Source organism: Schistocerca nitens, chromosome 7 (genome assembly GCF_023898315.1).
Source record: "Schistocerca nitens isolate TAMUIC-IGC-003100 chromosome 7, iqSchNite1.1, whole genome shotgun sequence".
NCBI classification, from domain to species: domain Eukaryota; kingdom Metazoa; phylum Arthropoda; class Insecta; order Orthoptera; family Acrididae; genus Schistocerca; species Schistocerca nitens.
In genome coordinates, this window is record NC_064620.1 from 123,179,506 (window position 1) to 123,251,594 (window position 72,089).

Consider the following 72,089-nt stretch of genomic DNA (forward strand, 5'->3'; position numbering starts at 1 on the left):
GAACTCGGATTTCTCGCTTGTCACGAGCGGTCCCCTTACTACACACATCAAAAAAAGTTTTGCATTACCTCGGTTCCGAGAGTTCTAGATCCTGTACAGAAAATTGGAATAGAAATCGACATAAACATCAATTCCGCCATTTTTATTAGTCATGAAAACCACACATTGCATTGTACCACCATACAGCGAGACCTTCAGAGGTCGTGGTCGAGGCTGCTGTACACACCGGTACCTCTAATACCCTGTAGCACGTCCTCTTGCATTGATACATGCCTGTATTCGTCGTGGCATACTATCGAAAAGTACATCAAGGCACTGTTGGTCCAGATTGTCCCACTACTCAACGGAGATTCGGCGTAGATCCTTCAGAGTGGATGGTAGATCACGTCGTCCATAAACAGCCCTTGTCAATCTATAACAGGCATGTTCGATAATGTTCATCTCTGGGTAACATGGTGGCCACTCTAGTCGAGCGATGTCGTTATCCTAAAGGAAGTCATTCAAAAGATGTGCACGATGGGGGCAGTAATTGTCGTCCATGTAGACGAATGCCTCGCCAATATGCTGCCGATATGGCTGCACTATCCATCGTAGGATGGCATTCGCGTATCGTACAGCTGTTACTGCGCATACAATGACCACCAGCGGCGTACGAAGGCTCCAAATAATGCCACCCCAAAACAGCAGGAAACCTCTACCTTGCTGCACTCGCTGGAGAGTGTGTCCAAGGCATTCAGCCTGACCGGGTTGCCTCCAAACACCGACGATTGTCTGGTCGAAGGCATGTGTGACACTCATCGGTGATGAGAACGTGATGACAATCCTGAGCGGTCCATTCGGTATGTTGTTGGGTCCATGTGTACCGCGCTGCACGATCTCCTGGTTGCAAAGGCGGACCTCGCCATTGACGTCGGGAGTGGAGTTGCGCATCATTCAGCCTACTGCGCACGGTTTGAGTCGTAACATGAGGTCCTGTGGCTGCACGGAAAGCATTATTGAATGTGGTGGTATTTCTGTCAGAATTCCTTCGAGCCATAATCCGTAGGTAGGGGTCATCCACTGCAGTAGTAGCCCTTGGGCGGCCTGAGCGATTCATTTCATCGACAGTTCCTGTCTCTCTGTATGTCCTCCATGTCCGAACAATATAGTTTTGGTTCACTCCGAGACGCCTGGACACATCCCTTGCTGAGAGCTCTTCCTGGCACGAATTAACAATGCAGACCCGACGAAACCGCGGTATTGGCCGTCTAGGCATGGTTGAACTACAGGCAACACTAGCCGTGTACCTTGTTCCTGGTGGAATGACTGGAACTGATCGGCTGTCGGACCCCCTCTGTCTAATAGGCGCTACTTGTGTGTGGTTGTTTACAACATTGTACTGTTTAGTGACATCTCTGAACAGTCAAAGGGACTGTGCCTGTGGTACAATTCCACAGTCAACGTCAATCTTCAGGTTTTCTGGGAACCGGGGTGATGTAAAACTTTTTTTGATGTGTGTATTTGGCTACCCGTGCGTGACTCACGATCACAGCCAAACTTCCATATGTCGTGAACAATGTGTCTGCAACATGTACTCCTACATCCATTATGTATATTCTCGCATATGTGGGACATTTTATTTGAAAATCGCTTTCCGGGTATCGGCGTTTAAATACGATACTGAAGTGCCTGTGGTATTCTACATTACGATGCCAAGTTCGCTGTGTCTGCAACGTGTACTAGTACATGAATGCATGTCCGAAGGACCATTGCATCGTAATTCGGAATAACACAGGCACTGCAAGATCGTATTTATACGCCGATACCCGGAAAGCGACTTTCGCGTAAAATGTCTTTTCAGTACGGAAATATAAATAATAGATGTATGAGTTCAGGCTGTGGACACACAGTTTATGACATATGGAAGTTAGGCAAATGATAAGGCGACAGATCGTGATAATCGGGCAATCTGCATTCGAATCCCGGTCCCGCACAAATTTTCGTTGTCGTCATTCTATTATACAGCTGATGTTTATCTATATTCCAAACTGGGACAAAAATTTAATACGTTGTTAAAGTTTTAAACATTGCTGCGTGGTCAGATACCGTTTACAAACTAAAACAATTATAGCGCTCGGTCGCCAAAATTAAGTCTTTCGCCCTGGTTTCGGCACTTCTATGAATGCCTTCATCAGAAATTATACATTTAAATTGGCCAATAACACAAGATCAAAATTATGGGAAAGAATATTTATATTTATTTTATACGTGACGTGTAATTACTGTTTCTTTTTTGTACTGTTAATCAGTTTTCAGTCTTAAAACTGTACTTCTAAGCTTTTACGTAAACAAAAAGTTACCATGTCTGCTGCTGTCAAGTAAACCATTGACTGTTACTTCATGCACTAAATAATGTTCATCTTAGCATCATCTGTCTATATTTTAAATGTTAAGGAGCCTACTTATATTTACGGCTACTAGATGGCAGTCGTGGTGTAATGTTCACCTGCCCGCAGTTGCTAACGCGGGTGCCTCAGTCTGTTGCTAACTGTGGCTTGACATTTAGAGCATCCCATAGCGGCTCGCCTTCCATGTATCCTTTTTTAAAAATTCTGTGCCTACAGCTTTATCGCTTGATAATTATTTTATACGTGACATGTAAGCAGTGTTTCTTTCTTGCACTGTTAGTCAGTACTTACACTTTATATAAAAAAATTCCCATAACTTTGTACTTGTGTTATAGACCAATTTCAATGTTTAATATCTGATGAAGGCACTCATAGAAGTGCCGAAACCAGGTCAAAGACTTAATTTTTCCACCGAGGGCTGTAATTTCTTTAACTTCAGTACGTTGTATCTCATAACGGCCAGATTGCCTCTTCCTTTGGGCATGCATGCATGTCTAAAGCAACTTCTCATCGTAATTCAGATAACACAGGCACTGCAATATCGGTTTTCAAGGTAATTGTGCTTATACTATGAAGTGGTTCAGCATGTCCTCATCAAATATCATGACATAAAACTCACGATAAGCCGCCCGAAGTTCCCTCACTGCCAAGAGAAATAATATTGCGGTCGACTGATATTGTGAAGCTTCTCAGATAAACACATTTTGTACATAAGTACTTACTTTCGATACCCCACTCACTAAGTTTCCGGCTGATTGTTTAGTTTATGGTCATGGTTGGTTAGAAATCAGTTCCATGTAAGTGTTTTCATGGGCGTAGACAGGTATCGGCAGTGTCACATCAATCAAGACGTTAAATGGTTCTACTTCAGAGTACTTCAGTCAGGCAATAGTTTCTCTGCGGATAATAGCCGCCTTCCTGTGTGTCCACGATGGATTTTTTCCTGTGTGATTGTATAAACTCGTTGTCACATGAGATCCCTGTATAACTTTAAGACGAACTGAGTGGTTGGTTTTCTAAATCTCTATCTCTTTGTACCCCAATGATTAGGGACACCTTCAATAGTTGCGCACATCACGAAACCAAAAAGATTTTGTTTCTGAACTTTGGCTATAGCATTGACTTCAAACGTAGAGTAACAACGCTTGAGGGTACCAACATCTCACAGGCCCACTTCGATTTACTGATAGAAAACTATGCAACTAATTGCGACTTTTTAGCCCGCAGAGAGCTCGCTATTTTCATTCGCATTTGCTTAGTAATAAAAATGATACAAATGGGTCTGAGCACTATGGGACTTAACATCTCAGGTCATCAGTCCCCTAGAACTTAGAACTACTTAAACCTAACCAACCAAAGGACATCACCCACATGCATGCCCGAGGCAGGATCCGAACCTGCGACCGTAGCGGTCGCGCGGTTCCAGACTGTAGCGCCTAGAACCGCTCTGCCACTCCTGTCGGCTGAACAATATAAGATATATCTGAAGATACCACTGTAAGTTCACTACAGATACTTATGCATCACCACTGCCTAAGTTCTGTTACATTAGTATTACACACTAGGAAAAAAAGCTCAAAAACAAATAAATACGATTTTAGACCAACGATTTTTTTTATTTGGAAAAAAGATGCTGAAGTAAAAAGAGAAAGAAATTATTATTATCACAATCACGAACATTATTAGCACATCCTACAGTAAACGAGGCAGAAAGCGACAGCGACAGAATACAAAAACAAATAAATAATCTTCGACACATAGAAACCAAACACATAGAACAACGATGAACGAAGCCCCTTTCAAAAATTAAAAAAAAGTAATAGACACCCATCTACAACAACAGAGGAGGTCGCAGAAAATAAGGGCTAAATGTATACTGCAGAACAAGTGCAAGGGATACCGGGAGCACCGCAGACATACGACGCATAATACAAGGGCTGTACAGTAAGCAATGCCACATTTCTTTCACAATGCGATATGGTTTAGTTCGTGATTTAAATGTACCAAATTTTCCCTCAGTTCTTTGGCTAGAAAACTCTACTTTTAAGCGTAATCTTCGTTCTGTGGCTATACACTACCTTAACATAAGAGCCTATGTACCGTCATGGTACCACACTCGGCTGATCTGCGTCACAGACAAGTTCTGGCTGAATCATTAACTGTCCCATAACTGCTGTAGTGCTTCCCGCCGACTACATCTCCGAGTGGTCCAAAGTGACGTAAGTCAGAACGTGCGAGATCCACGCTGTAGGTCAGATAAGGAACAACAACGCCCCGAAGTTATCTGCTCTCGGGATCGCAGACTCGTGTGTGACCTTGCGTTATCGCTTTCAAATTTTTGAGGCCACGAACAGGCTGTAATCGTTTCCTCAGTTTCCTAAGCACCTCACAATGAACTTCGGAGTTGGAGGAGCACGTTGAGTACAACACTTTCAGTGTCCCGGAAGTTTGTAGACATGGCTGTACAGATGAGGGTACGTTTTTCTCGAAGGAGAGTATAACACCCTTTCCCTGTTTTAATTTCATAACAAGTTAGTGTTACCATTTTACGCTGTTTATGGCGCGAACGTGTCACTAATGGGTCTGAAGCAGCTGGACTACTCACCTGAAGAAGGCAGCCAGATGGACCGCCGCAATATTGTGTCCAGAGGACGATATGTTCCGGCTGGAGAACCGACACGAATACAACTGGACTGTTAGTTTGTTCATGTATAGCTCCACAGCCTCGACGTAATTTCAGAATGATGAAACGTCTGTATATATCTACCGTATGTTGCCAGATTCTGTATACAGGATGACCTTTATTGGATCATGCAATACATTAACTTCATTAGGCTCCAATTTTGGTTTGTGGCCATTTTGAAATGCAGTGAGATGTGCTTCATAGTGCTACATGGGAATAGAGACCTGTTCCCGTTCACAAACGTTGGAAATATTCATACATAATCCTACTCATGACCTACTGCATACAATATACAGAATCTGAAAGCCAGCGGTGGATACTTAAAACGGTTCTATCTGTCACCAACTGGACTATTAGTTTCGTCTCCAAAACACAACATTATTTGATGCATGAGAGCATAGATTCGGAAGCAGAATTTGAACAGGGATTTTTTTAGCAATTGTAGTTTTCAACAGTCGGGAAAAAAAAAAAACGTTGGTCCGTCCAAGTCGGACATACAGTTTTGAAATTAGTATTAATAATGTTAAGCTTTAGAAATTAATTATAAATTGGAACCTTCTGGCACTCATCTGACGTGAGAACAATTTCACAAAATCAAACACCATGAACAGCTTCTATATAGCTCCCTATTGGTACATCACTAGCACATAAGCAAACGTCTTCCTCACAACGTTTGCAGATTGCGGTCTCTTTGGATATGTATCTCTCTTATGATATTTATTCAATAAATGAACAAATCTGTTTCTAAAATGTGGGATCCTCTCAATACAATAACACTTGACAACACTTGTTTAGAGCACTCTTAAACCAGAAATACATTACACAATATCAATCTTTTTGTCAATTCCCAGAATGAGATTTTCACTCTGCGGCGAGGCGTGCGCTGATATAAAATTTCGTGGAATTAAAACTGTGTGGCGGACCGTGACTCAAAGTCGTGACCTTTGCCTTTCGCGGGTAAGTGCTCTATCGACTGAGCTAACCAAGCACGACTGAGGACCCTTCGTGACAGCTCCACCAGTCCCTCATTTGCTGCCTTCAAAACTTCACAGAAATTATCCTGCCGATAGAGTACCAAGAAGCCTAAAATAATTTTAAACGGCACATCCCGCCTTCAAGGTGAATGTGGAGATGTTCTAATGTGGAGGACCTTCGTAGCGGATGCTAAGGGGTACCTGACCATCTCTCACGATGACAGAAGCCACTGTGCAATGGTTTGCGTTACATTTTCTCGCCCATTGGACTTGAAAAAGGGCAATGCTTTCGGCAAGGCGATAAATCACTTTTCACTGCAAAGCACCAGCCGATGGAGCGTCCGTTTGATCAAAACCAGTCTGTCTGCGGTTAACAATCAAAAAATGCTTCGGTCATGGATTGTAAAAAAGTGGCAAGTAATTCCCTGTCGGTTGCATGTGTGATCTTCGGCGGTATTCGGTACACACATATTTAACGGTAGATCCGTTTGTCTGACACAGCTTTGGCTATCCTTCCCCTCGTTTTACTCAGCATGGGAGAACCTGTTTGCCGCTAGAGACTGCCTAGACGCTGCCAACTGCGTTTCTTACCATTCTTCTCTGATAAACTTCAGTACTGCCCTCCGTATCACTGAACCGAAAGAGATGCCGGAGCTGTTACACCACCGGACTCGTGTGCAGGACCACAGTTTACAAATCCGATGCTGATACAGTTTTTCCGTAGTTTCCTTAAATCAGCGAAACCAGATGTCGTGACGATTTCTTTCAGAAGAAAGCAGCTAATTGCCTTCCACATTCTACCAAAATCCGAATTTGTGTTCCGTCTCCAATGACCTTGTCGTAGACAGAATATTAGACCCTGATCACCTTTCCTTCCACGTCATTAATATACTGCAATATGATCGTCACGCAGTTGACAAGTTTAACGACGTTTTTCACCAGTCGATAGATTTCGAACATTCAGATACTGCATCTCTTAGAGCACTTCACATCACATGTGGTGGCCGTATCGTTTTTTTTTTTATATTAACTTTTTCAAGAGTCTGCTTTGTAGCGTTTTTTGAAATCGTCTTCTTTGTCGCGCTGATGGCTACCATTAACTGTTGCGAATATGCACCCTTGTGAGGTTGGAAACAGCTTCGCCATAAACGGCAAATGCACTGTTCTTTGTGTGTATCCTTTGTGCATGCTGACAGCAGCGTACATAAAGAAGGCATTTATGCTGTGAGCACAGCTCTACGATGAAGAGAGCAATGAGGTGTTCTCCAACGTCTGGCCTCTCTGTTTTACTGTTTCATTTGACAGAGACTGAATGAAGTGCAGTTACATTTTTTGTACAAACCACGCAAATGCAGGTCTACCTACTCTGCTATTTGAATAACATTGCCTTGTGAGACTTTTTCTATCCTGCTCAAACAAACGAGGTTCATCGTCATTCGCGCAGACTGTGACGTAGAGACCCGGAGAATAAATGGGTAGGTCCACGTTGACGGTCAACACGCAGTTCACGTACTGTGTGGCTGAAAAGAATGCAGCGCTGGAAGTGAATATAAATGCAGCGACCCTAAGACACTACTAGTAACATGTCTGTAGCCTACTGTATCGAATTTATTATGAAAGTAGTAGATATATATAAGACACAGGCACTCGTGGCGGAATTACATGGTTTCTTTCATAACACGAGTTGGATTGCCTGTGCAAAAACAGGTATACGACCACTGACTGTTCTGTTGTGTTATTGCATTGTCAGTACTTTGTCCAACCTCTGTTCTTTCTAATTACCTCAGGAATTCTCTTCGGCATTGATACTCTTAGGGTTTGCAGTTCTTGCAGCGAAATTGTCTTCCGCTCGTCTGGTATCGCATTTTTCTGCTTACATACGGTCTCAAATTGCCTTCCATAGCGATAAAACACTCCTTGCAAGTATTCCCCAAACGTTTTTCATGAGGCTCATACCCGGGCTACGTGCAGGCCGGGGCAAGACGTCGGTATCTTTATCTCGAAACAACTTTTTGTCTGTAGCAGATATCTGCACAGAGGCACCATCTTGTTGAAACATTAGACTTTCGTTTCCTAGGTCCTCACAGATTCTAGTCAGGTCTGTCTCTAGAATCTCAATGTACACGTTAGAGTTCATTAAAGTGTCCAGCCAAGCAACGTTTGAATTATCTTTAGCGCAAAAGGCTGCCCAAATCAGAACACTCCCATCACCAAAAGTCTGCTTATTGTTACCTGCTTCTCTGATCGCAGATCATGCTAGTAATATTGAAATGCATGTGGCCGATCTAAATTAAACTTCTTCCCATCACTTAAGATCGCTTTGTCCAATTCTGAAGTCCAAGAGATGTTTTTCAACAAACTCCAATCCAGCCTGTTTCAGTTTGGTGTTCTGTAGTCGTTTCTTGAATGCAAGATGTTTGTCATTTAACAAATTTTTTCGCATACGTCTGGCAGTTACTCACAACTGTATATCAGCAACAAGTTGAGAAGAATAAGGGTTTTTAGCCCTTGATTTGCGCAAAAGGAACAGTTTTGATGCCTCAAATAATTTTCTACTTACACCCAAACCTTCAGATGTCATACACTCAGATCTGTACCGAACGTTGTGTGGCGGTAGAGTGTCAACCAAAACTCATATTTAGTCCGTACTATGTGGTATCGTTCAGCATAACGGGCGTGAACGTTAATCAAAAATAACACCAGAAGTACTAGAGGACAGGAAAGGCGCATCTGTGTAGCACAGGGAGAGGGGGGGCTGGGTACCGTGGATAGATTCGTAGAGTCTCATTGAGACTCCAATAACGACAATTTTCTTAATTGTTTACGCTCGAAATTGTTATGTGGGAGAACATTTTACTAACATCTAGAAAGACGTCTGGAGTTTGTAGAAATATTGTTCTGACAGTCTGCTTTTGCTCCGTTACTGAAAGTAGCAAACCAATGGAGTACACCTGTATAGATAGGTCTCGTGTCCTGTCGGACAAGTGCGACGGAAGTGCGAGAGAAAGTGTGCAGCATTCCTACTGGCCACAGTCGATCAATGTAATACGTCGAACGTTAGATATCGACGAGCACTCATCAGATGGAGCGGAATCGTTCGTTTGTGACAAAGTGAGTGGACTAGAGTCGACGTTATGTACTTCTTATTAATCTTACTATTTTGTTTATTATTACTACTACTAGTTTTTTTATTATTATCATTAGTACCACTATTACTTCCACATTTGTGACGCAATTCTTTCTTTATTTTTCTGTTCTGATTGTACGCCATGCTGCGTATTACAACGGAGCAAGATGGAAGTGATCTATGTGAGTTATTGGTTAGAATACGGAATAGCAAGCTCAAATAACGGTTAATAATGGCACGCAAAGTATTTTACATTTAATTATTGTACATATACATACATATTGGAACATACTAGTATTGCTCCGTTTGATGTAAACCGACGTTACCTGGCCAAGCAGTTCTACTAGACACGCCAGGTGGTGCGAGTAGACCGCATGGCTATGTAGAGGTACGTTGTTTACATGTCTCTTCACTTGTAGTTACGTTTGCACAAAGCTATAACACGCCACGAAAGTAATTGAAAATGGCCCCAAAGTGCCAGGTTCCTTATGAATCACGGGTAATGGTAATCACTTTGCACCAAGAAGGCAATAGTGTCCGACAAATAGCAAAGAAACTGATGATTTCCATCGGCGTTGTCAAAGCCATATACCGGCATCGAGAAACAGGCTCCTATGGAGATCGTCCTCACTCAGGAGCACCCATGAAAACATCAGAACGCCAGGGAAAGTATTTGGTAGTGACCAGTAAACGTAACAGATTAAAAACTGTCCGTGAATTAACTGCTGAACTAAACCCATCGACGGACACATCGCTGCAGAGTGAAAATCTCATTCTGGAAACATCTCCCAGGCTGTGGCTAAGCTATGTCTCCGCTATATCCTTTCTTTCAGGAGTGCTAGTTCTGCAAGGTTCGCAGGAGAGCTTCTGTAAAGTTTGGAAGGTAGGAGACGAGATACTGGCAGAAGTAAAGCTGTGAGTACCGGGCGTGAGTCGTGCTTCGGTAGCTCAGATGGTAGAGCACTTGCCCGCGAAAGGCAAAGGTCCCGAGTTCGAGTCTCGGTCGGGCACACAGTTTTAATCTGCCAGGAAGTTCATATCAGCGCACACTGCGCTGCAGAGTGAAAATCTCATTCAAGAAGAAAAGACTTCAGTGGGCTAAGACACACCAACATAGGGCAGCGGGGGATTGGGAAAGAGTCTTACTTACTGATGAAGCCAAGTTCAATGTATTTGGAAGTAAACGCCGTCAATTTGTACGCCATTTACCCCATGAACGCTTGAATCCTCAGTGCGTAATTGCAGATGTAAAGCATGGTGGGGGTTCTGTGATGGTATGGGGATCCTTTGGAGGCAATAAAGAGGGGGATTTGGTGAAAATAGATGAAAAAATGAACCAAAAGGATTATAATGACATTATGCCATTATCCAGCGATATGCTAAGACATTTGGTTTTCGTCTGATTGGGTAATGGTTTGTCTTGCAGGAAGACAACGACCTGAAACATACGTCTCGCTTGTGTGAGAACTATGTGAAGTCTCTAGAGGTTCGTAAAGTATTGAAAAACATGGAATGGCCGCCCCAATCTCCTGATTATAACCCAATCGAGCTGCTATGCGATGAATTGGACAGGAGGATCCGAAAACTGGAAATCATGAGTGGGTCACAATTGTGGGAGGTCCTGCAGCAAGAATGGAATTAATTCCAACTGAAATATTGGCAAAACGGACGCAGCGCATGCCGAGAGTGTGCAAGGCAGTGATGAAAGCAAAGGCTGGCAATTTTGAGGAATCGAAAATTTAATTGTTACATCTTACTGAGTATTATTTGTCCTTAGTAAACATTTGGAAAACAACAAAATGAATTTTATACTGTATTTCCTTTTCATTGACTATAATTACTAGGAGTTTCCAAACTTACGGAGGGTAGTGTATATTCTGTGAAACTGCAAATGTGTTCTATAAAAGTACTACTTTCCAAGAAACAAAGGGAAAGCAGACTGCCACGAGGACATTGCTGTAAACTCCAAACAGCCCTTTAACATGTCATAAACAAACAATAACCTGTTACCAATGGGATTCGAACCCGGGACTTTCGATACGACCTTCTACCGCTCTATCAGCTGATCCACAGCTGTCACTCGTAACGTTTACGACCATTCTGCTGGACGGCAGCACACAGCACGAAGTAAATCGGATTTCTGATTGGTACTCTATCGATACACAACGTTTGGTACCGATCTGAGTGTCCAAAATCTGGAGTTTTGCGGCCCATATTTTACGTTTTGTCCAAATCGTGCACCCAGTTCAACGAAATTATCAATCGTTGCATCTGAACAGTTAAACTTCTTTTCGACTTGACGATTAGAGAGAGCATTTCCTTGTACACGCCGATTTTTGCTGTTTCATTTCATGATAGCTGTTTTCCGCATGGCTTTGTCACAGTCGTGGTCTATGTACAAAACACGCAGTATCACTAATGAAGCCTGTTTTGCTATCCGCAGTGAAGGCACATACGCACACACTAACACCGCACAGAGCAGACGGCTTTTGTGCAGTGTTCCACCCTCTACCATCGAAATCGTTGATGTCTTACTATATACTGAACTACTGACATCAAATGCGATACCATTTAACCAAATTTGTCAGTATACTGGATCTCATACTATTGCCTATACACTGTGCACAACTATTCTAGCTGACAATTTTCCTACAAATATCCATATTTTTACACTGATTTCCACCACTGTGACAAAATGCTATGCACGACATGCTAAAGAGGGCATATTATTTTTTTAAAAAAATTTAAGGATATTTAGTGGTATAAGGCCCCAGCCATAGCCACGAATGTGGTAGCTCAACTGCCACAACTTAGTGTTTTGTAGAATTACTCAGTTGTAAAACATTACCCGACAGTAATTCTTCCTGTAAGTGTTTTGAACTTGATGACACGCAATGCGACATAAAAGTGGACTACCTTAGGACCCTTTTAAAAAATTTTACTAACATTTAATTTACACATTCTTTGATTCTGAGAAAAATAAAATTTGTATTTGCAACGAGATTGAAAGACGGCAAGTCCTGAGGACTTAGTCATGATGTTTAACGGTATGGGATGAGAGTGGTTGCGTACTGTGTGCCTCGGTGTCTGCTTGAACTGGGTAATTAGAGGTTGCTGGTCTTTTCTTCTGCTGACTAAGATTTTGTGATCTCTCTACGCTGACGTTACGTGGGAAGAAACATGCTGTTGGGAAGTCCGTAATGAACCTGTAACGGTAACTCCGGCCACCTCAAATGGCCATAGATAGTAACGTTAAAGATATGCGAGCAATGTTTGAGAAAGTTGTGACAGTGAGATAATGTAATGAAAACAGAACAATGAAACTAAGATTCTTTTCCGAAACACTCCAGCAGAGTAAAACTAACAGTAACCAAGTGGGTCAGGAACAGACGCAGATTGTAACATTACTCATTAGGCATTCTTGTGTCAAGCAATATAATAAAGCAGAAGGCAGTGCTAAGGCTAGCCTAACCTTGACACACGCACTGAACTCTTTCTTTACATCTGTTCACACTACAACACAGTGACCTAACCTTGCAGATAAATGTATCACTAACTTGGTAGTCAGACAAACAAATGGTCAATGAGGTAGCAAACGGTAACATATGCCTCTCAGCAACACGTACCTTAAATGAGCTAGATGCAATAGTTTATAGAACCAGTCACCAAAACATATGAAACTAATTGCAATACTAAACAGGGAAGAGCATGAATTAATGTGACTGATATCAGGGGTTCTATTAATGATTATACTCCGTACCATCATTGCTTATTACAGGGTCTCTATGCCCGTGCATTAACCAACTTGCAATGGAATAGCTAAAACAGTAAATATTTCTTTCTTAAACTCGGTTTGAAGCAATTAAACAGAATACAAATCCAACTACACTGGCTCTGAAGTAGTCTTTGCTTTGCTTCATTAACTAACTAGCCTAGCACATGAGAGCCCTTAAACTCTCTTGGTTTGAAGAGCCGTGCTCATTAACAAAACTAGACAAGTATGTATGAAAAACGGTAAGTATTATCATCAATAATTATTAAGTAAAGTACAACAAACTGTAACTCTTTAAATAACAAATATGCTTTGATAAGCAGTCTTTTAACCTAAACAAAATATAATTGGCTGTGCAAATGCCAGCGCAACATTAAAATCAAGTTCAAGCACTTTCTCATGAAATGAACACCAATAAAACTTTGTAATTCTGATCAAAGTACATAAATGCTACAATTGATTATCGTTTTCACTTGAAATTAACTTTACTATTTTCAGACATCTTTGCACCTAAGGCAAATCGTTTGGGAAAATAAATACAGATTGCTTTAAAATAGCACTTGTAGTGGAGTATTTCTCAAACAATAAAGCTGAACTTTATACACTGTAGCTCCATATATTAGAAAGCAGTCACAACTATTTTTACAGCTACCAAGTAAGTCTTTCCGTAATAAATTAGGACACTTGGAATTAAATTCACTAGGATAGGATTCCTGTCCAGGCATGTGATTTGAAATAACCACGGATGTAAGACAGAGTTTTTAGTAACACCACGATTATTATCAAAATCAACCAAATTTCAAAAATACCCCGTCAACTTACAGAGAACCAAATATAAACAATTTAGTGGAAGGCTGGTGGCACTGGCGGGCAATTTGCAGTGGCTGTTAACGTGGCGACGATGCAGTCATGGCGGTACTTGTTGGCCTCGCCCTGTTACAGATCTTCTTGGTGTTGGAATTACATTTTTAGAGGGCCAAAAACCATGCCATGATAATAGTATCACCAAATACAGCATCCAAGGCCCATAAATACTGCTCTTAAGCTCTTCTGGCCTAAAAACTCCAAGGATATGAGCCACAATGATACGCTACTGCTAGCGAGATGTTAACCACAGCACTGCTCAGCTCACACTCCTTACCCGTCACAAAGGACGAGTTGCCACTTGCGCGCCAACCACATCTCTTTTCTACTCCACCAGGCTACTTCTGTAGCTACAGGGTTTCCCCACGTCTATTACAGTCAACCCTACGGACCAAGTAATTTACAGTACGTTATATAACTATCGTCTCAGTAGTCACTTAAATCCACAAGCATAGTTTGAACAACATAGTTCAAAAAGTTCACAAAACTGAAATACGTATACTTAGTCAAAGAATTTCCATGACAGATACAACACTCTACATAAGCAACATTACAAACTGACATAGACATATTGATACATATACAAAATAGGTCGAAAATAGGTGTTACAAACCGAATGCTGTGAAGGCGCATGCGGCCAACTGCAGTAGGAATGGTAGAGATCACTTGGGGCTGGTGGTCGCTTTCACGTCACGGGAGTTTGCACAAGGGCTAGGATGACGTCACGGATAGTAGACAAGCGACCAGCAGTGTCGTTTTGCTAATGCTGTACGCGTATTGTTCTCAGTGCTAGCCATAGTGGTTTCTATAACTTTCAGGACCTGTCACACAATGTGCCAAGACTCTCAACTTAGTTCCCGGTTGGAAGAGTAACTTTTCGCAGTGTGCAGGTATCTGTGTGCTGGATGGCCGAAGACCTTTTTCTGAGAGAAGCAGACCTGCTAGCAACGTTCAGCGTGTCCCCGCTAAAAATAAGCGTCACGACTGGTAATCAGAAGGTGATGTCAGAGGCCTTCCAGGGATCGTCGGTAACTTTCGATGGCAAGTCATTCTATTACGGGAGTGAATTTTGCTCATCTCATGGAGGGAGACTGTGTGCCAATTTTGATTACGTGAATGTCGTGGAGGAATCCCACCACAAGCAACTGGTAAGGTGAGTTTTTAGAGGTGCTCTCCATGTGGAGTTTTTTTGAAGGGGGGGGGGGATTTCTAAAAATATTAGGGAGTTCATTGACGGACGACATGGTGTGCTTCTTGGAGGGTTGATTCCAGGATACTAAGGCGAAGAGTTTGTTCAGGGCCAGCACGATGTCGTCATCATAGAATTGATTCAGGGATACTGAGGTCAAGAGTCCATTTGGTGACGCTAAGGAAGAGAGTTCCACCCGCTTGTGGAGCTCGAGACGAAGTCCAACTTTCGATCCTGAGTACGAGTGTGCCGGTCACAGACTTGCACATTCTTCATAGCCCCAAGCAATTGGTTTACCCACGATAGTCAGCTGTCTGCTGCAGTCTGTACTTCCATAGTACTGCCAATAACATCTCTGACCATCTTTGTACCTCCGGCAAATAGGGGACTTTCATTGTGTTCCTAAATACGCATCAGGTGTGTGTTCTTTCGACTTGTGGCAGCAGTTGTTGAGTTAATGCATTTTGCGCAGCCCTTCAGTTTAGTCGTTCACAGTCAGTGTCACCTAAGACAGAGTCAGTCAGATAGCATTACCATTGATACAAAAAAGACAGAGATGTTGCAAAGAGAATACCATCTCTTCATTCGAGTACGTCAACTGACCGTTAGTATTGATATAATTGTGACTTATATGCGTTTGTTGGATATGGTTTTGTTTTTTTCGTGTTATTTATCTTGAACATCACATTTCACAAATTTTTCGATTGTAATAAATCAATCGCTTCAGTTAATAGTGTTTCCTGTTTCAATAGAGAATATACCTTGTTCATTCAGTAGTTTTTTGTAGGATATTTTAAGTTAGTTACTGTTTCATCACAGGTTGCCAACTTAGGGTTCCCTGCTAGAGCCCGATAGTATTGTACACAGATTTCAGCAGTGTCTCTTAAGAGTGGTTCTGTGTCAAAGGTCATTTTGGGGCTGAAATTAATCACACGTAAATTCCACACTACCCGACCACTAGACAACTTGTAAGGTATTCTGAGTAAGGAATACTAACTATCGCAAAGTTACGTCCATCTCAGGACAACATTGTTACATGAAGTCTAACACAGGGGAAATCAAGTGAAATTCATCTCGCACAGTGATGTGCTGACCTCGTATCTTTTGATGATACAAATTTAAATTGTATTAAAATTTTATGACTTTTGTTTTATCTGTACACAGAAAACAATTGTCTTAAGGTTTGCCAATTTGGTAAAATATATTTTTCCTAATGTTCTTAAAGTACGTATTATTAAAGGACAGTCCTTACTGAAACACAACAGGAGCGAAAACAACGTAGACTGCGCTAAGTAAGGAAATAAAACAAAACCGTTACACATTTTGTTTACACATTTGTTCAACTAAATTGTATGAAAAACAAAAAACAATTGCTCACAACACTTACATTTAACAGAAACTGCTCTAAACAAAGTAATTAGTTCGAACTGTTGCACACTTACTTACAAGTTCAGTGGTATGAGAAACAAAAAGTGACAACACATTTAATAAAGTATTTTGTGCAACTGTGTGTTTTAAGTGGTGGTTAAAAATTTTCCTTTCGTGGCCATCTTAACCTCTTCCCTAAATGTCAATGCCTATACACCTGCATCACAGTCACGCTGGGTTTCTTACAGGCCTCAAATATAAACATTTTGACCTCCCCTTACACATTTGGAAACAAAGTTATAATGCGAAATAAAACTCTGTGTTATTTACCAAGCCATACACAGGTGTCGCTAATTTCATTGATGAGGCTTGTTTCCTACAGTTTCAATTTGGCACACATGCTTCTGCAGGAATGTGTGCTGTCACAAAGTTACACCTATATTCTACTGAAGTAACTTTCTTCCCTTTGTAAAATTTAACACTGAAACAGAATGATCTGCATATTTAAAGTATTTGTATCAGATAGATCAGTTTGGATTCCGTAGAAACGTTGGAACACGTGGAGAAATACGACTTATCTCAAAAGATAGATTAAGGGAAGACAAACCTAGGTTTCTAGCATTTCTTCACCTAGAGACAGCTTTTGACAATGCTGACTCGAATACTCTCTTTCAAATTCTGAAGGTGGCAGGGGTACAATACAGGGAGCGAAAGGCTATTTAAAGTTTGTACAGAAACCAGATGGCAGTTACAAGAGTCGATGGGCACGAAAGGAAAACAGTGGTTGAGAAGGGAGTGAGACAGGATTGTAGCCTATCCTTGATGTTATTCAATGTGTATATTGAGCAAGCAGTAAAGGAAAAAAATGAAAAATTTTGAGTAGGAATTAAAATCTATGGAGAAGAAATAAAAACTTCGAGATTTGACGACGACATTGCAATTCTGTCAGAGACAACAAAGGACCTGGAAGAGCAATTCAATGGAATGGGCAGTATGTTGAAACGGGGATATGGATGAACATCAACAAAAGCAAAACCAGAGTAATGGAATGTAGTCGAATTATATCAGGTGATGCAGAGGAAATTAGAGAGTTAAACTAGTAAATGAGGTTTCGTATTTGGAGAGCAAAATAACTGATGATGGTCGAAGTAGAGAGGATATAAAATGTAGACTGGCAATGTCAAGAAACCGATTCTCAAGAAGAGAAATTTGTTAACATCGAGTATAGAGTTAAGTGTCAGGAAGTCTTTCCTGAAAGTATTTGTATTTAGTGTAGCCATGTATGGAAGTGAAACATGGACGATAAATAATTTAGACAAGAAGAGAATAGAAGCTTTCGAAATGCTGAAGGTTAGATGGGTAGATCATGTAAGTAATGAGGAGGTACTGAACAGAATGGGCGAGAAGTGGAACTTGTGGCACAACTTGACTAGAATAAGGGATCGGTTGTAGGACATGTTCTGAGGCATCAACTGAAGCAGAGAGGGTAAAAATCGTAGAGGGAGACCATGGCATGAATACACTATACAGATTCAGAAGGATGTAGGTTGCAGTGGTTACTCAGAGATAAAGATACTTGCACAGAACAGAGTAGCATGGTAAGCTAAATCAAACCAGTCTCTGGGCTGTAGACCACAACAACATCATTTACTTACCTTCAGTTCAAAGTTATCTGCAGTACCAGAAAATTTCCTAGAAGCCTACAAACATGTTTTTTCCAATGTATATGAAAATGTCTTTGCTCAGATGTAATACACGTACCTGTAACTTCCATGACTAATGGGAGTAATATGGAAGGAACACTGCAACAGAGCTGTATGTTGACCGTTGACCCGTATTACAGTATTTAAGAATAAAATGCTAGAGCTTGCTGTTGTCAGCAAGTAATACCTTAGACATATAGTTGTACACTTTCACGGTATAGGATGAAGTCCTGCGTCTTCTGCCTTCATGAACTCGTCTTTCGGGTAAAAGGATTCTAAACAAGACATTAGATCTAACCCACGCCCAATGCCATGGATAACAAAGTCACATGCGTCATTTATGTTAGCTGCGGTTTAGGTATTCTGTTTCTCCACAAATTAGGTACGTCCTTTTGTTGGAAGGAAAAAAAAGTGTAATTATAACCTGAACAAGACGCCTTATTGCAAGTGCATTCGGAATATCACACAATAAAGGCGCATTTTTTTTACCGAGGTTTCAAAGCGCTCTCAAGTTTGCGGAAGACCTGATAATTTGTACGAAATTTCAGTGCCTGTGTTATTCTGATTACGATACAAATCTCCTTTGGACATGCAGGCACTGCAATATTGTGTTTCTCTGCCGAAACCGGGCAAGCGACCTTCAAGCACAACGTCTGACTTCTGCGGGAACATACATAATGGATGTACGAGTCCAGGCCGTAAACGCATGGTTGACGACATATGGAGGTTTGGATGTAACCAAGAGTCGTGCACGGATAGCGAAATGGTAAGGCGACAGTTCGCGATAAGCGGGAAATCCGGGTTCGAGTACCGGTTCGGTACAGATTTTCACTGTCGTGATTCCCTTCCATAGTTGATGGTTGTCATTATTGGCAATTGCGAATACATTTGATGATAATATGTACGTTGCGTTAGAAATAATAAGTTTGTTCGCTCTCGATATGGAGTAAAATAGGAAGATACGCTGCAGCGTACTGGATTTAAAGGTAAGAGCCTGGTTCGGCTGGAAATTTTGAGATCTAGTACAGCGAAATCTATTTCGTTAGCAGTACGGAGCTACGTATCGGTATCTCATCTATCTAGCGTACTCTGCGAACCACAGTAAAGCTCATACGCCAGTTATTAGGGCTTCTCATTCCATTGACAAATGGAGTGCTTGAACGTCTCTGTGCGCGATGAAATTAGCCTCATCATATTTTCGCAATCCCTGTACAGTCACACATAGATGGTTCTGGCATATTTTTAGATTACTCACTTAAAGCTGGTTCTTGAAAGTCGGTAACGATTTCTTCTCGGTATATTTTGTCTCTCTCATGAAGCGTCCGCTGCTTCAGTTTTATCATTTTTTACATGGCGCAATTCGATGGGTCAAATAGGCCCCTAGACCATTCTTTGTGCCCTTCCTTCGTACGTGTTAGTATCCTCTCTCAGTCTTGTTTCATATGGTTAGCACAGACCTGAATAATATCCTAGGATGAACTGCACAAATGTTTCATAGACAGTTTCATTTGCAAAAGCATTGCATGTCCCTAGTATTCTACCTATAAAGCGAAATCTGTCACCTTCTTTACTCATGGCACAGCTTATGTGGTGATTTCATTTCATATCCCTGCAGAACGTTACACGGAGGTATTTCTTTCTGTAAGTTGACTGAGCGCAATTGTGACTCACTGATACTGAGTCGTAAGGTACTACGTTTTTTTTTTCTCTGTGAAGGGCTCAGTGTTACATTTATAAACATTTAAAATAAGATGCCAATTTTTGAACTACTTTGAAATATTATCAAGATGCGACTGAACATTTACACACCTCTCTTTTCCGTTAGTAAGTCATTATAGACGATCTCATCATATCCTGTGTCCGAGGCTGCTATCAATACAACTTTCTTCTTTTGTTTGGTAGCGTTTATTCCGTCTAGTAAGAGTTCTGCTTTCTCGTAATGCGGGAAAATTTGTTTATTATTTAACTTTGTGGTCGGATGCTCTTCCTAACCAGAGGGAGGGAAACAGACAGCGCCATCTATCCGTGAATGGTCCAAGCATTGTTCTGAATGTTGACTTATTTTGGCTTTTCCTGTATCGTATAGTCTGAGGAAGAATTTTGGCACCAGCCCAGCATTTTCCTACACGAGCGTGGGAATTTGCTAAAAAAAAAAAAGCTGTCGCTGGACAGTGTACCAGTCCATTGTCGTCAATTCGCTGTGCGTTTTCGATCATGCTGTGGTATATTTCCCTGTGTCGCAAGCAAGCGCGCTGCGCGTTTTTCTGTTCGAGCAATTCACTTTTCAGCTAATCTACGAGGTCACAAATATACCACATGAACAGCAAGGGTCTCTCAGCACACTTTCCTGGTACATACCACCAGTTAGCTCTACGTCTGTCGATGATTCTCCATCGAAGGCAACGTGCTGCGTCCTCCATAACAGGAAATCCTCAGTCTGATGACAAATTTAGCTTGATACCACATACGGTCGTACTTTCGATGCCAGGTGTAGGTGTGGCACTGAGTCAAATGTTTTTCGGAAATCTATAAATACAGCAGCTACCACACTGCCTTGACCCGTGGCTTTTAGGATATCGTGCGAGAAAAGTGGAAGATGTTACCGGAATTCGTGCTGGTTGGTACGAAGGAGGTCATTCTATTCGAGATACCACCCTATATTTGATCTGAGATTATGTTTAATTTAAGTTTATCCACGTTACACGGAAATCTTTGAGGTCTGGTTCTGTTGCTTCTTATTAATACTTAGGATCCTCTGGAATGGTGGAAATGTCTGAATGTAAAAGCGTTAAGCTATGATGTGCTTGTTAATGTGCTCTTTGTTGCCAGACAACTACATTTCCACATAAAATGTTATACTTCGGCGCATAACCTCACTGGCATACCCACCAAATGAACCTCATTACAATTTGTATTAATGTAATGTACATGTAACAGTAATGCACCTAATCATATCGGCATGGTGTCGAAAAGTGTAATGCTAATTAAATATTAGTAAAAATGACTAAAATAGTAGAAATTATTTCATAAACCAGAATATCTTCTAAGATGTTATGAGTAATGAACGGTAGTTTTGTGGATCAGTTCTCGTGTAGAGAGAGAGACGGGTGTGACCTGCACTTTCCTCCAACTCTTAGGCACAGCTTTTTGTTCGAGAGTTTTAGGTAGGCCTATATTATGGTTACAAGAGGGGCTAACAGAGGCACAAATTCGTTACACAGTGTGAAAGGGATTCCATCTGGCCTTGGAGCTTCGTGCAGTTACAGCGAGTGTAGTTGTGTAATAACGTCACTGACAGTAACATATATTTCACTAACATTTACAGTCGTTTGAGGATTAAATTGGGGCAATACTCCTGGATTTTTGTTGTATACGTAGATTTCTACTTTGGTTTTCCTGCCTTCAGTTTCACTTATCACATCTATTATCGTTCAGGCTCTTAATTGGGTTTCCACTAATAGTCTTTACGTATGACCAAAGTTCCTTTGAGTTTTGTGCGATATCTTTTGATAACATTCTGTGGCAAAAGGTGTTAAAAGGCTTTGCGCATTACCCACTTGCAGCCAAACGCGTTTCATTCATTTCTCTGTCTCCAGGCCTATGTTTTTTCTGCAACTTATAATACAGTAGCCTCTGATGATTTAGATGATCCTTCACAAGGGAAGCTAGTTTAACTCTGGAAAGTTGTAACTTCTTGTTGTGTGTGGGAGATACTTCGTGTCTACCTTTAGAAAATATGGTAATGTAGTCAGTTACCTTATATTTAATAATTGTGAAAAGATTATCTATTGTTTTTAACGAATTCTTCTAGGAGGTTCCACTAATGCTTTAAATTTTTCAGTTAAACTAAATCCAAAAATTTAACTGTTATTAGTAGATGTACTTCCTACTTTGAATATCGTATTCTATATTTCCTATTTCGGGACCTTGTCATTGGGCATCCTTTTCTAACATAGTTCTTTTTAATTAATATTATACAAGCAGCCAGTACCAGGATTAACTCCGAATCTGGTATAGGTGAACATTCTCGGCTGTTTCACTGAAAGAACGTCATTTGACTTTGTATATGATATATTACATATCAGGCTCAAATTTATAAAAAGGAATTAAGTTCTCACAATCACTACAGTTAAATTATTCTTCTTGTAGAAATACTTGTAATTACGAAATATCTGGCATACTTAAGATTTGTATTATTAATTGCACAATCTAATGCTAATTATTGAATTTATTTTTGGAAACATTTACAAAATTATGACGCTTCTTTTATCAATGAAGGTTGTAAACTCTTTTGCTTTGCAAACTCTTTGGAATATTGTGAGTACCACAGAATGTAATGGAAACATATGTATTTTTGATTGTCACTTACAATGTAATTTATAATATTAAGTGGAAATTTATGGACAATGTAATTTATAATATTAATATTAATAATTTATAATATTTAATTTATAATTTATTTAATTTATATTATATTATATATTATATATTATATATTATATATTATATATTATTATATATTATATATTATATATTATATATTATATATTATATATTATATATTTATATTATATATATATATTTATTTAATTTATAATATTTAATTTATAATATTTAATTTAATAATTTTTAATATTTATAATATTAATATTATAATATTAATTCGGCATTACAATACCGTCATAAAACCAACAGTCCTCTATGCAAGTGAAACACTAGTACTGAACAGAAAGCGAGAACTCGAAGACATCAAAAAAGAAGAGAGAAAAATCATTAGGAAAATTTTAGGAGCGAGACAGACTAAAGATGGCTACAGACTGCAAACAATCAAAACAACAGAAAAGTTTTCAAACATAGAAATTGATTTTAAGAAAAGGCGACTGAAATTCTTTGGTCATCTTAGCAGATTACCAGAAAACCGTTTGACCAGAAAGCTAATAAATTACGTAACCTCACTTAAAGCTTCAACACCTTGGATGATCGAAGTTAGAAAAGACCTCACCAACGCGGATATAACAGCAACCGATATTTCAGACAGAGATACTTTTAAGCACAAAGTAGAGAAGTGGAAAGTTTTACCAGAGCAACCAAAACAAAAACAGTACAGACCGAAGTGGTCAGAAGAGCGAAAGCAAGCCTTCTCAAAAAGAATGAAGATCTATTGGAGCAACAAGAAGAACCAGAAAAAAAGTTGATTGTCATTTGCTTAATGTCATTTGCTTAATGTCTTCCGTTATTGGGAGAATTCATAAATAATAATAATAATAAATAATATTAAGTGGAAATTTATGGACAGTATGATAAGCTTACACTTCAGTAACTCTTTAAAAAGTATTTTATGGGTAAAAGTCAACAGAAATTAACGAAATTTGCGTTCTCCTGTTGTTGATGGTGGTACACATTACCAAAAATGAGTATCTATGGTAAGAGTGTGCTAAATTGTGTTTTCAGGTTTTGGACAAATAGGATGATTTTGTATGTTCTGGCTCACTAGCTCAATTTTATAAAAAATAAAAAATTGCCCATTAACACTTGCATTTTTCATTTTTTATAAAATTGATATAATTATCCAGAACATACCAAATAATCCTACTATCCCTTTTACCTAGTAATAATACAATAAAATATAATAATATAATAATAACTATACTAAAAAATCATTTATTTTACATACATTTCCCACAGGTGATCGTAATAAAATAAATAAAATGAATTAGTTAACGAAGTAAATTATTTCAAGTAATCGCATTGTGAATGTAAGTAAATAACTAAAATGTATAAGTTAACTAAAGTAAATAATTAAATTTAATTAGTTAACAAAAGTAAATTGAATTTAAAATTTTCATTTTTTATTTTTCTATCTTTCTCAAAATGTTTCAGAAATGTGTATAAGTATGAAGTTAACAGTTTTATAAATATTTCAAGTTTTTCATTCATTTATATAAAGGCAAATGTTAATAATTGAAGATCTTCAGTAAGTCATCTATGTTGTGCATTATATGTAACTTTCGTTTTACCATACATAATTATATAAGCAAGTGTATCATTTGGAATTTTATCATTAAAAGTTGCACAAAGTTTCATAGTTGTTTTCTGTGTAGTTACAACATTCTTTCTATGTGTCATATTAATTACATAAATTGGATAATTATTTATAAAACTAAATGGACCAATATCAATATCTGATTTTAGTAGAGTAATTCGTTTAAAATCTAAAAATGCATGATATGGTTTTAGAAAATTATTTGGCCTATAATATTCTACATTTCTTGAGGAAAAACTTCATTTCTACCATTTGTTAAATAAATATTCTGTAGTTTAACATGATCAAATAATGATGAATCCACTAATTGATTTACGATTTCTCTGAAATACAAAAAAAACATGGCATATCAAATTCTGTTGAGTTATAGTAATTTGTTATATGTAGTTCAAAATTGTTTTTACCAGATAATCCAGCAACTCCTTCTGTTTGAAATTCGTAAAAAGAAATAGGAATTTTAGGAATTTTTTAAAGATTTTCACATTGTTCAAGTTTGTAATTTGGTTCATATTTAACAACAGGTACACGAATTACCATAGATTCTATAACAATTTTACCTTCTTTAGGAAGAGTATCTTTTATTACAGTTCCAGCATCATTTTTATCACCCCACAACGAATTACATCTCCAGAAGATGAACTATGTGAAAATCTACAGTTAAGTCTCCTTCAAACATAATGTCTTTTTAATCTTTAAAAAATCTGCCAAGTACTTCATTTCTTGTACTATTTACTTTTCATGTACTAATTATATGTCTCTTTAAACTTATTTTGTCAGTAACAGATGAAGTTAGATATAGTAAAACTGATGAATGTTCAATTCTATATAAAATATGATTTCCCTTTCTTATTGTTACAAAATCAAACAATTTCGCTACATAATTATTAATTAAATTTTTATTTGATTTTTCCATCATAAGTTGGATAATCTGTTCCATCATTTCCAATAATACTAAAATTCATGTACAATTGTCCATGATTTGGATGTAGCCAACCATCACTAACATTTATTTCAATTTCTGTATCTCTGTTAGGAACATTTCAATTATTTTTAGTTTTATCATTGACAGGGAATGAGTAAAACTGATAACTTCCAATTTCATTCATGATTGTTTTAGTAATTACTTATTTATTAAAGAAAAAATTTATAAAAGATATTAAGATATTTAGAAAATAATTGTTACAGTAGCACCATTAAAGTTATTTAAACTACTAATTTCAACAGTTATAGTAACGTCTAAATCCTGAATTGTATTAAAAATAGGGACATTTACAGAATATTTTGGTTCATAAATTATTGGTCCACCAAACTCTGCATTATGTTTAAATGAAGCAATAATATTAGTTTCTAATGAAAACGATCGTTACGTTTTACATACATTCCATCAGCAAGAGTAAAATTTATATTTTTAATTCAAAAGGAATTATTTGAGGAACATCTTTGGCTATGGATTTTTCATTAGCTTCAACAACTTGATTACTAAAACCAAGTAAATTTCCAATACTATCTTTTATATCCATATACAATTTTACATCACTTTCAATAACAATTCTGTTTAAAATTTCATCTGCTTTAATATATATATTAGGCTTTTTCGAATGAATAATTCTTTTAAATTTTTAAAACTATATTGACCAATAGGAATTTCTATCGTTTCTCAATCACTACAAAGTTTCTTATTTTTTGTTGTAATATTTGGAGTTAAAAACGTTAGAATAACTATCACATATTGGAAAAGTTGATCTTTTTCTAAGTATTGAAGATTTATCACTAAGTTGAAATAATCTACTCATTTACTACTGATATAAATTATAAAATAAGTGAACAGAACAGGTTGGGAAAAGAAAGTAAGAATTCCAGGAAATAAGTTAAAAACAAACATGGAAAGTTTTTACCAAATTTTATTAGATGTGCAAGAATTGGACGAAGTTGTTATGGTAAAACAGCATTAATGATTGACAGTTATATTTTAGCTCCAGGTTGGTAAAATTGGAATAAAATTAAAGATTTATATATTTATTCAAAAAGCTTAGAACAAACAAAGTATTTAAATTTTTTAAAAAATTTTTAGAAAGTTGAAGATAAAATTAATGAGAACATTGTTAGCTTTATTGAAAAAATGAAGAAATTATTCCATCAGATGAATGTAAAGAAAATTCAGTTGTTCTATCTGATGATTTTATTCTATAAAATCAAGATATTGCAAGATAATATTTTACTAGAGTAAGACATCTACATCTACATCTACATCTACATGATTACTCTGCAATTCACATTTAAGTGCTTGGCGGAGGGTTCATCGAACCACAATCATACTATCTCTCTACCATTCCACTCCCGAACAGCGTGCGGGAAAAACGAACACCTAAACCTTTCTGTTCGAGCTCTGATTTCTCTTATTTTATTTTGATTATCATTCCTACCTACGTAGGTTGGGCTCAACAAAATATTTTCGCATTCGGAAGAGAAAGTTTGACCGAAATTTCGTAAATAGATCTCGCTGCGACGAAAAACGTCTTTGCTTTAATGACTTTCATCCCAACTCGCATATCATATCTGCCACACTCTCTCCTCTATTACGTGATAATAGAAAACTAGCTGCCCTTTTTTACATCCTTTCGATGTCATCCGTCAATCCCACCTGGTAAGCATCCCACACCGTGCAGCAATATTCTAACAGAGGATGAACGAGTGTAGTGTAAGCGTTTCTTTAGTGGACTTGTTGCATCTTTTAAGTGTCCTGCCAATGAAACGCAACCTTTGGCTCCCCTTCCGCACAATATTTTCCATTTGGTCTTTCCAACTGAAGTTGTTAATAATTTTAATCCCCAGGTACTTAGTTGAATTGTACTATTTATCGAGTAATCGAATTCCAACGGATTTCTTTTGGAACTGATGTGGATCACCTTACACTTTTCGTCATTCAGCGTCAACTGCTACCTGCCATGCCATACAGCAATCTCTTCTAAATCGCATTGCAACTGATACCAGTTTTCGGATGACCTTACTAGATGGTAAATTACAGCATCATCTGTGAGCAACCTAAGAGAACTGCTCAGATTGTCACCCAGGTCATTTATATAGATCAGGAACAGCAGAGGTCCCAGGACGGTTCCCTGGGGAACACCTGATATGGCTTTAGTTGTACTCGATGATTTGCCTTCTATTACTACGAACTGTGACCTTCCTGACAGGAAATCACGAATCCAGTCGCACAACTGAGATGATACCTCGTAGGCCCGCAGCTTGATTAGAAGTAGCTTGTGAGGAACGGTGTCAAAAGCCTTCTGGAAATCTAGAAATACGGAATCAACTTGAGATCCCCTGTCGATAATGGCCATTACTTTGTGCGAATAAAGAGATAGCTGCGTTGCACAAGAACGATGTTTTCTGAAACCATGGTGATTACGTATCAATAGATCGTCCCCTTCGAGGTGATTCATAATGTTTGAATACAGTATATGCTCCAAAACCCTACTGGAAACCGACGTCATTGATATAGGTCTGTAGTTCGATGGATTACTCCTAATACCCTACTTAAACAATGGTGCGACTTGAGCAATTTTCCAATCTGTAGCTACAGATCTATTGGTGAGCGAGCGGTTATATACGATTGCTAAGTAGGGAGCTATTGTATCAACGTAATCTGAAAGGAACCTAATAGGTATACAATCTGTACATGGAGACTTGCTCGTATCAAGCGATTTGAGTTGCTTCGTAACCCCTAAGGAATCTACTTCTAAGAAATTCATGCTAGCAGCTGGTCGTGTTTCAAATTCTGGAATATTCCATTCGTCTTCCCTGGTGAAGGAATTTCGGGAAACTGCATCCAATAACTCCGCTTTAACGGCACAGTCGTCGGTAACAGTACCATCGGCACTGCGCAGTGAAGGTATTGACTGCATCTTGTCGCTTGTGTACTGTACATACAACCAGAATTTCTTCAGATTTTCTACCAAATTTCGAGTCAATGTTTCGTTGTGGAACCTATTAAAGGCATCTCGCATTGAAGTCCGTGCCAAATTTTGCGCGTCTGTAAATTTTAGCTGATCTTCGGGATTTCGCGTTCTTCTGAACTTTGCATGCTTTTTCCGTTGCCTCTGCAACAACGTTCGGACCTGTTTTGTGTACCATGGGGGATCAGTTCCATCTGTTACCAGTTTATGAGGTATGAATCTCTCAATTGCTGTTGCTACTATAGCTTTGAATTTGAGCCACATCTCGTCTACATTTGCATAGTCAGTTCAGAAGGAATGGAGATTGTCTCTTAGGAAGGCTTCTAGAGACACTTTATCAGCTTTTTTAAATACAATTATTTTGCATTTGTTTCTGGTGGATTTGGAAGAAACGGTATTGAGCCTAGCTACAACGACCTTGTGATCACTAATCCCTATATCAGTCATGATGCTCTCTATTAGCTCTGGATTGTTTGTGGCTAAGAGGTCAAGTGTGATTTCGCAACCATTTACAATTCGTGTGGGTTCGTGGACTAACTGCTCGAAAAAATTTTCGGAGAAAGCATTTAGGACAATCCCGGAAGATGTTTTCTGCCTACCATCAGTTTTGAACAAGTATTTTTGCCGACATATCGAGGGAAGGTTTAAGTCCCCACCAACTATAATCGTATGAGCGGGGTATTTATTTGCTACAAGACTCAAATTTTCTCTGAACTGTTTACTTAGCTTGAACTTATTCAAAAATACCAACACAGTTAGTAAGAAACAATTTAAATTTTTAAAATAATTTTAGACAAGATGTTGCAAATTTAATCCATATTTTCCATGAGTTAGTTGGTGGAGATTTAAAGTTTTTAATTTTAAAGGAATGTGTAGCAAATGTTGGGATGATGAGTTAGAAGTTTTCACAGTAGATATTTCTAGAAAATCAAATGAAGGTAAATTTAGAAATAAAATACAACATTTCTTAAAAACATAAACATTAAACGTAAACGTAAATGTGAACCTAAACATAAATATAAACAGTAATGTTAAACATAAACATTAAATATAAATATAAACATAAACGTTAAGCATAAATGTTAAACATAAACATAAACATAAACGTTAAACATAACTAATTTTCTTCTTCCTTAATAAATGTTTGCAAAGTATGATGACAAAGTTGTTAAAAAGCGAAACAAAATATAAAGAAAGCTGAAGAATTAACAGTACAATTTAAGGTTTGGAAAAAACAACCAACAACAGCATATAAGAAACATAAAATGAATATCAACCTGTTCTTGATGCTATCGAACAAGTAAAACAAGAAATTGAAGGTTTAGGTGATACTGTTCTGAAAGCGATTGAAGAAAATAGCGTAGTAGAAAAACAAATAGTTCCTTATCACTATAAAGAAAATTAGGATGATATTTTTCGAATTCTATCAACACCTTCGAATCTTCAATTTTAAAAAGTTTATTTAATACTGAAAGTGCATCACCACAATCACGAAAAAGACTTGAAGAAACATTGAAAGAAAAGGAGAAACAAAAATTGAGCCAAAAAATGGTTTTACCTCAAACGACATTTATTGGTCCAACGGTAACAAAGTATATTGGTTATAACAACGATAACGTTCTTGGATTACGGTTTGAAAGTTGCAAACACTATATAGGAGATTCTGAAGTTAAATTTAACAATGACAACATCTTAATCAATGGAAAAAAATGATAAAGCAACTGACGACTTAATGAAACTCTTGACTGACAGTAACATTGAAAATGATTATGAAGAAGATGCATTAAACAACTATGAAGACATCTTAATATTAACAAACACTATATGTCAAAATAATGACCGAAATTCTAACAAACCCAAATCAAGTAGAAGTGAGAAATACACATTAATCAAACCAATATGTGAGAAAATAAAAAATTGAATCCTAAGAATATAGGTCAAGTGTAAGTTAAAAAATATACTGATAAATCAATTGAATATGTTTGGATGAATGATGTTCGACAATTAATTGACAGATTAGCTGTAATTCATGGTGAAGAACTAGCTGGAAATAAAAATTATCACAATGGAAAAGTTAGCATAATACAGATCTTAACAAATAAATTTAGTGATTTTATTACTGATAATCAAAAAGGAATTCCATACTTAATTAGAATTCTGAATAATATTCCACATACATTTTGTAAAAGTGATAAACATGGTACACGGTTAGCCAATTGGGTTTTAAATATTGTTCCAATGCCTAAGATGCATCTACCAGGATATAATTATTGTGGATTGTTTACTAAACTTGACATAAGTTTAGCTAGAGGAGATCAAGGTATAAATCCATTAGATGAAACTTATAAGGAACATGTATTTGAAACAGTTTTAATCTGCCAGGAAGTTTCATATCAGTGCACACTCCGCTGCAGAGTGAAAATCTCCTTCTGGAAACATGTTATTGCTTATAGAAATAATAAAGATTTAGAAAAAAGACATATGGCTGATAAAGGACTTCTGTTAGCTGCAAACGAAAGAATGTATGCAAATGATGTTTCATTTGGTGAAAAAGTAGCAGCAACAGCTGCTAGAGGAACATTGTATGGAAAACGAAAATTAGGAATGGGAACTGATGTTGATGAAAATGGTTGGGGATTATACAAATGTTTATACATTTTTAAACTATATAACCCCCCATAAACCATGGACCCTGCCATTGTGGGGAGGCTTGCGTGCCTCAGCGATACACATAGCTGTTCCGTAGGTGAAACCACAATGGAGGGGTATCTGTTGAGAGGCCAGACAAACGTGTGGTTCCTGAACAGGGGCGGCATTCTTTTCAGTAGTTTTAGGGGCAACAGTCTGGATGATTGAATGATGTGGCCTTGTAACACTGACCAAAACAGCCTTGCTGTGCTGGTACTGTGAACAGCAGAAAGCGGGGGAAACTACAGCCATAATTTCTCCCAAGGGCATGCAGATTTTCTGTATGGTTAAATGATGATGGTGTCCTCTTAGGTAAAATATTCCGTAGGTAAAATAGTCCCCCCTTTGGATCTCTGGGTGGGAAATACTCAGGAGGACGTTGTTATCAGAAGAAAGAAAACTGGTATACTACAGATTGGAGCATGGAATGTCAGATCACCTAATTCGGCAGGTAGGTTAGAAAACTTAAAAAGGGAAATGGTTAGGCTGAAGTTAGATATAGTGGGAATTAGTGAAGTTCGGTGGCAGGAAGAAGAAGACTTCTGGTCTGTTGACTACAGGGTTATAAACACAAAATCAAATACGGGTAATGCAGGAGTTGTTTTAATATTGAATAGGAAAATAGGAATGTGGGTAAGCTGCTACAAACAGCAATGTGAATGCATTATTTTGGCCAAGATAGATAAGAAGCCCACACTTACCACAGTAGTACAAGTTTATATGCCAACTAGCTCCGCAGATGACGAAGAGATTGACGAAATGTGATGAGATAAAAGAAATTATTCAAATAGTGAAGACAGACGGAAATTTAATTGTCATGGGTGACTGGAACTCGATAGTAGGAAAAGGAAGAGAAGGAAACGTAGTAGGTGAATATGGAGTGGGATTAAGGAATGAAAGAGGATGCCACCTGGTAGAATTTTGCACAGAGCATAACTTAATCATGCCTAACACATGGTTCACGAATGATAAAAGAAAGTTGTATACATGGAAGAAGCCTGGAGATACTGGAAGGTCTCAGATAGATTATACATATAATGGTAAGACAGAGATTCAGGAACCAGCTTTTCAATTGTAAGACATTTCCAGGGGCACATGTGGACTCTGAACACAATCTATTGGTTATGAACTGTAGATTAAAACTGAAGAAACTGCAAAAACGTAGGAATTTGAGGAGATAGGACCTGCGTAAACTGAAAGAAGCAAAGGTTGTAGAGAGCTTCAGGGAGAGCATTAGGGAACGATTGACAAGAATGGGGGAAGAAATAGAGTAGAAGAAGAATGGGTAGGTTTGATAGATGATGTAGTGAAGGTAGCAGAGTATCAAATAGGTACAAAGACGAGGGCTAACATAAATCCTTGGGTAACAGAAGAGATAATGAACTTAATTCACCGAAGGATAAAATATAAAAATGCAGTAAATGAAGCAGGCAAAAAGGAATACAAACATCTCAGAAATGAGATCGACAGGAGGTGCAAGATGTCTTAGCAGGGCTCTCCTGCGGACCTTGCAGAACTAGCACTCCTGAAAGAAAGGATATTGTGGAGACATGGCTTAGCCACAGCCTGGGGGAGAGCTTCTGTAAAGTTTGGAAGGTAGGAGACGAGGTAGTGGCAGAAGTAAAGCTGTGAGTACCGGGCGTGAGTCGTGCTTCGGTACCTCAGTTGGTAAAGCACTTGCCTGCGAAAGGCAAAGGTTCCGATTTCGAGTCTCGGTCGGGCACACAGTTTTAATCTGCCAGGAAGTTTCATATCAGCGCACACTCCGCTGCAGAGTGAAAATCTCATTCTGGAAAGATCCCCTAGGCTGTGGCTAAACCATGTCTCCGCAATATCCTTTCTTTCAGGAGTGTTAGTTCTGCAAGGTTCGCGGGAGAGCTTCTGTAAAGTTTAGAAGGTAGGAGACGAGGTACTGGCAGAAGTAAAGCTGTGAGTACCGGGCATGAGTTGTACTTCAGTAGCTCAATTGGTAGAGCACTTGCCCGCAAAAGGCAAAGGTCCCGAGTTCGGGTCTCGGTCGGGCACACAGTTTTAATCTGCCAGGAAGTTTCAACTTTACAATTATTACGTTTTGCTACCTAATGGCAAAACTAAACCAAAGTCAATTAAATTGAAGTTAAATAGCCGGCCGAAGTGGCCGTGCGGTTAAAGGCGCTGCAGTCTGGAACTGCAAGACCGCTACGGTTGCAGGTTCGAATCCTGCCTCGGGCATGGATGTTTGTGATGTCCTTAGGTTAGTTAGGTTTAACTAGTTCTAAGTTCTAGGGGACTAATGACCTCAGCAGTTGAGTCCCATAGTGCTCAGAGCCATTTGAACCATTTTTTTTGAAGTTAAATGATGAACAATTAAACCTAATTCCATTTTTAAAAGATGTTCAAAAAGAAAAAGAGAGAAACCAAATTGGTATGAATTTACTTGTTACATTAGGTATTCCTGATTATTGAATATCTAACAAAAAAGAAAGAAGGAAAAGGACTAACACAACATTAAGGAGGATTTCTACCATTATTATTAGCCACAGTACTATATTTAGGAACAATTGGTTCACTAGCTGGTGGATCTGCAGCAATTGCAAATGCAGTTATAAACAACGAAAAAACTGATTGAGTATAAGAAGAACAAAAAAGACATCATTTTGAAATGGAGAAAAAGGCAGCAAACTAGAATAAAGAAAACAAAAAAATTAAAGAAGTAACTCATAAATATTACAATGCATTAAGTAATTTTGATATAGAAGATCTTACTGAACAATTAAAATCGAAACACTTTCATCGTGTATACATGATTGATGAATTACCAAATAAACCAGATCAAATTGTATGTGGTATAGATAATTTAGGTATGTTTGATAATCCTGGACACATTGGATTTGTTATTATAAAAATAAAAAAGTCGTTTTTGATTCATTGTTAATAATTTAGGAAAGGACGAATTATATTACATTACAGAAAGAATGCAAAATTTTGATGAAGTAATATGTGGTCATTTATGTCTGTTTGTTTTAAAATTGCTTTGTGAGATTTATAATTTTTAATGATATTTTAGATTTAATAAATGGACATCTTTGAAAATAAGATATATCTAACTAAACAAAATGAACAGGTACATAATAAATCTACATTTGATCTAGAAAAAACTGAAAAAGTGATTAAGCAATTTGATCCAAAGATAACTAATGCAATTTAACAACTTAAAAAACAATTTAATGTTATTTTTAAAGTAACTGAAGGTTATATGGGTTTTAAAGGTAGAAGCCTTTTAATGTAAATGATCCTATTGATTTAATTGATGTAGTTAACAAGCAATACTTAGAAAAAAATTATGTTACAAAACCAGAATACACAGGCATTTTAACACAATTTAATAAAAAAACGAAAAAAATCATTTTTAGATTATTTCTCAAAAGCAGATTTAACTCCATACTTAGAACAGTTCAGTAATCTTAAAGAAAAAGTATATGATAGACAAATAATGGAGTATACTTTTATGACATATGGTGAACAAAAAATGTACAATTTTGAATATGATTTCATACTTAAAAGGATTATTATTGTTGATAAAAATATAAATAGTGATTTAAACATTGACGATTTTGATATATCAGTAAGTGTAGCTGATAAACTATATCAAGTAAATAATAATAATCAATCAATAATGGTACACAAATAAAATTTTAGAACTGTAATATTGAAAAATTCAGTTATAACTGTTCCTGTAGATGTAAATATAATTGCATTTGGTGAAATAATTAAAAATTAAAAATTAAATGAATTATTTGTTTATATAAATGGAATATCATGCTTCACATAACGATCATCAGAATTGTTTAAAGTGTAAAAAGTTCACTGTGTAAGTAGGCTGTTCAGGTTTTTATATTGGTAACACCACGTAGCGCTCTGTATGAAAGTCACTGGCTGTGCTGTGTGCAGTCTCTGGCTAGTTTGCATTGTTGTCTGCCATTGTAGTGTTGGCAGCTGGATGTGAACAGCACGTAGCATTGTGCAGTTGGAGGTGAGCCGCCAGCAGTGGTGGATGTGGGGAGAGAGATGGCGGAGTTTTTAAATTAGTTATTTTGCTCTTCAAAATGTGCTTTTCTGTGTTCTCATGTGAAATATTGTGACAATAATGACATGTGAAAAACGTAACACTAGGCTCCAAAGTAAACTGAGAAATAATAGTGATGACGAGCGTAGCTTATCAGCACCACTGTGTAACGAAGTAACAGACATTCAAAGTAGTAATTTGGTAATAGTGCATAGGGAAATGGAGCGGGTGGCAAAGAATGGTGTAGACGGTGAAACAATTAGTGAACAGGGAAGCATTATCGATCGATCGGTCGGCAACAGCTCGCCTCAGGAATCCGAAATGGCAGAACACAATATTGCAAATACTGTCCTCACTGTTTTCTCAAATAAGTCAAGACACATTTTCTGCTCGTCAAAACGTGAATGTTGACGGTGAAAATGCACTGCCAAAAAGCATAGAGAAACACATTCCAGACTCTAATACATTATTATTGCAATTAATGCAGCAAATGAAACAAAATCAGAGACAAACACAGCAACAGTTAGACACAATGGAACAAAATCTTCAAAAGTTAGACACAATGGAACAACACCAGAGACAAACACAGCAACAGCTTCAAAAGTTAGTCTTATTGGAACAAACTCTTGAACAAACACGTGAAGATTTAACTACTGAGTTACATAAAATCGAATCGAAATGTCAAAAAGTCTGTAACGACGTAAAAACACAAATTTGTGAGCATTTCCAACCTATTTTTTCACGTCATGAAAATGCATTACAGAATCACGAAGCAGCCATAAAAGAACTGTAAATTATTGTTCATGAAAATCGTGACACCTTGCAAGCTAAAATTGACTCAGTTGCATCTACCGATTTGGTTACACAACTTGCAAAAACTCAGGAAAACCTAAAAGACACAGTAGATACGATTTCAACACAAATGGAGACTCTGAAACTTGATTCAGAAAAACACACAGAGGAAATAATTTCACTATCGGATAAAGTAGTTGAACTTTCGGATCAGCTAAACAATTTATCTACAAAGGTAGATGATGATCTGAATGACACAAGACCTGTAGCCTTCACTGACACTGAAGAGTATCAACAAATTAGAAAATTCAAACAAAATCAAAATCAAATCAATACACAGTACAAAAGGGAAATCCGGGAAGTACAAGATCATTTGGCACAAGTAATACAAGAATTACGTATTTCAGAGGACACTCGCCCTCTAGTACGGGAAGAGGGACATAGAAATACGGAGCAACCAGAAAATAATAACACAGGAAACTTCGCAAATTATGAAAGAAATTGGCAAGGCGCATTGAATTTTGAGATGGAACTGCCGAAACCACGTAACAATGACCGACATGCGACTCGCTGACTTGATGATTTTAACTGTAAGCTGTTCATTACTACACGTAAATTCAAAACATTTAAGAGTTCTGACAACGACATTCATCCACAAGCATGGCTCCATCAATTCTCTTATTGTTTTCCTTCCAACTGGTCGTTGGAGCACAGGTTAGAATTCATGTGTGGCTACTTGGAGAATGAACCAGCTGTAAGAATGCGATCGGTCATTCACGATTGCCACAGTGAAGGAGAATTTTACCATGCCTTCCTCTCAGCATATTGGTCTCAAGCTACACAAGACCGAGTAAAACATAGCATCATAATGATGAAACATTTCGAACAATCTGAATTTTCCAGTCTTGTGAAATATTTTGAAGACATGTTGCATAAGAATCAGTATCTTTCAAACCCATACAGCCCCTCAGAACTCATCCGCATTTGCTTAATCAAATTGCCTGAACATTTACGACATATTATTTTAGCAGGACGTTGCAAAGACGACATTGAAGCTTTTCAGGGACTGTTACAAGAACTGAAATTGTCACTGACAATCGCGGAACGCGAAAACAGGAACAAAACAATTACAGGTCACATCCGTCGCAATTCCACGATGAAAGAAATAATAACTGGACACGACAAGGCTACTCTCACAACACAAATCGTGACCAAAACAGACACCACCCGTATGACAACCACTGGCAGAGTAATAGTTACAGAGAAAGATCGCATTTCTGTAGTAATGAATATGACAGAGACAATCATAGAAACAGACAATATGGCAACCAGAACTATTATTATCACGGGAGACACAATAACTTCAGACGCAATGGTCCACAGTGCAGTGATAATTCAGGGAGAAATTCTCCACCACTTAACCGACAGGAAAGATACTACAGGAACTACCGACATAACGACAGACGATATAATCATAACGAAAGACGATATAATCGTAACGACAGACCTGAATTTCATCAGAACATTTAAACAGGGCTGGGCCCTCTGGGCAAGGTGAATTTGTAGAAGTTAGGTCTCCTAATCCCTATAACGATGCACACCAACGAAGAGATAGCAGGAAATGAGTCGCACCATCGGCAGCCACGTGCGCCGGCTGGCTCAGAGAAAAATAACATACACGCTAACCTCGAGAAAAATTCCAGTATTCTTTACCGACATATACCACACGATGATTCCGTTGAAGCTAAAACTCTGCGTACTAGGAAGAGTAAAGGTTTACACCACATTTCACATGTAAAACCATTTATTGAGAGATAATCTGCTTTTTAACTTAGTCTTTGCTATAAAATTTTTCACTTCATGTTAAGAGTACGCTTTGTCACACTTAGAAACTTCACATGGAACTATGTTTCAAAATTAACTATGCAGTCTAGAACCTAGGGAACATATTTAGACAATAATTACGAATGCATTGTTATAGTGAACAGATGACACAGTATTATTGTGTGTGTACATTCTTGCTTGTTAGTTGCACGATTATGTAACGAATATAAGGCTTACATACTTAGAACATATACTGCTAATGAGATTTTAATGCAACATTTTGGTTTACTTGAAAATACATTCTGGATTTGAAGTACTTTCTGTGAGACTAAAGATGACTTAGTATTTGGTTTCTTAGACAGCTACACGATTATATCACGACGCCACTAATATGTGACATAATTTACATTGTTGCTTTTGCGGTGTATCTGTTTTATATCTGCACAGTTTTTCTGAATTCTTCTGGAAAGTAAAAACATGTTTAATAGTAACTTTGAGGTATAGCTACAATGAGACAGCCTTTTCTGCAACACAACGAGAATTTACAGCACAGTACTTTCTTGGTCACGGTAAGTTACGTAATAACTACGATACCTATACGCAAAGCATTTCACTTTTGTTCATCATGAGGCAAGTACATTGAGTTTTGCAGAACTTAGCCTTCGGAGGACGATAACTACGACACTTCCACAGAGATTATCTTACAACAAGACGCACAGTTTAGCACTACAGGACACGCATTTGAGTGATTAATTTTGTACTTAAACCATTTATTTTTAAGATTTTTGAATGACAAAGGTATTCCGTGATACATTTCATTCCATTGCTGTAAGCTGTAACACCTGAGGGTATAATTACATTAATCCTCCGTGGGTACACGCTTACTTTGTGTATCATGTGTTTGGCAAGCACAAGGTGCCCTAGCTAATATGGTATTTGCTTATACAACTTTACACATCGGTACCATATTTCTTTAACACAGAATTACACAGCTATCTGATCATTTAACTGAGAGACAAACATTTTCTTTTTACTACAGCAGTGACACGTGTTTACGCAATTGCACAGTTGGATAATTTCATACCTATGAAATTGTATTTTGTCTGTACTTTGTGAACTGTTCATATTTTTTCGGAACCATTGTGATACTATGAGAGCTTTGAATGATGTATTTGGTATGGGGTCATGACTTTTCAAGTACGTTGGAGGTAGATGACACTATTGAAATGAGCAGAGAATTTTTTTAGGTTTTGAAATTATTGGAGGAAGCTACGACGATTTTGAGAGTTGACTGAGGTATTATGATGTTATTTTTACGACGACGATGTGTATTATGCTGCTGAGGTATGTTTATGATCAATAAGATCATGCTACCATGTATGAGGAACTTGATAATGCTACGTATTTCGTATGATGAAATATTGAAGAAGTGTCTACGAATATGTCTATGTGTATTAAAGTAAGGAGTAATGAACAGTGGTTAGGGTCTCTGATATGTGAAAAAGGATGTTGGAAACCATGAATCATACTTTAAGAATTTTGAAATGTGTGTACATTCGTGAATGTATTACAATGCTGTCGAAAATTTTTTGGTCACTTATATTTATAGGATTTTGTTTCTACACTTTTCTACTGTAATTTCTCGAATTGTGAAATTTTATTTGTATATGAGACAGTCACTGTAGTGCAAACTGGTGTCGTAAATATTCCGGTAAGAAAGCTAAGTGACTACCTGCACGTAATGCGTCGTGGGCACCCAGCTGCGCGACAATGCCTGGAAAAAAGCCATTTGTGTGTGCCTTTCAGAGGCACAGGTGAAAAAAGAGGAGGTCATTATCCTCGCTATTGACATTCCTTTGTAGAAAGCATCGCAAAGACGACACGCTCATTACTTGGAAAGATACTTACATCTGCACACCTGATTATGACAAGCGTCTTTCTACGAGAGTTGAGAGAATTTCTACTAACTTATGAAATGTCACATGACTATTGAATGATATTTTTATGCTTTGCTTTTCATAGTTGCTTATTTCATTTGATATCTAGTTTCCATCTGTGTTGCAGCATTGGTTTTATAAAATAAACTTAAATGCATTTGCTAATGTGAACACTTTCTGTCAACAGATCTATTAAATAATTATTTTATGGTCCACATTCTTCGAAAAGGAGCTCTTGGAATGGAAAGAGCAATAAGAAGGGACTAATAACAGTAACTGCATATATAATTTTCTTTTCAAGTATTTGGTAATTTATTTCATAGAATTAGTTTTTGTGGTGCACCACTTTAATTATATAGAGATTAAGATGTGAATATACATTTCCCTTATCAGCATTGTTGTCTTTAGTGTACTATTTTTTTTTTGCTTGAGCTATGTCATGTTTAGATATAAGTTATTGCATTTGCTGCTGCTGTTTGCCAGGCATAGTGATACTAAATTTCACTTTAAAGTACTCTGTTAAGCCAGTTTTACTACTGATTTATTTTTCTTGTTGCTTGTTGGCTCAATTAGTTGTAATTTAGCATTTTATCTGTTAATTTAGATTAACTGGTGCTTGCTTTGCACTCTGCATTTTTTTGTCATTGCTATTTGTCTTAATAGTTTTGTGCTGCTACATTGCCTCATCCCTTAGTTTAGCATCTGAGCTCAGTAGATTTAAGTTAGCTTAAGATGGGGTAGGCTATATGTGAGAAAGAGTTGTGATGAATTGGAATAAATGCATTGAGAAGCTATAAGAAAATGGTTTGGCCAAAAAGAATTTTGAAAGAGGATGTGAACAGAATATAGAAAGCATGCTTGGATAGGATTTTTTTGGTGGAAACAAATGTTGAAATAACAGGAAAGATCTACAGAACGAAGTTTTGGGTTGGACTGCAGTACCAAATGTCACACTGAAAACGAACCCTGTCTTTCCTTTTGTATTATTTCGCTATGTTTTTGTGTACCCTTGTGTATTTGTTTTCTTCCTGTCTTTATGTGTTTAGCTAATAAGAGTTATGTTGTAGAATTTTTCTGATAATATGTTATTTACCTTGTAAATATGCTTAGACATTATTTATTCTGTTTTGTTTTAATGCTCATGTGTAAAGTTGATGTTTCAAAAGTTATTCTGATCTTTTATGTATTTACTTATGTCATAATTCCTGTAACACTGATGTATATGTTAGTTCAACTCTTTTGTAAAGCCTGTATTACTACAAATATTATCTGTATTGTTATGTTCTTCAATGATGTATTTTGTACCTTTGTTATTGCATTCTTATGTTATCAAATTGTAATTGACACCAGTACATCAAAGTAAGTAACTTGTAAGTTACATTTCACTGCACACATTTCTGTTGGTCATAGTATATGGACAATATGTGAGAAGTAGGGACTGTTAAGGTTTGGACGTGTGTTGATAATTCAGCAAGGGACTGGTTAACAGCACTGCTGATTCTAAGGACATTTCAAAAACTTTGTGAGTGCACAATTGGATGGTTTATGAACTTGCTATATTGTCTGATAGACTCTTCTATGGTGATTGTGCACCTGCACAGTCGCAACAGATGGCTGCTGGCCACCTCTACAAGGACTACAGTGGGTCTACATCTCTGGTGGCCCACCAATACCACAATCTCTACCAGGACTACAGTGGGTCTACTCTGTGATGACCTACCTACCAATAATCTTCAAAACTTCGAATGACTCTGCTGTGGGTTTCCTCTGTTGTGGCCATTACCTGTCTGCATGTCGAGAGTCAGCACTGTCTTTCTGTTGGAAGGACAACACTACTTCTTTAAGACTGCATGGAAATCCACTACTTCCATGTGCATTTTCTTTTACTGCTCAGACTTCGAGAAAAACACTGCAATTTTACTGTAATGAATGATCAGGACTGTCTTTATGGACTGTGAGAAAATTTTAGCTTTTGACCAACATTGTATCAATAAGTGTGTGCATTTGATATCTTTGTTATTGTAATTATGAATAATTGTATCAAATCATTATTGGCCACTGCCCAAAACAATTTGTAAAATTTTTTGTATGGAGCATAGGGGCTATGTAAGTAGGCTGTTCAGGTTTTTATATTGGTAACGCCACGTAGCGCTCTGTATGAAAGTCACTGGCTGTGCTGTGTGCAGTCTGTGGCTAGTTTGCATTGTTGTCTGCCATTGTAGTGTTATGCAGTTGGATGTGAACAGCACGTAGCGTTGCGCAGTTGGAGGTGAGCTGCCAGCAGTGGTGGATGTGGGGAGAGAGATGGCGGAGTTTTGAAATTTGTAAGACTGGATGTCATGAACTGCTACACATATATTGACTATTAAGGTAAATACATTGTTTGTTCTCTATTAGAATCTTTCATTTGCTAACTATGCCTATAAGTAGTTAGTGCCTTCCGTAGTTTGAATCTTTTATTTAGCTGGCAGTAGTGGCGCTTGCTGTATTGCAGTAGCTTGAGTAACGAAGATTTTTGTGAGGTAAGTGATTTGTGAAAGGTATAGGTTAATGTTAGTCAGGGCCATTCTTTTGTAGGGATTTCTGAAAGTCAGATTGCATTGCACTAAAAAATATTGTGTGTCAGTTTAAGCACAGTCATGTATAATTGTTCAAAGGGGACGTTTCAACTGATATACATATTCTAGATAGAGTAACAACTAAAAATGGAAGACAACGAATTGAACGCCTTTGTACAAAATTTAAAAAAAGAGCAAATTCAATAAAAAACTTTGTAAGATCTGGTGAAGGTTTAAATAATATTCATGAAAATAAAATTCGTGAAAATAATATTCATGAAAAAAAATTATTGAAATTCATAAACTAATTAGAAAGAATATTAAAAGCAGAAATTTTGTCACTTTTAATATAGATGATTTATGGCAATTGATTTAGTTGAAATGGATTCTGGTAATTTAAATGGTATTTCTAAAATAAACAAAGGCTGTAAATATTTTTTAACTGTTAATGATGTTTTCTCAAAATTTGCTTGGGTTGTTCCGACTTAAGATAAAACAAGTGAGAGTGTAGTTGACACATTAGAAAAAAAATTTATAGATGGAAAACCAAATAATTTACAAATAGATAAAGTAAATAATTCAATAACAAAGAATTTAAAGAATTAATGAAGAAATATAACATTAATCATTAATAAATTTTTTCAGTATTAAAAGCATCTGTTGTTGATCGATTTAACAGAACACTTAAAGAATAGTTATGGAAGAAATTTGCTTTACAAATGAATTAGAAATGGATGGATCTAATTTAAGTTCTAATTGATGAATATAATAACACAAAACATTCTACAATCAAAATGAAGCCAATAGAAGTTAATGAGAAAATTTTAAAAATGAGTTATGTTATATGTAGTGATCATGCTAAATTTAATGAAGGTGATAAAGCTAAAATTCATAAACTTAAAAGTCTTTTTGAAAAAAGAATGGACAGCTAATTGGACAACAGAAATATCTCAAATTAAAGACGTTATTTATTCTAATCCAATTACATATAAATTGAAAGATATAAATGGAAATTTCGATGAACAAGAACTACAGAAAAGAAAATATCCAGATGTGTATGTAGCTCAAAAAGTTTTAAAAAAGAAAGAAAAAAAGGTATATATGTAATGGTTAGGTTTTAAAATTCACACAATAGTTGGGGAAATAAACAAACATAAAGTAATTTTATTGTAGCTCAGTTTGAAGAAGACTCATTAATCAATTGCTCTTGTATATAGTTATTCAAAATATAAAAATAGACCAGATGACAGACAATCTTTTAATTTCCTATCATTTGGTGATACAGATTTATTGAATTAGGATTACAATTCAATATCCTCATTTCTTAACAATTTGGATGTACATCTTCGATTTTATATAGATGTTTCTGTAAATTTTTTCGTTTTATTGTAATAACATAATAGTTATATTCACATTCATCATCAAATAATTTTAATAGAATAAATGTTGGTCTTAATTTCTCATTAATTGTATTAGGAACTACATGTGGTAATAAACTATTTATTTCTTCATTTCTTTTACCTATTATTTCTAAAGCAGTATGTACTGTTTCTACCAAATTTTGATTTTGACCATCTTTTAATTGAATTATTTCTGTGTTTCATTTATTTAATGTTTTTAGTTGTTGTATAGAATTATCTTCATGTTTTATTCGATCTTTGAAAAAAGTTTTAATTTTATATTCTCCATGTCTTCTACTTGATGGTAAAACTTCATGAGTAACCCATCTTTCAAATTGCTTAGCATCTTCTTTTTCGATTTTAAATTTAAAGAATATAATACTGATTCAATAATGAATATAGTGTTTTTCATTACCTTTTAAAGGTGTCTTGAATACGCCTTTAATTTATTCATGAACATTTTTATCATCTGAATCTACATTCGTAATAAGTGCTTGGTCTGTGTCTTTGTATTCTAATATTTTAATATTATATTCTAATATTTTAGCAATACCTTTAGCTTTAAACCATGGATTATTCTTTTTTCAAGAACCATGAACATCTGCTTATTCTTGTATGTGAGCTTGTTGGTTTTTAATTCTATTTAAATGAAGTTACTTCCATTATTACTGTTTGTGAAAATAATAGTAGCTGCACCAGGCTTAGAACTGCAGAAGAACAAGGTAGTTAAATATTTATTCGATTTTGGTTACTTAGATATTTCATCAAAAACTGAAGTAAGACAAGTTAGTGACGAATTATTAAGAGAATCATTAATGTTATATCAACTACCACACAACCTTCAGCTTACTGGTGAATTAATGAAGAAACTTAACATTCTATGAACAAACCTAGATGTAGTGTAAAAGATTCATTTGATAGTTATAGAACTAGTATGTATAAATGGATTAAAAAGAATATAAAATGGGTTATACAGGAGCAAATAAAAGAGTGTTGGAATTAAACTTTTAGTTTATCACAGAAATATAGTGGTATTCAATTTATTCATAATATCAATGGCCCTATATTTTAATAACAGATAAAAGACAAACACATTTATATGAATTTAATGATCAATGTTGTGCAGATGAGTTAAATGGAAAAGGAAATGTGTTACGTCATGCTTTTTTCCAAATAGAAATAATGATCCATTAGTAATACATATCGATAAAGATGAAAACTGGTACTGGGAAATTGATAAAAATACACCAAAATATCGAACAAATCTATTTGAGGTTTTAGTACATGAAACTGGTCATGCATTAGGTTTCGAACATTCAGATGATTTTGACTCAATAATGTATCCTTCTTATAATGGTTCACATTTAGAATTATCTCAAGGTGATACTGACGCTTTTCAAAGTATATATGGAACACAAACAAAAAGCCCAACAACAACAACAACTAGTACCTCTACTACTATATCACCAACACCACTTGAACCAATTGAATCATTTGTGAACCTAAGAAATGTGATCACCTACTGTTTGCAAATGGAATTTTGTATGATTATCATAATAAGTGGGTTTCGCTAAATGAGAATAAACCTAAACTAATAACTTATTCGTTAACATTTTTACCACAATATTTACAAAATAGAGATGGAATACATCAATTACAATGTGACGAAATTGTAATACTTGTTGACAATATGTTTTATATGATAGATTTACACACATTACAGTTAATTTCAGGATATCGAAAGTCAATAACTGCTATAGGGTTACATAAAAAATTTTATAGAATAGTGTAGTAAACACTTATTTAGGTAGAACATTTTTATTTTTCAACGAATATTTCTATGTAGTTTTAGATGAACATACTTTCACATGTAAATCACGGGGAACTACAACTAGAGAATTTTCAGGATTACCACCAAAAATGAATTTTGCTTTTAGATACACTAATGGTTTGTTGTATTTATTCTAGGATGATAGATTCTACGAATATAGTGAATTTACGAAAAAAGTAGCTAGAGCTGGTAGAAATGATTCATCTTTATTTGGTATTGATTGTCATAAATCATCTGAATTTATTCATAAAGTAATAAACATATTGAAAGATACAGTACAAAAATTAGAAAATTAAACTTTTTTATAAATCTCATAAAAATTATTTTCTTATAAATGGAGAACCAAAAAGAAAAGCAAAATAAAGTAAAAGAAACATATAAAGTAATTGAATGATGTGAAGAAGATATTGTTTGTCCTATTTGTTGATGAAAATAATAATCAATTTGTTAAAACTAGTTCCAATCATATTTTTCATTACGAATGTTTGATGAATGGTTAAAGGGAAAAGAAAATTGTCCACTTTGTAGAACTATTATTAAAAATAAAGTACCAGAAGAATTTGAAATAATTGATATTAACGCTAGGTTTGATTCTTTAGATGAAGCCGGATATGATGGCTATTATGATGATTATTAATTTACTTTTTTACAATTTTAATAAATGTTTTTCTATATAAATGGAACAAGTCCAACAACATTTTTCTGTGAAAACTAAATTTTGTAAATATTGTATTATGGAGTAGTCAATTGGTAATTTCACTTCACAAAAGTATACAAATGATGGTTATAGAGCTATTGTAGACCATGTTTAAATAAATATCATGTAGAAAATTACAATAAAAATCTAGTTCCTTGTGTATGTGGTAAAAGTGTTGCTAAATATTATTTAAAGGAATGTGTACAATGAAATCCAAGTGAAGAATATACAAAAATGAAAATTGAAGAAGTTATAACTGAAGAAAAGAATAAGTGTAAATATTGTCAATTAATTGAAGGTTTAAATTGTTTTTATACAAATCCATCATATTTTCATAAACATCTTAATAAATTTAAGTATTGTACCTTAGAATATATTACGAATAAGAAAGCTTTTACATTGGTTAATAATCCATTATAATTAATTATCTATGCACCTACTAAAAAATTATCATTTTGTTAAAAAAATAATTTTTATGAAATTAATGAATTTTTTTGTAATAAACAGAAGATAAATCTAATTATTTCCTTATCTAAATAATAACTATGTAATAACTAATTTTTTAGACACTAATTTTTCAAAAGCTAAATATTTAACTAATTAATTGTTAAAAATAGTTAAATAATAATTGTTAAAATATATAATAAACTAATTCTCCTTTTGATTACTTATTTATTAAAATATAATAATTATCAATCTTTTAAATAACTATCATTTTATTTAAAAAACTATTTTTACAAATCTAATTTACTGTTCCTAGACATCGTGAATTTTGTAGTATAAATAATTTACGAGTATATTCAAGTTTACATAAAGCTGATTTATTTACATTTATTATTAGTAATCATTCAAATGTTATTAGTAATCAACCAAATATTGTTATAAATGAAACACCTGTAGTAAGTGAAAATAATATATTTGAAAATAATACAAATATTGTTAAAAATAAAATGTCTAAAATAAGTGAAAATCATAAAAATTTTATAAGCAAAGTAAATAAATATTCCAAAGAATCATAAAAATACGGTTAATATTTATAAACCAGCACAACAAGCATGAACCAAGTGGATTTTGTTATTATATTATTTCGTCCACTATGAACCACAGGATATTTACAATTTTCATATATATATATATATATGAAAATTGTAAATATCCTGTGGTTCATAGTGGACGAAATTATCATAAAATATTTATAGAATCTATAAAACAAGAAGTTGAATAAAATGGAAGAATATATTCTGAAATGAAACCACTTACAAATGAAGAAAATAAAATACACAATAATTCTAAATTTTGTACATTATGTAAATATTATTATACATAAATAATAATAAACTTTGTCGCCATGATCATTTAACTGGAAAATATATTGCTCCATTATGCTATACTTGTAGTTCAAAACTATAACAATCTGATTTTGTGCGTACAATTTACATAATTTATCTGGTTATGATACACATGTATTTATAACAGAACTTCTTTTTGATAGTAAAGAAATAAAATTTATACCAAATAATGGAAAAAGCTTAGTTTTCGCAAATATACAAAAAAATTAGAAATGAGATATGTTGATACATTTAGATGTATGGCCTCTTCACTTAATAAAGTCATATTTAAAGAAAATCTATTAAAAATATTTAAATATATATTTTTCTTCAGAGTTATTTATTTTAGTAATTAGAAAAGGTGTTTATTTATATGATTACATGGTTTCTTGGAAAAAATTTGAAGGAACCCAGTTACCAACAAAAGACAAATTTTATAGTGAATTACATGATTGTGACATAAGTGATGAAGATTATGATCATGCAAGATTGGTTTGGTGAATGTTCAACATAAAAAATCTTGGTGAATATTATGATTTGTATCTTAAAACCGATGTATTATTTTAAATTATGTTTTTGAAAATCTTAGAAAAACCTTACGATATTATATGATTACGATATTCTTCTAATGGTTGAAAAAGGAATAAGAGGTGCAATTTCACAATGTTGTAAAAGATATGTAAAAGCTAATAATAAATATTTAAAAGATTTTAATAATAAAGAAATATCAAGTATAGTGTATCTAGTTGCAAATAATTTGTATGGTTATGCTATGAACCAATATTTACCATAATGAGGATAAAAGTGGGAAGAACTAAATAATTTTAATTGTACCAAAATAAATGATATTTCAAACAATTCTGAAAATGGTTATATATTTGAAGTAGAACTAGAATATCCAAAATAATTATGCGATTTACATAAACATTTGCCACTGCTCTTAAATCAAAACTTGTTCTGGGTACAAATGAAAGTAAATTAATAACTAGTTTATATAAAAAAATGTAATTAAGTAGTACATAATAGAAATATTAAACAATATTTATATCTAGGAATGCAACTTACCAAAATACATAAAGTATTAAAATTTAAGCAGTCTGATTGGTTAAAGAAGTATGTAGATGTAAACACATATTTAAGAACTAAACATACAAATAATTTTGAGAAAGATCTCTATAAAGCAATGAATAATACTGTATTTGGTAAAACAATGGAAAATATAAGAAATAGACAGGATATAAAATTAGTTTCAATTATTAAAATATATGATAAAGTTGAAGCTAAACCAAAATTTAAACATATTACTATATTTATTGGAAATATTGCTGCTATTCACATGAATAACACTAAAATAATATTTAATAAAACTATTTATTTTGGATTTTGTATACTTGATTTATCTAAAGCATTAATGTATGATTTTCATTATAGAGTTATGAAACCTAAATATGGAGAAAATATTGAATTATGTTATCAAGATACAGATAGTTATATTTAAAATATAAAAATCAAAGATTTCTATGAAGATATGGAATCAATGATTGATTACTTTGATACAAGCGATTATCCAATAGATAATATATACGTTATTCCACAGGTAAACAAGAAAGTTGTTGATGAATTGAAAGATGAATGTAATGGAAAATTAATGGAAGAATTTTGTGGTTTAAGAGCAAAGATGTATGCATATCAGGTTGATGACAAAATAGAAAAGAAATCTGCAGGAATTAAAAAATGTTTTGTTAAAAATAAAATAAGTTTAGAAGATTATAAACATTGTTTGGTTAACAATATAGAAAATTAAATTAATTAAAAGTAAGATTATGAAATATATACAATTCAAGTAAACAAAAGAGCACTAAGTCCTCATGATAATAAAAGATATGTACTGAAAAATAAAACAGATACATTACCATATGGTTATTACTCATAATTGAAAAACTAATTAAAAAATTATTATATGTGAAACTAATAAAATTTTTTCTATATAAATGGAGACTCTTACGCAGAAGCTCAATGATGTTTGTGTCTCGAAAGAGATTAAAACAATAAGTGAACTAGAGACAAATATTTTATATAATGTTACTGACTGTGAATATTTAAATTCTAGATATGGCGAACAAACTTATATGGAGCTTAATAATGATTTTAAAGTTATTTTACCAAATACATATTACAAATTAATTGATCCTTGGGAACTTGAAATAATTTAAAAAGGACAATTGAAACTGAAATATAAAGTAATGAGCAAACTTAAAAATAGAAATAATTAATTTCATGATGTAGAGTTCGCAATGTAAAAGATTTACATCTGTTAACTAATACATTTTCATTATTTACTTATGTTCACAATATGATTTAAAAAAATAATGTACGATCTTAACTAATATATTTTATTTATTTTATTACGTTCACATATGGCAAATATATATAAAATAAATGATTTGTATTATAGCCACACACCGTCAGATGGCTTGCGAAGTATGGATGTAGATATATTATTTTTAATTGTGTTATTATTAGGTAAAAGGGATAGTAGGGTGTATTTGTATGTTCCAGATAGTTAGATCAATTTTGTGCAAAATAACAATGCGAGTGTTAATGAGCAATTTTTTATTTTTTATAAAATTGAGCTAGTGAGCGAGAACAGCCCTTGTGGCTGCATGGTGTCCACATCCATGTTAAATAATTTATGTATTTAATCATAAAACAATTAAGGAGGGGGCCAAGGACGTTACATTGGTACAAAAATCATCGCAAATATTACCACTACAAATTTCATTCAAAGGAAGGCATAATTTATCCATTATGCATTATTTAATTACAATTATTAGATCTCCAGTGATATGTAACATACCAAAGTAAGTTAAAAATGTCCTGCTTTATACCCTATTGTAAACGTAAATTTTATGAGGATGTTGTAATCTAGGGTTAATTCCAAGCGTCAGTCTTTTTCATTTTGCTTGCTTAGCCAGGTATTAAACAGTATCACAGTAGGGTACTGGCCTACTTTGAATCTTCGCAATGAAACTGGCTTGGCCGAATGTAGCCGTTATTTTCCCCATCTTTGGACACATACCGAGAGCTTTTCGTGTACTGTACGGCGGCTGGGGTGGCCGAGGGGTTCTAGGCGCTACATTCTGGAACCGCGCTACCTCTACGGTCGCAGGTTCGAATCCTAACTCGGGCATGGATGTGTGTGATGTCCTTAGGTTAGTTAGGTTTCAGTAGTTCTAAGTTCTAGGGGACTGACAACCTTAGAAGTTAAGTGCCATAGTGCTCAGAGCCGTGTACTGTACGCTAATGATGAACTGTGGACGGCGAGCAGAAGCAGTGGAACTGCTGACTGAACACTGTGCATCGAAAATGCTTGTCGAGGTCGTATGGGTGGCGACCAAATGCTCGCTGTGTCTATTTAACCTCTGAAGGCAGCCTTCAGGCTCTACAATTACAAGGCGAGTACCGGCGAACAATTTGCACAATGGTTGCAGTGAGCTCTCTGCATCTGGATCGATGGAGTCCCAGAAGAAGTACCCTTCCTGTACACTGGTATCTAACTCTAGAGAGCAGCCATTTAAATGTTACAACTATAAATAGAGCAGTAATTTCGTGAGACTACTACTGCTTCACAGAAGCAAAAGCCTAATGAATATCAACTAGATGTCGACCTGGTTCGACGGCAGGAAGTGAGGGGAGTGGCAGCACAAAATTCGCGCCCTGTTCAATTGGTGACGGGAGCCGGTGGCGGGTTCCACGTGCGTCACCCGCTCGCAGTTGTGCTGTGACGCAAAGCGCCTAGGCGCTGTGCGGTCTGCCGTGGCGGTCTGGATAATTCACGCGGTCTCGCGACAACAGCTCGTCGTCCGCCGTGGCCGGCGTGTAGTCATCACTTATCGACCACGAGACCGTGTCACGTGTCGCATCGAGGATGAAGCACTTCGCACTGTGAGTGGCAGGCTCACAAGGTAACTACACAAACCGGCTGCTGCTCTTTACAGCTTCCACCTGTACAAACGTGCAGTTACAAGGGAGAAACAAAAGCTTTCTCTAGTAAATCCGGTCGAGGCTGATAAACTAAAATTAGAAACTGTACTGTTATCCTAAGCAAAACAGTAATACTTTATATCAGTTATTGCAATGAAGGACACGCAAAGTGTTTACACAACTCTACAAGGACGTAACATGTCTTTCAATGAAGAAACAGGATTCATCGTGATAATCTGGACCTGGAATGGTACCCTGTCCGTCGACACGTCTGTAGTAACTGTCGATAGAGGCTGGGAATGAATGGCCTGTCAATGCTTCCCAATCAACCAGGAACTTCCACACGCCTGGTAATATTCTGTCGCCAGCCATAGAGACATCACCCAGCTTCACCTACTGCGTGTCGTCGTCTAAATTGTTGATGTACTTAAAGGAAAGAGGACATTGTTAAAGCTAAGGTTCAGCAATAACATAACTTCGAATATAGCGTAAATTAAGGCACAAACTGTAAAGTAGTTTTACCATAGTGTTTATCGAGTCCACTCTGGATTCTGAGTGATATCGCTAACTACCACCTTCTACATCTGCATCTACATCCGTACCCCGCAAGCCACCTGACGGTGTGTGGCGGAGGGTACTTTGAGTATCTCTATCGGTTCTCTCTTCCATTCCAGTCTCGTATTGTTCGTGGAAAGAAATATTGTCAGTATGCCTCTGTGTGGGCTCTAATCTCTCTGATTTTATCCTCATGGTCTCTTCGCGAGATATACGCATGAGAGAGCAATATACTGCTTGACTCCTTGGTGAAGGTATGTTCTCGAAACTTCAACAAAAGCCCGTACCGAGCTACTGAGCGTCTCTCTTGCAGATTCTTCCACTGGAGTTTATCGTCTCCGTAACGCTTTCGCCATTACTGAATGATCCTGTAACGAAGCGCGCTGCTCTCCGTTGGATCTTCTCTATCTCTCCTATCAATCCTATCTGGTACGGATTCCACACCGGTGAGCAGTATTCAAGCAGTGGGCGAACAAGTGTACTGTAACCTACTTCCTACTTGCTGTAGGACAAGTAATGAAATAATACATCAAGACCCGATGGAAACTAAACAATAATGTGTACAGTCCTTACAGGGAGCGAGAACTGCTGAACCAGAATGACTTCAGAAAGGCGAAGATCTTATCTATCAGTTTCGAAACATCATAACAAAGACAGGGGCAGGACAATGGAGCTTACGGCATTGCTAACGGAATCGCAATGCCGAATGCTCGCGGCAAACGGCGTGGTTGCGTGGTACCAGTCAAACTAGTGGCAGCAAACGTCTCGTTGCAGAAGATCGTAATCTTCGCACAAGGCTGTTCTCAAGGTAAAGAGAGGCAATGCATTTGTATCTAAATAGTCATAACTTCCACACTGCTATCAGCAGCCTGAAGACGTCCAGCATCTGCAACCGAACTGACATCTAGGGTTTCGTCTCCATACTGTCGTTAACTTGAGTAAAACACTGCACTGTGTGTTCGTGTATAAAGGTTCCCACAACCACAGTGTCAGCAGGTGGAGGTGGAACAAATACTGTTGTCTCAGAGCGGTGCAGCCACGCTGCCTCTGGGCGCACACGTTTGGAGACCTGTCTCGGCGACAATTATCTGAAGTGAAAGGAATTACTGTCCCTCCAACTTAAATTCGAACGTAACAATCCCAATTTTATGGATTTCTGTCATCTTGCCTACTTTCTAAATTGATTAAATGGAAAATGTCAAAATTACTTAATTCCCACCCGTAGGTCGTCCGCCACGAAAGTAAGACATTGTAAGTGTCCGTTGAGAAAATTAATCTTACTACATAAAATGGTTAATTCAGTTTAATGATTTATAATTAATTGGAAGTGAGGTCCGCGATTGCTACCAATTAATTCGGTACGTTGCAATCAGCTCGAATCGTGATTGTGTTTCTTTGTGATGGGGACTGGACTGAACAGCATCTGTGGCTCCACGCTACAACATTCGCTGTAGCTCAGCAGTACGCACACGCCGCAGAGGCACGGATCAAATGTAGTTATGAACGGACTGTGCTATGAACTGCCCATTGGAACACCGAATTTAAAAGCAACACTAGGCACCCCAATTGATTCTGAGAATGCGGCAGAACATGAATATAACAAGGGTGAAACAGGATTTTGAAAATGCAGCGCGAAAGGTATCAAATACTGCTAAACAATACAAAAATGGTGATATACTGGAGCGCACTAACAGTACAAAGCTACAGTTAATGTGACGCAAAATAAGGAAACGTAAGGGAAATTCACTCCAAATTAATCGTAACTGATCTTCGTAACTTGTGAAAACAGCATACAACTACGGCACTGAAATGATCAATGGCAATGCTTTCTCCATTTCTTTATTGAATTAAGTAAGACCACGGTTGGATACCACAGTTCCCACTTTGGCTGAATCCATTTTTACACCACGCTCTTGTAATAATGTCTGGATAAACTTAAGTTTCATACATGCACAGTTTTGGTTAAAAAAGTACACTTAATTATGAGACGAAACAACTTTCTGAACATAGCGAAATTGCGATACACCTTTTCTTAGCTCTGTAGACAGAAAGTGATGGAGATGAGACATCGTTTGATACTTGGCACCGAATGTGAGTGCCTTTCTAAGATCTCTGTGTCGTGAGAGCGAGAAAACAGGCGTGATCCTCTTTGGATTAGTCTTAATAACAGGAAAAAGGGTTATCGGATTATTCTTCTGAGTCAGTGTGAAAGCTGGTGTATGTACAATCTAGATTTTGCATCCGAATCAACAACGGATCGTGCTATTGGCACCTAATACAACAAACTGACAATACGCGTGAAAAAAGAGAGAACACACAATTAGAGGCAAAGAACCCACCTATCTGATTGATCATTTGAGTAAAGGTGTTTTATTATTGCGTAAGTTACAACGATTAGAAAGATAAGACAGGTCTTCTACTAACTCCAATTTAGAAACCCCAGAGTCCTTAGAAATTAATTGCACTATCCAATAATTACACATAAACATATGTTTTACAATGCAGACATCCACAAATTAGTTGATAAACGCTAAAAAATTTCTTTAAAAATATTTGTTTTTTAAATACTAAAAAGCTTTTGGAAACCGCATTAGCTGTCGATACTCCTTTACTGCACGGCTATACACGACCGGTTTCACGATCTTGTAGTCGCATCAGCAGGTGAAAAAGATATAGTAAATAAATAAATCAGAAATGTGAGGTAGTTAAAACACGAAAAGAGGGAGTGAAATACTCACATAGCTAATTTATCATTAAGATTTCGAAACAGTGCGGTGTCCCAACTCCGAATGACGCTTGTCATTAATATTGCGAGTTAAAAAGGATAGTAGGTTATCCAGAAAAAGAAAAAGCTAGAATAAGTGGTAGTTGGAGGGAACACTGCAAGTCGCCTTTTTAGATCAAAATGCAACATGGCATAAGAACCCGAAACACTTAGTGGATATTAACTTACGCTGAAGCGCAAGAATGATGGCTGACCAGAGTAGCAAAATCTGTGAAACCAGCAAGAAGTTACATAAAAACACTAGGAAGGTCACCCCACGGCATGAAGTTCTAGACACGGTAAGTGTTGGGAAAAACTAACGTTGTGTAATGATGCACGAGAGGGGAACTGAGAAATAGTGAATTACGTTGTCAGACGGTTTCTTTATAAATTTTAATAATTTTGATGAACCTCATTTTTAAGGTCTTCTTGTAATTTTCTCATTACATGTGATTCATCAAAATAATTTTAAACAATTCTATCTTACCAACTCTTACAATACCGCCATAATTTCATAATTTAAAGTTAGTTAGTTAGTTAGTTAATTACTTTCATGTTCTATGGATCATTTTGCACGATAAATCATAACAAACATAGCAATTCTTCTACGCAATAGAAGGAGTTGTCAAGGAGAAACTTTTTCAATTCATTTTCAAATTTTACCGTGCTGTCTGTTAGACTTTTATATCACTGGATAAGTGGTAAAAAAATTTTGGTGCATCATTGTGCGCCCCTTCCTGTGCTAAAGACAACCTTAATATTGAGTAATGAATGTAATTTTTTTCTTCTAGTACTCTAATTATGTACCTCATTGTTCCTTTTGAATTGTAGTGATTATTTACAACAAATTTCATGAGGGAATAAATATACTGTGAAACAGTAGTCAGAATGCCCAACTCCTTAAACAGATGTCTAGAAGATGATCGCAGGTGAGCACCACATATTATTCTTACAACACGTTTTTGGCAATGAAGACCTTCTTTGTTAGAAGATGAGTTACCCCAGAACATTATTCTGTATACATTTCTGAATGAAAATAAGGAAAATACGTCAACTTACTGATTTCTCTCTCCCCAAAATTTGCTATGATTCTAAGTGCAAATGTGGCTGAACTAAGTTGTTTTAGGAGTTACAAAATGTGTTTTTTCCAATTTGCATTCTGATCAAAATGGACCCCTAAGAAATTTGAAGTTTCCACCATATGTATTATTTCATCACCATGTGTTACACTTATCACTGTTGCAGTATCAGTAGAGATTCAAAAAGGAATATGATGTGTCTTTGTGAAATTCAGGGTGAGACCATTCACAGAAAACCAGTCAATGGTAATTTTGAGAACGTTGTTCACCATTTCTTCCATTTCAGTATGTATGCTGTGAGTGATTACAATACTGGAGTCATCTGCTTGTTGTACATTAGACTGTAGTTCATTTACATATATCAGAAACAGTTGTGAACCTAAGACTGAGCCTTGTGGAACCCCATACATGATTTTCCCCCCCCCCCCCCCCCAGTCAGAATTATGTTCCTGACCCACCAGGTTAGCCGTGAGTACTAATGCACTCTTTCCTGGACTCGGGTGGACGCACTGGCCCCAGATAGAATATTCCCAGCGGATTACCAATGTCGGCCGGTGTGCTGGCCAACCTGGATGTGATTTTTAGGCAGTTTTCCACATCCTGATAGGTGAACACTGGACTGGCCCTCACGTTCCGATTCGCAGACATCTGAACATGTTGACCCTATTCCATGGGTTACACTAGACGCAGAAAGCTGGGGCACACTAGTTCCGTCCTTGGGGGTACAGGGTGGCGGCAATTAACCTTCCCAAGTCCGTTATAACCATGACGACCCTGCGAAACCGCGAGACAAGGCACCAGCAAAAGAAAGAAAAGAAGAAAGAATTATGTCCCTGGATTCTGTTGGTTGAATTACTGCTAAGTACAACTTTTTGCATTCTTTAGGTTAGACATGACATACAACGGTTTTGTTTCTTAATTACTTACGCTCTCTTTCTTCTATCTAGACATTTGTATCCGTTTATGTATCAGCTCCGAAGCTCTGCTCTAAAAACGCACCAATGTTCCTTCCGTACCACTTTCGCATTATCTACAGACACATTCTACTTTTTCTCATTACTCTTCTGGGTGCATTGCCCAGCGTTAGTTTTCCTCAACAATTGGCCATTTACTACACCTTCATGCAGTGGTACGACCTTCCTGCCGTTGGTATAGTGCGATCACTACATGTGCCTTCCTGCTGGTTTCATTGGTTTTGCAGCCTTGGTGAGCCATCATTCCTTTCCTTTAGCGAAGTTAATCTCCCTGCAGTGTTTTGGGTTCTTACGCTATGTCCTTTTGGGGTCTAAAACAGCGACTTGCAGTTATCAGTTACGTGGCCAGCACCCACCAATTCTTGGTTTCCTTTTTCTTGATGATTCACCACTCATTTTAACGGGCAATGCTGATAAGTGCCATCCAAACCTTGGAGACCAAACTGTTTCAATGACCTAACGTTATATTAGCTATACTAGTATTTCACTCCCTCTTTTCCTGGCCTGGATATCCCACATTTCTGTATTATTAATTTGCTCCTAAATCACATCTTATGCTTGTTTACAGTTGTTCACCTGAAGATAAGATTACAATATCACGGAACTAGTGAGCTTAATCTTGGAATAAAGAAGTATCAACAGGTAATGTGGCTTTCAGAACATTTTGATGAGTTGATCAACCACTATTAGAAGATGGCTCATGCTGCATGAAATCAGTTACAACGTTATAAAATTTGCTAATGTGATGTGAATAGTCATAAACACTTAGTTGTATCGGACACAAGCAGCTCTGTACCAAATAATACCACATATTTGTTAACATGTTAAAAAACATTCTTGTAATAGCCGAACTTAAACTGTAGTTTTCAAATAAAAATGAAAAGCAGCTCACAGTTTATTTTAAAATATTACTAACATCAGTTTAGGTACAGTATGCAGCTCGTGTTCTAGTGGCTAGTATTGCTACCTCTGGATCATGGGGTCCCAGGTTGGGCATTTTCTCTGCCTGGGGACTGGGTGTTTGTGTTGTCCTCATCATTTCATCATCTTCTACATCATTCCTGACAGTGGCTAAATTGGACTGTGACAGAAACTGGACTGTTAAAAAATTTTGACTTTGTACAGGCGCTGATGACAGCACAGTTGAGCTCCCCACAAACCAAACATCGTCATCATCAAACATCAGTTCAGCTACAATAAAAAATATTCAGATTTATATTAATGCTTCTCAAAACTGTCACCTACCAATAAAATGAATTACCCTCATCATGAAATTGATGCTGATGTAGATAGAAGGTCACTGTCAATAACGGCAGAAAATGGGCTGACATTAGCTTCACTGCCTTTTTATTTTTACTGACACATCAGTGTCGTATTACAGCTTACAAAATTGCTTATGTCGTAAATAGGGTCACTGTCAACATGTGCATAGGTTGGGGATGGGAGGCCCAGCACCCACTGTGCTGAGGCACCTGATCTTTCTATGTTTGGATGACATCAGCAGTTCCTGGAATTCTGTAGACATGTGCCAAGGCCATGGAGAGGGAGTTGGCGAACTTCTGCACACCTGCCCCTCACACCACCCCAGAACCTGCCATCATCACATCAGGCCACATGCGCCATGTCCATTGTGGGAATCCTGACATCAGATTCAGCATTTTCCTATCTTTCCCAAAATCCAGACAACATCTCATCTGGTTCTCAGGCTATTGTAACCGCTATATTTCGCCAAAATCATGATCAGCAATTTCATATCATCAAGGCCTCACCACGGCAGCTGCCCCACACCTGCCCCTGCACCCCTGCCCCTGCTGCACACCCATGCATAGATAGCTAATGGCATGCCATATAGCTGCTCAGTTCGCACTTTTGTGTGTATCTAGTGAAGAGCTGACGTGGTTGTTACATTCGCATTTTTCATGGGAGTGAGAGTCAATTGTAGTTTGCACATGTGGCATTCGTCTGCTCACAGTGCTACATTCAAGCTTTCATGGGAGCTAGAGTGGACTGTGGTTTGCACATACATGCAACATGAGGTGTTTGGTGAGCACGCTCTCACTTACTGCTTAATACTTGGAATCCGCCCTGACTACCCTCATTTCAGAGACAATTGCATTCAATGCAGTTTCCTCACCACTGTATTTTAGAGAAGCTGCGATCTGATGATGTCATAATAATACTTTAATAAGTAAAACTCATATCGCCAATGTAATCTATCATTAATTTTATTTCTGTACATACACCTAGGTCACAAATGTTCAATTGATGTGAGACCTGCATTGAACAAAAAATAATTTGACAAGTCTATTTCTTGGAATTTTAGACATGTCTGTGAGACAACAAACATACAAGAATATTAAATTTTAACTAAAGTTCAGTCTTGATCACAACACTTCTTGGAATTTTAGACATGTCTGTGAGACAACAAACATACAAGAGTATTAAATTTTAACTAAAGTTCAGGCTTGATCACAACACTTATGTCTCAATAACCTATGTATAAAACGGCCAACTAGATTCTACAAAATTCTAGGCCAACTATGGGAGTCATTGTCAGAAAATGTACAGTTACCTAAAAAGATCATAAATAAAGATTAACACAGAGAAAAGTAATAGTAGTAGTAGAAGTAGTAGTTTCATTCATCCATAGATCTCTTTTTACAAAAATAAAGGAATAAACTATATTTACTCTAAATGGATTTTAAGAAGATGTGGTAATTGATGATCATATTTAACAGCAATAATATTCACATAACATAAAATACTTCATTAAGAATTTAATATTACAACCTTACAAAACTAAAGACATTGATACACATCCTGCCCACTATCTAGATATATACACTCTAGGAAATGGAAAAAAGAACACATTGACACCGGTGTGTCAGACCCACCATACTTGCTCCGGACACTGCGAGAGGGCTGTACAAGCAATGATCACACGCACGGCACAGCGGACACACCAGGACCCGCGGTGTTGGTCGTCGAATGGCGCTAGCTGCGCAGCATTTGTGCACCGCCGCCGTCAGTGTCAGCCAGTTTGCCGTGGCATACGGAGCTCCATCGCAGTCTTTAACACTGGTAGCATGCCGCGACAGCGTGGACGTGAACCGTATGTGCAGTTGACGGACTTTGAGCGAGGGCGTATAGTGGGCATGCGGGAGGCCGGGTGGACGTACCGCCGAATTGCTCAACACGTGGGGCGTGAGGTCTCCACAGTACATCGATGTTGTCGCCAGTGGTCGGCGGAAGGTGCACGTGTCCGTCGACCTGGAACCGGACCGCAGCGACGCACGGATGCACGCCAAGACCGTAGGATCCTACGCAGTGCCGTAGGGGACCGCACCGCCACTTCCCAGCAAATTAGGGACACTGTTGCTCCTGGGGTATCGGCGAGGACCATTCGTAACCGTCTCCATGAAGCTGGGCTACGGTCCCGCACACCGTTAGGCCGTCTTCCGCTCACGCCCCAACATCGTGCAGCCCGCCTCCAGTGGTGTCGCGACAGGCGTGAATGGAGGGACGAATGGAGACGTGTCGTCTTCAGCGATGAGAGTCGCTTCTGCCTTGGTGCCAATGATGGTCGTATGTGTGTTTGGCGCCGTGCAGGTGAGCGCCACAATCAGGACTGCATACGACCGAGGCACACAGGGCCAACACCCGGCATCATGGTGTGGGGAGCGATCTCCTACACTGGCCGTACACCACTGGTGATAGTCGAGGGGACACTGAATAGTGCACGGTACATCCAAACCGTCATCGAACCCATCGTTCTACCATTCCTAGACCGGCAAGGGAACTTGCTGTTCTAACAGGACAATGCACGTCCGCATGTATCCCGTGCCACCCAACGTGCTCTAGAAGGTGTAAGTCAACTACCCTGGCCAGCAAGATCTCTGGATCTGTCCCCCATTGAGCATGTTTGGGACTGGATGAAGCGTCGTCTCACGCGGTCTGCACTTCCAGCACGAACGCTGGTCCAACTGAGGCGCCAGGTGGAAATGGCATGGCAAGCCGTTCCACAGGACTACATCCAGCATCTCTACGATCGTCTCCATGGGAGAATAGCAGCCTGCATTGCTGCGAAAGGTGGATATACACTGTACTAGTGCCGACATTGTGCATGCTCTGTTGCCTGTGTCTATGTGCCTGTGGTTCTGTCAGTGTGATCATGTGATGTATCTGACCCCAGGAATGTGTCAATAAAGTTTCCCCTTCCTGGGAAAATGAATTCACGGTGTTCTTATTTCAATTTCCAGGAGTGTATATCAGTACTGAACAGACTCATTTCAATCTGAACAGCATCAGCCATTAAACGATCTATGAAAGCCGATGGTGATGGCACTGGTAGCATGCTCATTTATCAGTTGTGCATGACTTGTTTCTGAGTGTAACATCACTGTTTGTCAATGATCAGATCATGGCTGCCATCATAGTCGATTTATGGGAAAATGATTTTGTTCTAGATTCTGTAATATGCGAATGATATATGCAGCTCTCAACCCAAAGTCGATGGGGTTTGCTCCGACTATGGACAACTGAAAGTAATACTAATTTTGCCTCTTCTAGACATTTGATTTTTTTAGGCCCGCATGTGGTACTTATGATGTATGTGTACATCAGATGCGCTTGACTGAGACGTAAGTGGAGATGTGTATGATGAATTGGAGGATAAAGTATTGGAAAATGCTTGCAACATACAATATAATGAAGCTGATGAGTGGATAAAACCATTTATCGTTGGTGAACCTCAATGTACGTATCAGAAATAATGATTATTGTTACTAACAGCAGATGTGTACACTATGTGATCAAACGTACCCTGACATCCCCTCCCCCTCCACCAAACACACGTTTTTCAAATTAGGTGAATTGTGCTGGCACCTACTGCCAAGTACTCCATATCAGTAACCTCAGTAGTCATTACACATCGTGATGGCGCGCTCCGCGGAACTCAAGGACTTCGAACGTTGTCAGGTGATTGGTTGACACTTGCGTCATACGTCTGTAGCGAGACTTCTGCAATCCTAAACATCCCTAGGTGCACTGTTTCCTATGTGATGGTGAATTGGATACGTGAAGGGTCACGTACAAAACAAAAGAGTACAGGCCGACCTCGTCTGTTGACTGAAAAAGACCGCAGACAGTTGAAGAGGGTCGTAATGTGTAATAGACATCTATCCAGACCATCACACAGGACTTCCAAATTGTACCAGAATCCACTGCAAGTAGTATGAAGGTTAGGTGGGAGGTGAGAAAACTTGGATTTCACGGTCTAGCGTCTGCTCATAAGCCACACATCACGCCTGGAAATACCAAACAGTGGATCGTTTGGTGTAAGGAGCGTAACCATTGGATGACTGAACAGTGGAAAAACGTTCTGTGGAGTGACGAATTACGGTACACAATGCGCCGATACCATGGCAAAGTGTGGGTGTGGCGAATGCCCGGTGAACGTCACCTGCCAGCGTGTGTAGTGACAACAGTAAAATTAGGGGCCGGTGGTGTTATGGTATGGTCGTGTTTTTAATGGATGGAGCTTGCACCCCTTGTTGTTTTGCGTGGCACTATCACAGCACTGGCCTACATTGATGTTTTAAGCACCTTCTTGCTTCCTATTCTTGAAGAGCAATTCGGGGATGGCCATTGCATCTTTCTACACGATCGAGCATCTGTTCATAATGCACGGCCAATGGCGTAGTGATTGCACTACAATAACATCCCTGTAATGGACTGACCTGCTCAGAGGCCTGACCTGAATCCTATAGGACACCTTTGGGATATTTTGGAACGCCGATTTTGTGCCAGTCCTCACCGACCAATATCGATACCTCTCCTCAGTGCAGCACTCCATGATGAATAGGCTGCCATTCTCCATGAAACCTTAAAGCACCTGATTGAACATATGCCTGCAAAAGTGGAGGCTATCATCCAGGTTAAGGGTAGGCCAATACCGTATTGAGTTGCAGCATTACCGGTGGAAAGCGTCACGAACTTGTAAGTCATTTTCAGCCAGGCGTCCGGATACTTTTGATCACATAATGTGTGTTTAATGCGCGCGCGCGCGCGTGTGTGTGTAGAATACTTATCAATTCTCCTTTTTGTGTAGGAGTAGTAACGCCCTACGGAGGTGGTCTTACTGCACCCTGAGTAGCATGAATACCACTGCTGGACCTTTCTGCCATCAGCGTCTATGTCACTTTGTATGGGCGAGGAAGAATTTTTCAGCGTAAATAGAGTTCGTGTGTATGTTTGTGTGTATGTGTGAGCATAATTGGATATAATACTTAACAGACTCGTGTGATGTGTGTGGTTGATAATTATGTGATAACCTGGTATTGCCACCTTGCGAGATCTGTCTGGAAGGAAGCTTGCTGCACCGTGTGTAACAACACCGCCACTGGACCTGTCACTGATGAGACCGTTGATGTCTGCATCACCTCCTCTGAACTGATCTGTGTGCTGGCCCTGACTTAGTGTTAGCAGGGTGTACGCTTGACGCCTGCATCACCTCGTCTGGGCCTGTCTGGCTTTCGTAATCCCAACATCTGTCTTACTACTGTAACAGAATGACAAGTACCACTTGTGGCAGCATATCAAGTAGTATACTCATATGATTCCAGCTGCAAAAAATTCTAGTCATACGTTGGCGCTCATTCTACGAGATGTTTGCTCTCTGAGCTCAAAAAACTGGCACAAGGTCTTGATGGGTTTTATAGCAAAAATGTTTCAGTGATAAACTCACAGGGAAATGGAGCCTTATACTAGGAGACATTTAACTGTCATATTTGTGAGCTGACATTAAACAGAAAAGTAGAAAGTCCACATAGAGATCATTGTCATCTTACAGCGACATTCTGCAGTGCAGCTTTCAGGACAATATGAAGTAAAAACTGTGAGGACACATAACCAGTTTCTTCCATAATGTTTGAGTGGGTATGATGCTTGTTGAGCATTTGGGTGTTGTTGGTATGGAAAATGATCAGGTCAGTATCACGCCTGGCAGTGTAGAAAAACACATTTCATTCTCCAAGCGAATCACGCCAAGAATGGCGCTCTGCTTCCTGAATTCACTTCAATTTATGCAAGCACCTCTTCAGAGATTTGATGAAACAATGTGTTGGGATGTTATGGACGTCACTAAAGCTGTAGTTTCCGACCATGTAAAGTTTCCGCATGTAATAATATACGGTATGTTTCCATAAAAATCCCTGGATTTAATGGGGAGTCGGCCAGTAATCACGTTACCCAATATAGCCGCATTTACCATCAAAATGATAGGCTCTACCAGTGCAGATGTGAAATGTAAGTATACAGTGAATGTTTGGCAGGAGTTCAACTTCTATGATTTAGAAGGACCTGATAAATTTTGCATGGGGACAGATGTGTGCTCACTCACAGACGTTTTTGAGAAATTCGTGAGTTGGTTTAGATTTGGATGACGAGATGTCCAAAAGATCAGAAAGGCATCCTGCGGAGAGTGATTCCTGTTGCTGTGCCTCTGATGCGAACGTCTGAGCATCCTCAGCCAGCACTGTGTCAGAAGCCCATTGCTGTTGCTTCAGTGGCTGTGCTACTGCCTTGTTGAACGGTTCTACACCAGGAGAACATCCTGTGAACAGTATATGCTGTTGTGATGTAACAATAGTATGTAGGCCCAAAGACTGTGTAACTACCTAGACATTTAATAATAATAATAATAGTTAGAGCCGGATTGACAAAATACGTGCTGATAGTCTTCCTCTTCACAGCCAGCTGCTGCTACTGCTGGCAGTGCTTCATACTGGACAGCAAATTATAGTACATACTCAATCAGATTATTATAAAAAACGTTACTTGATGGATGGGGAGGGGTGCCAAGTGGGGGTGGTGAAGGGAAATCCCTCCTCCTCCACCTCAATGTTTGGCATTTTTCGAAAGACTTCCATGAATTGCTGATGTCAGCGAAATATAAAAAGCTAAATTGCTCCAGCACCATGGATGATGGGCCTCCCTTCCCTAACGTTGGTTATGACATGCGCAATTATGTCAGCTTTAATATGACTCTGCTGTGTCAGCACAGATAAGAAAGCGCTGATTCTGATGTCAGTACATTTTCTACCCTTGCTGACAGTGACCCACTACTAACTTACAATAATATAACATGAACTAAAGGAACAGCTAAAACTTTGTTCTTGCATTTGAAAAAATTCCTGATCTGCAAATTTTTCTACGAATGAATTCTCTGACATTCCATGAAACTGTGGGATTACAGCTAGATGACACCGACATCTTGCCACGATATATCGGCCGATAATAAAAAAAATTTTCAAATGTGTGTGAAATCTTAGACTTAACTGCTAAGGTCATCAGTCCCTAAGCTTACACACTACTTAACCTAAATTATCCTAAGGACAAACACACACACCCATGCCCGAGGGAGGACTCTAACCACCGCCAGGACCAGCCGCAAAGTCCATGACTACAGCGCCTTAGACCGCTCGGCTAATCCCGCTCGGCCGGCCGATAGTCACTCAGCCATCTTCGGTGAGTCTTTCGCTGATGAATGCTGAAGCACGCCGTAAATATTATCCCAGAAATTAGCGCAGAGGCACATGCACGAGGTTATAGCTGCGCGACTGCCCTCTGTCGAATTTAGTGCGTTCTGTCAAATATTGCTCCATGTAACGAGGAACCCCTTGAGTGCGACGCTGCAACACTCATTTGGAAAAATATTTACTGTTAATGATTTTATGTCGTCTCGTTGTCTCTGTAGAGCTGTACCGTGGGAATCAAGGACAGGATGTTGTTTGGTGGCCGTATCCTCTTTCTGTAACTCAAACTGTACACACAGATTAACTAGGTTCTTTATTCATAAAGACATAAAGTTACTTAATTTGAGATGGTTGTAGTGCTACAAGCTCTTCTGTATAGTCCATGTTAGCCTCACTGCTGGTGAAGTACAAAGCCCGCAGTGTACTCTTTTATTGTTGAAATGTGCAGCCTGCCTCTGAGCTAGCGGCAGAGCCAACTGCTACTGCGATTGCCAGTGGGCTGCGACTGATGGCACGGGAACTTGCTTGGTGCGACATTCTGCAACAGTCTGCGACAGACTGGACCCTCCGATCCTCCGCGGCGATTTAATACTGGAGGCTGAGAGGACGTTGGCGGCGCCTTTCCTGCGATTCTGTGTTTGGCATCTATCGAAGTTCTCGCAACCTCTTTGCCGCATGTTGTGCTGGCGCCAGCTTACACCAACGCAAATGACTGATCATATACATCAGAAGGATGGCAGAAAATGAGAAAGTGCAGAGATCAACCTTATATGGGATGGATGTATTACACTTCACAAAAAAGGCATTGTTTATATTCAAGAAATGTTCAAAACAAACCAATAACTGGCACCGCATGAAAAATGGCGCGCCATACCGAGCACAAAGGTTTGCAATCATGATCGAAGGCGCACTCCTTGGGAGTTATAAACAGTGCAGGATAATAAGGTAGGAATCCAGTTTTTGAGAATGCATATGGAATCATGTTGGTATAATGTTGTGATGAGAAGTAATGGAATCTGATGGTATGCAACTGAAAGCGAAACAATCTGTTGTGGATGTTATTGTGAAACTGGCTACCCTTTAAGGTGTAGCTGCAGACAGTGCGATAGTATGTTTTATGGGCATGGAAAAATATCCAGACGTTGAATTTGTCCAGTGATTCCACGTGGTACGAATTGCAGTGTGACACACGTTTCAGGACGGATAGTTTGCTCTGAAGGAATATGATTTTATACGCAGATCGGGAATCAAGCAAACGTAAGTTATTATTTCCAGTTACTGGCCAAAAGCAGCGCTCATACCATAGTTGTAGTTCTCTTACGCCAATTTCCCCACCTTTGCTTGCTGTGACGATTCGCTACTCCCCATGCAAGATCAGGCACACGAGAAAGAATCGTAGGGGCGGAGCACCTCCATCTTCCCATAGCACAATAAATAGCCATCCAGCCAATTTATTGTTCATATGAACAGTCGGCATAGATGTATAAGAATGCGTCAAGCCACTGATGCTAGTTGAGTTTGATACAACTCTCCTGGTACCAGTAATTTCAGAGTTCCTTCCATTTGTATTTCCTCTTCAAATTCTGATTTGTCGGAGTTGGAAACGAATTTCTTACTCAACGATGGGATAAGTTAGCTTATCTCATCTACATCTTTTCGGGTCGATTTCGCATTTTGCCTTGCATCATCAAGTTGATGCCTTGTCTGAAATTTCGTTGTCTTACAATTATATAGCACTGACTGAAGTTACGGAACCATCCATTGCCTCCCTTGAAATTTCTATAACCCATGTCGCATGCACTTTGACATATATAACGTAGCAGGTCACTATCATGCACTCCTGTAAATTCTGTGGAACATCCTTGAAATCTGCAAACACTAGGTGTTACAATGAGTGCTCCTTCTCCTCCCTTGGGTATCCGTAGTTTTTCCTATGCACTACACGTTCATATTGTTGTGGACTTATTCGGAACCTATTCATAAATTACTGTTACTTTGCTGCGGATTATCCTCCATGTATGTAATTATGTTTAGTACTCGCTCCTTGGACGACGACAGTCTTCTACTGCGTTTCATTGGAGATGTCCGCTCCAGGTAGCAGAATGGTCATCATCACGGATTGTCAATCCTCTGGGCCCGCGTTCGATTCGCGGCTGGGTCGGGGAATTTTCTCCGCCCAGGGCTTAGGTGTTGCGCTGTCCTCATCATCATCCTATCATCCTCATCGACTGCAGGTCGCCGAAGTGGCGTCAAATTGAAAGACCGGCCCCCGGCGAACGGTCTGTCCGACGGGGGGCCCTAGCCATACGATTAAATAAATAAATTGGAGACGGGATTTGTGTCATCCTGGTCGGCAAGGATTATGAACTAAATGTCTCGACACTTCTTTCAAACCACACATTCTACTGACTCATCTAGCAGAAACGCTAATATTTCGTCTATCACTTCTTTCTCACTCTGCAAAATTTCTTCGGTTCCCTTCTGACGAAAAGTCAATTTCGGCAACTGTTGCTGAAGATATAATGCATTGTTTGCTTTTTTATCGTTGCCATGCTCTGCTTTATATCAACACTACTAATACTGTAGCACTGATGTGAGTTACGCGTCGACTAAGCATTTCAACTGCGCTCCGTAGGCCCATAGTGTGCTCAGCATTGGATACCTTCAATAGTGCCCACCTGCTTGCCACTAGCAGCCAATATTGTGGTTGCATGACAGACAGTAAGTCGGTCGTGGAATGCCATAAACATCATTGCTCTTTTGGGGTCTCACATTCAAGCGGTTCCTTGTCAGTCGTGCAGCTGCATGCGTAACGGTGGTACTGCATACACGCCCTCTGTCACACGGCGGTCCTGTGTACTTAAAATGTCGTGATCAAAATAATAGAATTTACTGTCCCTAGGCAAGTCTTTTAGTCGAATTCTTTATGAAGATACAAAGGAAATCTCCGAGTTCCACTCTCATGATTGCGATTAATGAGATCTGTAGCAAACGTACACCTTAATAATTGAATCCTGGAAGGATCTCGTCTTGTCCAAGATTTCGGTGACAGAATAGCCCCTATTAAGTCCCGTGGAGATACAGTATTCTCTTATGGCCAACTTATTTAGCCGATAAAGACGAAAATGTTCCAAGCACGTTTCGTTTAGGGGAGAGTATTGTGCCTGGAGGACAGTGCACTTCGGGACATGTGATGTTTCCCCCTCGGTGTTTTAGTGTAGTAACCATTTACGATTCACATGAAACAATATGCATTAGGAACCACCATAAGAAGTTCCCTGCATTTGCTACAGCCTTTTTTGTTGTGAGACACGAAACTGTGTTTTGTGTTGCGTCTGTAGATATTTCGTATTCTACGTATTTAAGCTCAGTATAATATATTAAAGCAATTAGAAGGATACTGTTAATTCTTCAGCTATAGTATTTTATGGTGAGTAAAATTCAACATGAAACTTCCTGGCAGATTAAAACTGTGTGCCCGACCGAGACTCGAACTCGGGACCTTTGCCTTTCGCGGGCAAGTGCTCTACCAACTGAGCTACCGAAGCACGACTCACGCCCGCTACTCACAGCTTTACTTCTGGCAGCACCTCGTCTCCTACCTTCCAAACTTTACAGAAGCTCTCCTGCGAACCAAGCAGAACTAGCACTCCTGAAAGAAAGGATATTGCGGAGACATGGCTTAGCCACAGCCTGGGGGATGTTTCCAGAATGAGATTTTCACTCTGCAGCGGAGTGTGCGCTGATATGAAACTTCCTGGCACATTAAAGCTGTGAGTACTGGGCGTGAGTCGTGCTTCGGTAGCTCAGTTAGTCAGTCGGCTCGCAGCCGTGCTAGCGTGCGGAGCTGCTCCGCGCGCCGTCCGTCGCTCCGCTCTCGGCGGTGTTTACTTCCGCGTCGCGGTGTTTGTGTCTATCGAGTCCAGTACTAACGTACACCATGGCGCACTCGTACCGCCGTGCAACGATCAAAGTAACGTTTCAGGCCGAACATCCAAGACCCAGAGCATTCGAAGTCGAACAGTTCATACGTGAGGATCTACGTTTGAACCCCCAGGACGTACTAGGCATACATTTTTCCATCACTGGAAGTGTTGTCTACATCAAGATGTCGACGGAGGAAATTTGCAATGACATAATTCACCGTCATGCTACCGGACTGAAATTTAAACACTCTGATGGACATATGGGTGCTGTGACAGTCGCCCATGCTGGATTCGGTCTCCGGACATTGCGGGTGTTTGAGCTCCCATTCGAGGTGCCTCAGGATGTGGTCATTGCCGCTTTCCAACCATATGGCACCGTCTTGGGTCACGTCGCGGAGAAGTGGCAAACATTTACCACCTACCCCGTATTAAATGGCGTCCGGCAAATAAAAATTGAGCTGACGAAACATGTCCCATCGTACCTGCTGATTGGAGGTGTGAGGGCCATCGTCATGTATGATGGACAGCCACGAACGTGCGCAGGATGTGGCCAGGAGGGACATGTACGTTCCGAATGCTTACACCGCCGTTTAATACAGACGCCGTTACGTGAAGAGACCCAGGCTTCGACGGTCACGTCCTTACCCATCACCTACGCCAAGGTTGCACAGGACCCCGTCGTGCCAATCTCGATTGCGTCAGCAGCTTCGTCAACGCCACCCGCCGCAGCAAAACGCGCCGAGGACACAAGCACGGCGTCGCCTCCAGTGCTCGCTTCAGGACCGTCCGGTTCGCAGACCGAAACGGATGTTCGTGTAGGAACCATGGACGTCGACCTAGGTGTCGTGCCGACGTCTGCCTTTGTCCAGACGGGTTCGGCGTCAGACGACGGGCGACCACATTCTGATTCAGAACGCCACATCAGAAAACAGCGGTCGCCTCGCAAACACAGGAAACGACGACGAACGCCTTCCGATGAAGCCCTTACACAGACGGCCCCAGGAGATGTCGACCTGATGTCTGACGGTGATCTCCCACATTGCGTCCAGTCACGCGATGTGGCAGCAACAGGCGCCCCTCCTGTGACGCCTACTCTCCCAGCCAGGGACGAGTCCTCGCCGTTGTCTACGAATGATGACGGCGGTCCCCCTGCCACTCATGTTGCGGAATCCACAACACCCGTTCCGGAAGTACGTGACCGTCACATGTCCACGTCGTCAGCTTCCTGGGCCGATGACGTTGAAGAAGAAGCGGAACAGACTGCCAGCGTGTCTGCACAGGAGTCCACCTCGGCGACACTGGGGCTGGCGCCCCGCCAGTAATTATCACCACTGCGGGACCACCGGCGGGTCTCCACCTGCCAGCTACTTCTACCGCACGTTCTGCAAATACTGAGGATGGCCGCACACAGCAATATCGTATCGCCACAATGAATCTTGCCACCATTCGTGCCCCCCATAAACTGGCCATGTTCAGAGACACTATTTACTCTGCGGATGTGGATATAGCACTCTTACAAGAGGTGTTTGTGGCTGACTTCCTAGTTCCCACCGGATACAACGCTCATGTTTCCCCCGCATCCGATACCGGTAGCGGCGTCGCCATCCTGCTACGCGACGGACTCCCTGCAGAGGACGTCATCTACCTCCCCACTGCGCGAGGTATGGTCCTCACACTGTTCGGCGTGCGTATTATTAATATCTACGCTCCGTCCGGCACTGGCCGCCGTCATGACCGACAAACTTTTTTTGCCGAAAGCGTCACGCCCCTCTTCACCGGTCCGCAGGACGATTTGGTACTCGGTGGGGATTTTAACTCGACACAAGAGCCCGCGGACCAACTACCGCGACATTCTCCTTGTGCATCTCTCTCAGTGGTCATCGACCGTCTCCGACTTGTTGACACATGGAAGAAGCTCCACGGAATTCAACCGGGCTATACATTCTACACCTCTCACTCGTCAAGCCGCCTAGATCGCATCTACGTTACCCGCTCCCTTGCTGATGGCACACGTCATGCGGAAGTCTGGCCCTTGGCCTTTTCAGACCATGATGCGTACCTCTGTGACGTCACTCTCGCCCGACAGCAAGTGTGGCATAGTCGTGGTCTGTGGAAACTCAATGTCGCTCACCTGACCTCCTCAGACTGTCGCCGTATGGTCGAAGACGCGTGGGCACGCTGCCACCATCGTCGAGAAGCCTATGACTCCACCTTATCATGGTGGCTCTCCTGTGCAAAGCCGACCCTCAGGAAGACTCTGATGAGTTATGGGAAGGAATTAAAGGCGTGGCAAACTAATACCCTACACTTCTACTACACCATTCTACGTGACTGTACGACGATGCCTTTCTCGCCAGCCCGGCAGTCGATGGTCCGTCGCACGAAGGCGCAGATCTCCTTGATCATGCGGCGTAACTTGGAAGGCACTGTCGTCCGTTCTCGAGCTTCTAATCGAATCCCTCAAGAACGTCCGTCGATGTACCACCTCCTTCAGGAAAGACAACGACGACGACGAGCTCTGATCCAAGTCCTCACTGATGTGGAAGGGCGCCGGCACGACACCCAACAAAGCATCGGTCGTGCTCTCCATGCTCATTTTGCCGGGCTATACGCAGCCGTACCGCATTCTGCAGCCCTGATCACAGAAGTCGCTCAGCGTACTACGAGCACTCTTCCAGAAGATGCAGTGCATGACCTCCAAGACGACGTAACCACCGATGAAGTGGTAGACGCTATCAAGGCGGGTTCCGATAACAGATCTCCAGGACCTGACGGTATCCCCATCGAATTTTATAAAAGTTTTCGCTATTTGTTGGCTTCCACGTGGACGGCAATCGCACAAGAGCTGATGTCACCGATGACAGTGGTCCCGAGCGCCTTTCTAGAAGGAATTATTATCCCCGTACATAAACCGCGCGGGTTATCGAGGGTCCAGGACTATCAACCAATTACTTTGCTCAACAGCGACATGAAAATATTCACGCGGCTACTGGCATCGCGACTCAAGAAGGTCGCACGTTACGTCACATCCTGCGACCAGACTTCCCTAGGAGGCGACAACAACATCCGTACGGCCCTTTGCCGTTACAGAGACATGATAGCATTAG